Source organism: Sorghum bicolor, chromosome 5 (assembly GCF_000003195.3).
Source record: "Sorghum bicolor cultivar BTx623 chromosome 5, Sorghum_bicolor_NCBIv3, whole genome shotgun sequence".
In the NCBI taxonomy this organism is placed as follows: domain Eukaryota; kingdom Viridiplantae; phylum Streptophyta; class Magnoliopsida; order Poales; family Poaceae; genus Sorghum; species Sorghum bicolor.
The window spans coordinates 70,925,456-70,997,351 of record NC_012874.2 but is presented as its reverse complement, the minus strand read 5'-3'; the positions used below and the strand labels follow the sequence as shown (position 1 = coordinate 70,997,351).

At 42.6% G+C, this 71,896-nt stretch overlaps 4 protein-coding genes, 1 long non-coding RNA gene and 1 pseudogene across 12 annotated transcripts in view; all 6 read right to left on the bottom strand.

The window, feature by feature from the left end:
- Window positions 1-483, bottom strand: part of LOC110435781 (disease resistance RPP13-like protein 4) — a 2,221-nt gene extending 1,738 nt beyond the window's left edge. Inside the window, exon 1 of the mRNA XM_021461824.1 lies at window positions 1-483. This exon is cut by the window's left edge and continues 1,268 nt beyond it. Within this exon, the coding sequence (XP_021317499.1) occupies window positions 1-291 (291 nt within the window). The 5' untranslated portion in view covers window positions 292-483.
- LOC8086013 lies at window positions 347-8,517 on the bottom strand (annotated as a pseudogene).
- LOC110435387 lies at window positions 30,385-30,925 on the bottom strand. The gene is made up of 2 exons (XR_002453050.1): window positions 30,785-30,925; window positions 30,385-30,645 (listed from the first exon to the last, which is right to left on the bottom strand). It is a non-coding gene; the product is annotated as an uncharacterized LOC110435387 (long non-coding RNA).
- On the bottom strand, window positions 41,609-46,752 carry LOC8076338 (putative disease resistance RPP13-like protein 3). 5 transcript variants are annotated; one of them, XM_021461493.1, is made up of 8 exons: window positions 46,606-46,751; window positions 46,388-46,515; window positions 46,140-46,215; window positions 45,901-46,038; window positions 44,531-45,483; window positions 43,386-44,020; window positions 42,042-43,301; window positions 41,609-41,952 (listed from the first exon to the last, which is right to left on the bottom strand). In XM_021461493.1, the coding sequence occupies exons 5-7, from the start codon at window positions 45,352-45,354 to the stop codon at window positions 42,094-42,096; spliced, it is 2,667 nt and encodes an 888-aa protein (XP_021317168.1). In that variant the 5' UTR covers window positions 45,355-45,483; window positions 45,901-46,038; window positions 46,140-46,215; window positions 46,388-46,515; window positions 46,606-46,751; the 3' UTR covers window positions 41,609-41,952; window positions 42,042-42,093. The 5 variants fall into 5 exon arrangements, with proteins under 5 accessions (XP_021317168.1, XP_021317166.1, XP_021317167.1 ...); XM_021461491.1 differs by having other exon boundaries at window positions 41,609-41,955; window positions 42,042-44,020; window positions 46,606-46,752; XM_021461492.1 differs by having other exon boundaries at window positions 41,609-41,955; window positions 42,046-44,020; window positions 46,606-46,752.
- On the bottom strand, window positions 54,777-58,392 carry LOC8076337 (wall-associated receptor kinase 2). The gene is made up of 3 exons (XM_021462202.1): window positions 57,137-58,392; window positions 56,687-56,839; window positions 54,777-56,095 (listed from the first exon to the last, which is right to left on the bottom strand). The coding sequence occupies exons 1-3, from the start codon at window positions 58,143-58,145 to the stop codon at window positions 55,044-55,046; spliced, it is 2,214 nt and encodes a 737-aa protein (XP_021317877.1). The 5' UTR covers window positions 58,146-58,392; the 3' UTR covers window positions 54,777-55,043.
- Window positions 65,955-70,454, bottom strand: LOC8086012 (disease resistance protein RPP13). 4 transcript variants are annotated; one of them, XM_021460948.1, is made up of 5 exons: window positions 70,226-70,454; window positions 69,833-70,038; window positions 68,704-69,639; window positions 66,446-68,445; window positions 65,955-66,339 (listed from the first exon to the last, which is right to left on the bottom strand). In XM_021460948.1, exons 3-4 carry the CDS (start codon window positions 69,525-69,527, stop codon window positions 66,507-66,509), a joined length of 2,763 nt encoding a protein of 920 aa, XP_021316623.1. In that variant the 5' UTR covers window positions 69,528-69,639; window positions 69,833-70,038; window positions 70,226-70,454; the 3' UTR covers window positions 65,955-66,339; window positions 66,446-66,506. The 4 variants fall into 4 exon arrangements, with proteins under 4 accessions (XP_021316623.1, XP_021316622.1, XP_021316621.1 ...); XM_021460947.1 differs by having other exon boundaries at window positions 66,442-68,445; window positions 68,704-69,544; XM_021460946.1 differs by having other exon boundaries at window positions 68,704-69,544; window positions 70,226-70,453.

Below are 71,896 nucleotides of genomic sequence, written 5' to 3'. Positions count from 1 at the left end.
CACCATATCATGCACCCGGCATCTAAGAGGAGACAAGTCATCCCCCTCACTGTCTCCTGGCTGGATGAGGCATCTGTTTAGAAGCTCATGGTAGTAACTCTGTCCAACCTCAAATAAGCTTTGCCTCCCATCTTCTAGTTGGACAAATCCTTCAGCTATCCACCTCAAAATCAATGTAGTTTTTCGAAACTCATAATCTTCAGGAAATATACTTAGATACAGTAAGCATGTCTTCAGTTGAGGAGTTAGATCATAATAGCTAAGCAGCAATATCTTCCTCATGTTGTCCATACCGGGATTGTTTCCTACTCCGGCACCAATTGCATCACACACATTGGACCACTCATTAATACTTCTTGTCTTATTAGCCAGCAAGCTTGATATGGTAACAATAGCTAATGGAACACCTCCACATTTCTTCAAAACTTTTTCAGATATATCAGAAAATTGTTGAGGACAATTGCCTATAGAGCCAAATATTCGACCATAGAATATGATTTTAGAGCTCTTGTCAGTAAGATGTTTCATCCTATAGCAACCACCAACATGCTCAGCAACATCAATTATGCGGGTAGTTGTGAGTACTCTACTTTTCTGGCCGTTCTCTGGTAGAGCACATCGTATCATCTCCCATGGTTTTGTATCCCATATATCATCGATAACAATGAGGTACCTATATGTTTGCGGCAATAGAGTCATGATAAGCATATATAGAGATGATATGCAGTATATATAAGCATATGATGGTAATACTGCAAGGTAAGTAAGAACATGCTTGGCGTAAAGTTGAAACAATTTCATTCTTACTGCTTTCTAATTTCTACTCTAAACAATAAAAGTTATCCTGTTTGGACTCAGATTAGGTATATGTACTCGGAGTGTGGGAATATAACTACAATTGTGTAATCATTCGGAATAAAAATTGTAATAGCAAAATACAAAAAGAGATTGGTTGTTTCTTCAATGGAACAACATGATATATGCACACTTTCTTAATTACTCACCAACTAGTATATCCCTATGTCACAAATCTAATATTTTTGTACTGACAAACACCACACATGTGTGCAGTAATATTGAGAGATTGTTTCCTGGCAATGAAAACCAAAAGTACATGTAAACATAGCGACCAATACTGGTCAGACACTTTGGTTAAACGGGATATTGGGACATGCCATATTCATATGGGCCAAGTGCCCTAGAAGAGGCCTAACTAGTGCCATTCACTACTACAGAATTCTTTTTCTAAGGTGGGCAAAAAGGATTTTCCGAGGCAGGCAAGATAAACGCCTCCAATAGAAAGTCACCGTTAATCAAGCATTAACGGAGGCACTTGCTTGCCCCCCTCGGTAAATAAATTAGAAAAAATAAGAAGCCCATCGATGTGCCCGCCAAGCCCATCGATGTGCCCGCCAAGCCCAATCCACCATTGTCCCCGCCCTACTCCAGACACACAGCCCTCGATGCCGCTGTCCTCATAGCCTCACATTGGTTCCCGTGCGACACCGCTGCTAGAGAGGGTCAGGCACCGCGCCACCGGGAGAGGGTCGGGCGGCTGGGGCTGTGGGGTTGGTGAGGAGCAAAAGGAGGGCCTCAGGATGACGCCAGAGGAGAGGCCGCACCACCTGCTCCACGCCGCCGCTGGAGGAGGGGTCCGTGCCCCCGCGCGTCACCGCCAGAGTGGGGAGGGCAATAGAGTCATAATAAGCATATATAGAGATGATATGCAGTATATATAAGCATATGATGGTAATACTGCAAGGTAAGTAAGAACATGCTTGGCGTAAAGTTGAAACAATTTCATTCTTACTGCTTTCTAATTTCTACCCTAAACACTAAAAGTTATCCTGTTTGGACTCAGAACAGGCCTTTGGTCACTTGCCCAAAATGAACAATAATCTCGGCCAAAACAGAGTGCGGGACAAAAACATATTTTAGTCCCGGTTGGTGAGACCAACTGCCCAACGGCTATTATGTCAGACATCGGCAGAGGGGACTTTTAGTCCCGGTTGGTCTCACCAACCGGGACCAAAGCCTAGCCTTTAGTCCCGGTTGGTACCACCAACCGGGAGTAAAAGCTTTTGTCCCGGTCCGTCCCACCGGCCGGGACTAGTGTTGGAATTTAGACCCTGTTTTTAAAAGGAACCGGGACTCAATGTCCCTCCCCATATTTGAACTCTTCTTCCCGTGGCCGAGCCCATCGATCTTCACTCTTTTGCTGTGTTCTTCATTTGGAGTTGCTTGTTCTTGCTCTCATCTCCGGCTATTGATTCATTTCATCGTTTCTACACCGTCATCGACTTGTTAAGAGGTCACTAGCTTCATTTTCTCAACATTTAGAAGCGGCGTATGTCATTTCCTAGTGTTATGTATATTGTTTTTTATTTTATGGTTTTTAAAGAGGTTATTAGCTTCATCGTCATTTCAAAAGCGACGCGTTTTTTTAGAGAAATAGTGGTAATATGTTTTTTTATTTTAATTAGTTTAAAAAAAATAAAAACATATAATACTTTAATTTGTAATTTTTGACCGATTTAGTTAGTTAATTATAACTAGTATACATACCACATTTCATGATTATTTAGAAAAATAGAGAATTTTTGTGCTTTTTTAATTTAGCTTGTTTAGAAAAATTAGAAATAGAGAATTTACCAGAGTTGAATGCAGCACTTTCAAAGCCCATCTTACTTCAGTGGGTTCTACGGCAGACACCGGACAACAATTTGTGTGGCTACTATGTGTGCGAGTTTACGACGGTGTATGCCAAAAGAACTAATCTTGAGCACCTAAAAGTATGTAACATGTATATATAATAAGAATATTTCATTTATTTGTTGCTATTTAATAAATCCTATTCATACCTCTAACTTTTTTCTTTAATGTCTATTAAAGGAGATGTGGCTGAAGGAGCAGGTGTTGGATGCGGTGCGCCTAAAAGGAATTCAGGAGACAATCGTAGGATTTCTTAACGACCAAGTCCTGGATTCCGACGGCGAGTGCTACTTCAACCCTCAGGAGCAGATGAAACCAAATAACGATGATCATTTGTACGATGCTTGAGTGGTGGAGATAAATTGTGTTATAAATACTTTGTCCGTGAAGCATATGTGTAAATATTTTATTATGTACCTATAGATACATATTATTTATATATATAGTGTTTTATAGTATATTTATATGTAATCCTTTAAATTATATAAATTATAGGTGCGCATTCCATAAACTACCAGCAAACAATACGCATTCGAAAATAACAATAACATAATTGTAAACCCTAAATGGAAAACTAAATGAAAAGAAAAAGAAAAAAGAAAAAAGAAAAAAGTCTTTAGTCCCGGTTGGTAGCAACAACCGGGACTAAAAGTGGAGGCCAGGTGGCACACCCTGGCGCACCTTTTAGTCCTGTTTGCTGTTACCAACCGGGACTAAAGGTGGACTTTAGTCCCGGTCCACGGAACCGGGACTAAAGGTGGGACATTTAGTCCCGAAACCTTAGCCCCGGTTCCGTAGCTGGGACTAAAGGTGCTTACGGCCCGGGGCTAAAGCCCTTCCCTGTACTAGTGAGATTAGGTCTATGTACTCGGAGTGCGGGAATATAACTACAATTGTGTAATCATTTGGAATAAAAATTGTAATAGCAAAATACAAAAAGAGATTGGTTGTTTCTTCAATGGAACAACATGATATATGCACACTTTCTTAATTACTCACCGACTAGTATATCCCTATGTCACAAATCTAATATTTTTGTACTGACAAACACCACACATGTGTGCAGTAATATTGAGAGATTGTTTCCTGGCAATGAAAACCAAAAGTACATGTAAACATAGCGACCAATACTGGTCAGACACTTTGGTTAAACGGGATATTGGGACATGCCATATTCATATGGGCCAAGTGCCCTAGAAGAGGCCTAGCTAGTGCCATTCACTACTAGAGAATTCTTTTTCTAAGGTGGGCAAAAAGGATTTTCCGAGGCGGGCAAGATAAACGCCTCCAATAGAAAGTCACCGTTAATCAATCATTAACAGAGGCGCTTGCTCGCCCCCCTCGATAAATAAATTAGAAAAAATAAAAAGCCCATCGATGTGCCCGCCAAGCCCAATCCACCATTGTCCCCGCCCTACTCCAGACACACAGCCCTCGATGCCGCCGTCCTCATAGCCTCACGTTGGTTCCCGTGCGACACCGCTGCTAGAGAGGGTCAGGCACCGCGCCACCGGGAGAGGGTCGGGCGGCTGGGGCTGTGGGGCTGGTGAGGAGCCAAAGGAGGGCCTCGGGATGACGGCAGAGGAGAGGCCGCACCACCTGCTCCACGCCGCCGCCAGAGTGGGGAGGGCCACGCCCCCCGCAATGCCACCAAAGGAGGGGGCGCGCCCCCATGAGCTACTGCCGGAGTGGGGAGGGTCGTACCCCCCGTGACGGCTGCCGCTGGAGTGGGGAGGGCCACGCCCCGCATGATGCCACTGAAAGCGGGGGCCGTGCCCTCGTGTGCCGCGGCCAGAGTGGGAACAGGCGCGTGCCCCTATGATGTTGTCCTGCCGATCGACTACTTGTTGTTGCTGCTCCGTACTCCCAGGATGGGCAGCCACCTTCCGCCGCTAGGAGAGGCTGGGGTGACCTGCGTGCGGCCAGGAGAGCAACCGCTCTCGGTTGGGAGTGAGGCGTCTGGGGAGGGTGGGAGTGAGGGGATTAGTTAGCTAGAAACCATAACTTTTGTTTATATACTGCTCGCTCATATCGGGTCTCGTCTCTGGTATGTGGCTGAGAAATTGTAGTTCGCTGGGCTAGATTTTAGGAGGCGGGCAATGTAATATAACTGCCTCGATTAATGATTTACCGAGGAGGTTGCGCTATAATGCCCGCCTTGATTAATAGGCATTAACCGAGACAGTTATATTATATTGCCTGCCTCAGTTAATGGATTTTAGGATTAACTGCCTCAGTTAATAAAAAATGACCGTCTTGGTTAATCCGAGGCATTAATTAAGGCGGTTGCAAATTGTGCTCGCCTCCGAGTGGGTTTCAAAAAGGTCGCGGTTAAGTTATTCTGTAGTAGTGATTGAAGTGGCATGTAAAACCAAGCCCCATCAAGGGGTCGCTTGTAAATTAAAGCTTACCTATACATAGTGCCTAGAGCAAGAGGGCAAGGGGGCTCTCCCTTCTGACTCTGGTTGAAAACCCTAGCAACCTCTTTCTAGTCTTCTAAACATGTTCGGGAACTGCTTTCCCAATATTGGTGCCCACCATGCTCGGCACCAAATTTTTCAGAACAGCCAGAAGTTGGAGCATCATTAAAGACCTCTCTAGCCATGTCTTCGTTGACAGACCTTCTTCGGCTAGGTCTTCATCAGTATACGTTCTCTAGCCGAGTGTCGGTGGACATTCAGAGTTGTCGCTCCTACGTTACAACTTGGAGCCTTCGGGAGTTGTCGAATCCTTTTCACCACTATCTCAATAACTAAGTTCAATACGAAAAAACTAACGTGCATTCATTAGTGTCATCCTCTGCTCACATACATGTCAAACATGCACGCTCTTGCTATTTGTGTGTAACATACCGAAGGTGAACCAAGCCTTCGGCCGTATCAACTTTTTTTCAAAAAAATATATAACTTTCCCATAGCCAAAGCATTCGGCTGTATCAATTTGTTATCTAAAAAAGAAAAAGAAAAACCAACCATTTTTTAGCGGTCAATGCCTTCGATTGTGTAAAACTAATGTGCTCCAGCCTCCAGCTCATTGACTCAGAGCTCAAGGTTGGAACTAAAGACCTCCAAATGCTAACCACAAGACCTTACAAAAGCTTTAAAGTAATAATTTTCTTAACAGAAAAAACAGTTGTGTAATAATTTTCTTCAAAGTAAAAAATGGATTGGTCAATTTTACAATGGAAAGAAGATACACAACGAATGATAAACCTATAATTTTACTGTTTACAGTACTATGCATATGCGTAATGATTTTCAGAGGACTTCATCCAATGGACTCATGCCGTGATTATTTGGGACTACAAGACAAGACACTACGTACCTCTTATTTTTGAGAAATTCATGGACAAGGTCAGTAAGATAATGTTGACCCAATGCAATGTTGTGAATGTCCCAATACTCTTTGTTATCAAGCTCATAAAGCATGTCCTTGAAAATTTTTATAATATCAGGATCACGAGACACCGATATAAAAGCCGTGCAATCGAATTGTGGTTTAATCTTATCATAAACTGCTTTAGCAAGCGTTGTCTTGCCTAGTCCTCCAAAGCCAACGATAGAGACTATCCATTGTTCAGCCGATGACCTGCCACCATCTTCCTTTGTCAACATTGAGATCAGCTCTTCCTTTGGCTCATCAATGCCCACAAGGCTAGACGCTTTAGTGTACAGAGCTGCTATGCGAGGGTCAACTGAGGTTTTGGTAGGAGTAATTGCATGAACCTTGTACCTGTGTAGAGATGAAAAAAAGCAGAACAATGTGGTAAATCAGAGAAAATTTTATTGAAATTCAAACGCAAGTCAGTAACACCTCGGCACTGACCTAGTTATCACTAGGTTTCTAACTAACTTCCGTGACAACATGCACGAAACTTTACCAAATTTTTACCATAGCATCCACATGTGTTCCAAAGACGTGTCGCTAAGTTATGTAATTTTTCGACTTCATTTGCATTTTATATAATTTAATAGCACTTCACGCGCAACTTGGTCGCCGTGTTCCGTGCGCGAGATGTTCGATATTTCATGCGTGCTCCTGGATATGGCCTTAACATACGCTATGTAAAGCGAATATCAATTTTTGAACCGTCGAATTCGGAGATTCGATACACCTGCAGTTCAAACCCGCGTTTATCGTAGAAATTCAATTAAACCAAATTAACTAAAGATATATAATAAAAAGATTTTAAAAACTACCAAAACCTTAACATATACTATTAAATAATGTGTAATGCAAAACAAAAAAGTTTGGAAGCAAAAAGTAAATAAAAAAAAAATTCTTTGCCGAGCGCCAAAAGTCAGCGCTAGGCAAAGAGAGCCTTTGCCGAGCGCAAAAATTCAGCGCTAGGCAAAGAGATGCCTTTGCCGAGCGCCAAACGTCAGCGCTAGGCAAAGAGATGTCTTTGCCAAGCGCCTAACGGAGGGCGCTCGGCAAAGGGTGACGGCAGGTACCCCATGTTACATGTGTTATCTCTTTGCCGAGTGCAAGCCGTTGCCGAGCGCTTGGCGCTTGGGAAAGATGTCCTTTGCCAAGAGCGGGCCTTTGCCGAGCGTCTGGTGCTTGGCAAAGACGTTCTTTGCCGAGCGTCTCCGTTTGCCGAGGGCACTACCCTCGGCAAAGAAATCTTTGCCGAGCGCTGTCTTTGCCGAGGGTCCTGCGCTAGGCAAAGGTGGCCTTTGCCGAGCGCCCGATTTATAGCGCTCGGCAAATAACCATACGCTAGGCAAAGGCGCTGTCTGCCGTAGTGCACCATCTTCCTTTGTCAACATTGAGATCAGCTCTTCCTTTGGCTCATCAATGCCCACAAGGCTAGACGCTTTAGTGTACAGAGCTGCTATGCGAGGGTCAACTGAGGTTTTGGTAGGAGTAATTGCATGAACCTTGTACCTGTGTAGAGATGAAAAAAAACAGAACAATGTGGTAAATCAGAGAAAATTTTATTGAAATTCAAACGCAAGTCAGTAACACCTCGGCACTGACCTGTCCCGTCGCTCGGCCACGTCCTTGACACGATCCTTGATGTCCTTGACCTCTTGGCCAATCTCATGGCGACTCTTGACGTTGCTCACAATACTTGTCATCTTCTTGATAACCTTTTCACACTCCTTTTGCTGGGAGGCTCGGAGCCCTGGACACGCACCAGGAAGGTGTCAACTATGTCCTCCATGTCGTAGGAGAGCTCCCGAACATCCCGAGCCCAGATCTTGATTACTTCTTTAAGTTGCTCCTGTGGCACCTCTCCAACATCACGGAGGGCGGCATGCATACTCTCCAGCTCTTTCGTGACGAACTGGATGTCTTTCTTCACTCCCTTCTGAAGGTTGTACTCATCTTGGAGCAGCTGTCCCAGCTTTGGAAGCAGGGTGCCCAGCGCCCCTGTTGCAAACTCCATGGCTCGCAAGGTCACAACTGATATTCCCGAAGCGCATGTGAATGAGGATCTAGAGATCAGAAAAGAGACGCGCAGATTAGATTGCAGAAACAGCTTTTATCCACTGATTGAAGAAGAAAAAGAGAAGCTGCAGCAGAAGAAAATGCAACGAATTGAAATGGAAAAGGCAAGAAAGAAACAAATCCGGTCGAACTGAAAAGTAAACATCGGTCGTTCTATGCATACCCAACAAGCACGAAAGAAGTTAAGCCAATTAAAAGATCTCCAACTCACAAGGTTTCCTGGAGATTATTCAAAAAAACAAGGTTTCCTGGAGGAGCCTGTAGGCTAGAGGGGGGCAATAGTGAGCAGTTGGGAGTATGGGTTGAGCCGAGAGCCTGCTGCAGCAAATGGAGACCCGCATAAACAAATGACTGCTGCAGCAAGTCTCAAGTCTCAAGTCTCCATTATTTAAACTTACTCACCTAACATCTCCTCGTCAGATTCATATCTGCTGGTACTCAATAATCATCCATCGCATGGAATATTATCTTTTATCTGCCGATCTCTGACAATATTTCAGATATATATATCCTGTTTATCCATACATGCTTATAAAAAAATCAATCCTTTTCTCAATCATTTTGTTTAAACTTTTTTGAATATATTTCAATTCAATATAAATTTTATTTGATTTTTTCCAATATTTTCGATATAACCTATTTATTCATGTTCTCTGTAATTCTCGATTAATTGCCGACCTAGGGTCCGCATTGATGATGGAATAATTAGTTATACTAATAAAGAACTGAAAGCACAAAGAACTTTCTACAGTATTCTATCATCCAAGATAACTAGAGAGTGGTTCATCACCTAACCTGGCACTAACTCTGTCCCTATTAATTTATTGAGCAATAAGGCATTATAAAAATATTTTGCCAGCTCATCAGCTAGCCTCCGTCACATCACAACAGTGCAACGAAACTTCCCCGTCATCGCTGATGGCATAAAGGCAAAAGAATATGTTGTCTCCAATAAACCACTACCATAGATCACTATAATACTGCTGGTTCAAAATCAGCTTTCATTGTGGGATTTTGAACCAGCAGATCCATACTGGCAGTGTTATAGAGTTGACATCACTACCGGTTTTGATGAACTGGTACTAATGTTGAACTAGCAGTGATGTGGTTTCTAAAAATAAAGCTCAAAAAATGCAACAAAAAATCGAATATTTTTTAGTATCAAGAAAGGGCCCCCTGGACAAGCACACGGTTCCCTCACCACTCCACCTACACACCAGTTTGTGACTAGGTAGGATAGTCGTGCTAGCCATTTTATATTCATCTAATTTTTAAATAAGTATTTAGGACCCTAAACGAATTTAAATAAAAAAGTTGTCAACTACAAAGTTTTATAATATTTCGAGATCTACAACTTTTATTTTAGAAATCAGATGAACATAACTTTTATTTCAAATTAAAAATGTTGTCAAATTTCAAATTTTTAGAAATTGAAACGTAGTTTTCCTTGCTTGACAAGATGATTTCAAATCGAAACGTTATCAACTAAAAAGTTTTATAAAGACCTATAACTTTCATTATGATCAATTTAACTTTTATATCTTGTTGTATTTGATTAAATACCCACTTATGCAATATTACTCTCTGGACATGACTGATGCTTCCTTCATCGGGAGATATTAAAAGTCACTCCAGATTGGAGGCACCACAGCGTTTGAAGCCTCGGTGGCCTCTCCTGCGCTCGACGTACACATGTCTTCGTTGGCCACTCGTTTGGAAACTGCCCGCAAGCACACACGCCCGTCCGGTCCGTCCTCGCACCTTTGTTTTATTTTTGCAGACAGCCCTCTCCACATGGGCCTGAAGCCCCTAATCCTAGCCCCCTTCTCATTCTCCTCTCCTCTTTCTCTCTCTTCTCCCTGCTTGCCACCATCGCTGGATTCGGGAAGCCGCAGAGCTCCATAGCATTGAAGGATACGGCAGCCAAGCAGGATCAAGGGAAGCTGCGCGATATTAGTTGTTGGAGCCGACGGACATCCTACGTCGGCATGTGCGCGTAATCCAACAAGGTGTGTTCCTCTGCCTCTGAATCTGGTGTAGTGGCCCCGATTCATCCCCGATCTATGAAGGGAGGAATGTGGTGCGACCTCAGCAACCGCCGATCGGGCCGATCTCTAGAAGCCTATGGTATGCGTGCGGCGAGCTTTGACAAGCAGGTGAGTGGGGGACTAAGCTCAAGCTCCTAGATTTAGCTTGCTTCTATCTCACGTTCTTTTTTCCCCTTCTCTGTTTCCACCTATGCATCTACCGCAGGCCACAGGCATCAGGTGAAGTTTGTCCGCCGTGTTCGTCGTCATCGGCGGTGACGGCATGCCTGCCCATCGCTGGCTGGTGCCCGACCATCCCTTCGCAGGCGGCCGACCACGCATGCCGGCTCAATCGCGATCTACGCAACGCCACCTGTAATACCCGATTTTAAGGATAAAACCAGATATACACCATATGTGAGTCTTAGAAGTCAAATCTCACATATAGCTACAAATAAGGGGTAATATCAAAAGACAATGCATAAATATATAACGTACTTAGTATAAAAGATATAACCTTTGATATCAAACAGCGGACAGACAACTCCAAACTTCGGGTATTAACTTCACTCCACAGGATCCAACTGACTGGTTGAACACAAACCTAAACTCCTCCTGAAGTTTGGGGGAAATAGCAAGAGTGAGTCCATGTCGAACTCCACAAGTATAGCAACTAGATTGTATAGCTCCCACAACCTCATGATCAATGTGACATAAGTAATGTAAAGCATTAAACAATAAACAATGAGTATATTTAACACACAAGAATCATCACCCTTAATGTAGATGTCCCCAAGGCCGCTCCTGACCGTGAGCTCGGCTAGTATACTAGTTTTTAACCCTCTGCAGAGGTTGCACATCTTTACCCATGAGTCATGATTTACCCTTTCGCCCGAGGTGATCAGCCTCTTAACCCACTTCCAAGGAAGGTCGGCAGGGATCACTATGAAGCCTTTCAAAAGTTCGTCAAACATGTTAGGGCCGCAAGGTTTCCTTTGCGCGCAGATATAGAGCCCCCCTTCCGATGGCACAATGACGCGCAGCCTATACACATACAGACAGAGGCCACACTATACCCAAAACGGTTCAGCCCCTCCGCCCTTTCGGGTAACCTCTAACAAGCTAGAAAAAGGTCTTCATACTGAGCTAAAGCCAGAGCCATTATAGCCCTCATGGTTGCACTGTTGTCCCGGGTGATCACGTACAGATAAATCATCAAGTGGCTAAAAAGTCATTTTTATCATTTATTACTTAACATTAATCCAGTCACAGGATCACGGTCACATAAATAAAATCCAAATGCTATACTTGCCTTAATCCAAATGCTCTTGCTTATCTTTTGGTCCTGCTGGTCTCACTTGTTGCCCAAAGCTTTGATCTTGATCACCGAAACTGCTCTCCGTCTAAACTCGATCATCGATCACACAAACAATCGGAGAAAGCATACATGAAACAAACAAGGCTACAATTAAAACAGTACACCAATCATATGAAAACAGTATGAAAAGTTTGTAAAATAATTCTACGCATCGCTACGATTTTACAGACGTAAAGATCACGAAAATCGGAATTAAAACGGAGGAGATATGAATTTTCTAAGATTTCCTATAGATAAATAATTAATTAAATAGGATCATGAAATTAGAAAGTTTTAAACTGAGTAAATAATTTTACTAACATGTAGAGATCATGATTATGAACCTAACGCAATTTGAATGGGTCAAATCGGAGTTAAAATGAGCATGTTATAAGCAATTGAAATCTGGTGGCAAAACTGTAAATAGTGAAAGCGTATTTTGGACCTATTTTGGACCTAAGCCGATCGGTTTACGCTTTAGAAATTGAAAAGCGTATTCCTGGAAGACGTTTTCGGACTGCGGGTTCTATATTGAAAAAGGCCAGGGGTTCTTTAACAAAACCTACCCCGAAGGGGTATCTTCTAACTGCAGCCGTTGGATCTTCTCTGGATGGACCAGATTAGAGCTGGGAGAGAGGAGAGGCAGCTGCCGGCCGGAACAGTGGCAGCCGCGGTGGTGCCATGGCCGGAGTTGGGCACACCTCGCCGGAGTTCGTGGTTAAAGCGATTCTGGGCACGATTTGAAAAACCGATTGCACGGGAAGCAAGAGGAGAGTACCGCGAACTCACCCGGAGCACCAATCGAAGACGGGAAGGGCTAGGAGATGGTCGGCCACGTGCAACTGCGGGCGGCGGACTTCCTGCAACATCGGCGAGGCGGTGTGAGTCACAGAGACCGAGAGAAAGGATAGAGAGGGGCTCGGTAGCGTCTTCATCTCGATGCAGTACTCGGCAAGGGCTCGAATTTCGACGGCACGACGCGGTTAGGGCGCTCCACGGCGGCGGCTTGCTCCTGTGCTTTTCGGCGAGATCCAAAATCGGCTCCAGAGGCGGCTTTCGGTGATGGATAGATGAGAAAAGGACGCTGGGTGGTTAAAAGCTTCTATATGATTCGGTAGAGCGCGTTAGGCAGGAAAAATCCCAGAGAAAACGGGATTGGGGCGCTGATTTGGCCTGGACAGGAGTCCGGCTCGCTCACGCCCAAGGAAGAAGAAGAGGGAGGTGACTGACGGGTGGGGCCCAGCTGGCAGTGGAAAGAAGGGAAGGGGGAGGCGCGGCTTGGGCTGGCCTGCTGCGTATCGGGCCGAGGGTGGAAGGTGGAGTGGGCCTTTGGGCCAGACTAGAGGGTGAAGGGGTTTTGTCTTTGTTTTTCTATTTTCTTTTCTTTCATTCCAAAGTCATTTTCAAATCCATTTTAAAATCACTTTGAAATACTTTTGAACTTTAGTAAAACCACTCAGCACATAAATGAAATGCAGGAGCATGAGTGCACAAAAGTGTTGCTATATCCTATGTTAAATTTTAATTAAATGAAAAATATTATTTTTCCTATGTTCCATGAGCACAACCATACAAAAATTGAATTAATTTAGCTTTATTTCGAAAAGACAAATTTTAGGGTGTTACAAATCTACCCCCCTTAAAATGAATCTCGTCCTTGAGATTCGAGAGTGACACAGATCCGCTTAGAGAAGACATAATAAAGATCTTGATAACTCTTTCGACTTTTACAACTTGCATACCAAAGATAAACTCAAATTTTCCAGAGAGTGTCTATTATTCGTAATTGCTCACTGTCCATCTTGACTACCAACTTTTCAGCTTATGCAACTCAAAGACGTGATACCTTGACATGGATATGCCTCCTCAGGTAGGAGTGGACCACCTTGATACTCAATTCTTTTCCCTGATGGTGCAGTTAAGAAAATTTTCCACTGGGTAGCATAGATCACTGCCTTGTGTGCACATAGCCATCCATTGCCAAGAACCAAAGGAATATTGAGTGACTCTAGCACAATGAGGTTTACAGCGAAGTTTTCCTTCTTTATGACAAGATTGATATTTGAGCAAACCTGGTCTGCCTGTATTTCTCCCGTTGGGGTTTGAACTAACAAAGGCTTTCTCGTCAGACACTTCACCCGTTCGATTGTCTTTACCAAGTCAGCGGAAATAAAAGAATGTGAAGCACTTCGGTCAAACAGAGCAAAAACTAGCACTGAGTCCACTTGAATGTAGCCTCCCACCACTTTGGTGGCTCCTTGAATGTTATGCATATCCACATTGTTCAGTCTTCCATTGATATAATTTCGCTGTACTTTATTTCCGAGAGCAGGCTTCTTACGAGCTTTCCTTTTACGCTTCCGTCGTTGTGGATTTTGATTTGATTCATTGTCAACTTGCTCCTCAATATTATTTTGATAACACTCAGCTTTGTCATACTCATAGCATCTTTCTTCAAAGGCAAGATGATCATAATCTTCCCACCTATCCATGAGAGGTGTCATATTGTGCTCCGAATCCATGGGACACTACACTCCCTGTCATCAAGTGACCAACGTCAGTAACACGGCAAGGATAGATGATCATAACCATAGAATATCTTAGAAGACAATTATTACTTCAAGCTAGTCTTAAAATGCATCACCCGTGATATCAAGGTACTACCCCCCTTAAAATTAGATTGATTGGGGAGACATTAGGGACTAGTCCTCATAACCTTTTTAAATGCTACACATCATATAGTCTTTTAAATTTGCCGTACTGAGTCTCTTGATCCAACATTATCCAATTCTTCTCCATGTAACCCCTTTATAAAAGTCACCTAGGGGGCACAGGAAAGATAGCTTGCATGTTTTCCAGGCAGGTTAACTAACATTGAGAACCTCTAACGTCCCAAAGAACTTAGGTGTAAGGGGAGAACAAACAAGTATCCTGAATTTTTCCCATGATATGAAAACTCCCACATAGTAAAACACATATAACTCTTATTCTGTTAATCCAACAGAGTTATAGCTTATACCGTTAGAAAACTTGTGAAATTCTCTACCACTTTCATGTAGAAGACCTCCTTAGATTCTGTATTTAAGCTTAGGTAAAACAACCAAACATAATATCCTTCCTGGTAATGTCTCAGCAAAGGTGCAGTAACTTCCAGAAATTATATCTCCAGCTACTTAACTCATCCGGAGACGATCCTTATATTGTTGGAAAGCTTATGAAATCCTCTACATCTTTCGTATACAACACTTTCCCAGATTCTGTCTTTAACTTGGCTGAAAATAGTAAATGCCAGATCTGTCCAGACCTTGAAACAGAACAGAAACATCCGAGTATAAATATCATAATCTCAAGTTCTACTTATCCAAATAAGTTCCAGCTTATACCGTTGGAAAGAGTAGAAAATTGTCTACAAATTTTCTATAGAATACTTTTCCAAATTCTATAGTTATATATGTCTAAAACAGTAAGCAACCGAAACTGGTACAGATTCTTGACAGCGCAGCTGCATCAACTTGTGATTTTCATAACTCCAATTCCAAAATAGATATGGGGGTGATTCTTACGGTCAGAGAAAGATCTTGAAGTCTAGTTATTCCCAGAAAAAGTTGATATACTTTGCACGATCAAAACTTGAGGTACACCAGAATCATCGCAGACTGCTCCAGAAATCAGCAAGGGATAGGAACAAAAGATAGCCAAACCCAACTACTTATTTCATTAATCCTTATGCCTTAGGTCTATAAACTAATGAAATTGTGGAGAAATCCCACAAGATCATTGCAATCATTACAAAGATCCAAATCAAGCATAAGCATAATAACAAACCAACTAAGCACACTTCACTCAATTTGCGATACTATCGTTCTCTTCATAGTAAGGGTAGATATCTTAAAACACCTATTCCAACGATGCCAGAAGGTGGTAAGAAAAAGTTCTAAAAGCATATCAAGCAAGGAGTGGGGATGAGAACAAGTCTTTAAAATAAGCAACAAGGTGGAGACAAATAGCAAGGATAGAGATATAATATGGATGAAAATACCAAGGTTTATAGAGCAAGGATTTTATGACAATTCCAAAACCTTAAGACGACAAATTTCTAACTAGGCTTGCGTCCTACAGTCAGCATTGCTTTGATACCACTTTGTAATACCCGATTTTAAGGATAAAACCAGATATACACCATATGTGAGTCTTAGAAGTCAAATCTCACATATAGCTACAAATAAGGGGTAATATCAAAAGACAATGCATAAATATATAACGTACTTAGTATAAAAGATATAACCTTTGATATCAAACAGCGGACAGACAACTCCAAACTTCGGGTATTAACTTCACTCCACAGGATCCAACTGACTGGTTGATCACAAACCTAAACTCCTCCTGAAGTTTGGGGGAAATAGCAAGAGTGAGTCCATGTCGAACTCCACAAGTATAGCAACTAGATTGTATAGCTCCCACAACCTCATGATCAATGTGACATAAGTAATGTAAAGCATTAAACAATAAACAATGAGTATATTTAACACACAAGAATCATCACCCTTAATGTAGATGTCCCCAAGGCCGCTCCTGACCGTGAGCTCGGCTAGTATACTAGTTTTTAACCCTCTGCAGAGGTTGCACATCTTTACCCATGAGTCATGATTTACCCTTTCGCCCGAGGTGATCAGCCTCTTAACCCACTTCCAAGGAAGGTCGGCAGGGATCACTATGAAGCCTTTCAAAAGTTCGTCTAACATGTTAGGGCCGCAAGGTTTCCTTTGCGCGCAGATATAGAGCCCCCCTTCCGATGGCACAATGACGCGCAGCCTATACACATACAGATAGAGGCCACACTATACCCAAAACGGTTCAGCCCCTCCGCCCTTTCGGGTAACCTCTAATAAGCTAGAAAAGGTCTTCATACTGAGCTAAAGCCAGAGCCATTATAGCCCTCATGGTTGCATTGTTGTCCCGGGTGATCACGTACAGATAAATCATCAAGTGGCTAAAAAGTCATTTTTATCATTTATTACTTAACATTAATCCAGTCACAGGATCACGGTCACAGAAATAAAATCCAAATGCTATACTTGCCTTAATCCAAATGCTCTTGCTTATCCTTTTGGTCCTGCTGGTCTCACTTGTTGCCCAAAGCTTTGATCTTGATCACCGAAACTGCTCTCCGTCTAAACTCGATCATCGATCACACAAACAATCGAAGAAAGCATACATGAAACAAACAAGGCTACAATTAAAACAGTACACCAATCATATGAAAACAGTATGAAAAGTTTGTAAAACAATTCTACGCATCGCTACGATTTTACAGACGTAAAGATCACGAAAATCGGAATTAAAACGGAGGAGATATGAATTTTCTAAGATTTCCTATAGATAAATAATTAATTAAATAGGATCATGAAATTAGAAAGTTTCAAACTGAGTAAATAATTTTACTAACATGTAGAGATCATGATTATGAACCTAACGCAATTTGAATGGGTCAAATCGGAGTTAAAATGAGCATGTTATAAGCAATTGAAATCTGGTGGCAAAACTGTAAATAGTGAAAGCGTATTTTGGACCTATTTTGGACCTAAGCCGATCGGTTTACGCTTTAGAAATTGAAAAGCGTATTCCTGGAAGACGTTTTCGGACTGCGGGTTCTATATTAAAAAGGCCAGGGGTTCTTTAACAAAACCTACCCCGAAGGGGTATCTTCTAACTGCAGCCATTGGATCTTCTCTGGATGGACCAGATTAGAGCTGGGAGAGAGGAGAGGCAGCTGCCGGCCGGAACAGTGGCAGCCGCGGTGGTGCCATGGCCGGAGTTGGGCACACCTCGCCGGAGTTCGTGGTTAAAGCGATTCTGGGCACGATTTGAAAAAACCGATTGCACGGGAAGCAAGAGGAGAGTACCGCGAACTCACCCGGAGCACCAATCGAAGACGGGAAGGGCTAGGAGATGGTCGGCCACGTGCAACTGCGGGCGGCGGACTTCCTGCAACATCGGCGAGGCGGTGTGAGTCACAGAGACCGAGAGAAAGGATAGAGAGGGGCTCGGTAGCGTCTTCATCTCGATGCAGTACTCGGCAAGGGCTCGAATTTCGACGGCACGACGCGGTTAGGGCGCTCCACGGCGGCGGCTTGCTCCTGTGCTTTTCGGCGAGATCCAAAATCGGCTCCAGAGGCGGCTTTCGGTGATGGATAGATGAGAAAAGGACGCTGGGTGGTTAAAAGCTTCTATATGATTCGGTAGAGCACGTTAGGCAGGAAAAATCCCAGAGAAAACGGGATTGGGGCGCTGATTTGGCCTGGACAGGAGTCCGGCTCGCTCACGCCCAAGGAAGAAGAAGAGGGAGGTGACTGACGGGTGGGGCCCAGCTGGCAGTGGAAAGAAGGGAAGGGGGAGGCGCGGCTTGGGCTGGCCTGCTGCGTATCGGGCCGAGGGTGGAAGGTGGAGTGGGCCTTCGGGCCAGACTAGAGGGTGAAGGGGTTTTGTCTTTTTTTTTCTATTTTCTTTTCTTTCATTCCAAAGTCATTTTCAAATCCATTTTAAAATCACTTTAAAATACTTTTGAACTTTAGTAAAACCACTCAGCACATAAATGAAATGCAGGAGCATGAGTGCACAAAAGTGTTGCTATATCCTATGTTAAATTTTAATTAAATGAAAAATATTATTTTTTCTATGTTTCATGAGCACAACCATACAAAAAATTGAATTAATTTAGCTTTATTTCAAAAAGACAAATTTTAGGGTGTTACACCACCCTCCCCAATCCTCATGAACCAAGATCCCAAATCAAAACCCACGAGGTTGCAGTGTGCCACAGCCACTCTAGCTTCCAAGATCTGTAAGCTTCATGTCTATCTTAGGCATTTTCTTCCCCCCTAATCTGAGAATGGATATTCTTATTTCGATTTGGGAAGATTTGTGTTGACCTATGAATGAGACTATGATGGGAGGTGCACTTCGTCTATACACACTACTGACATGCCCCTGCTATCAGCAGCTCTGTTTTCTGTTAAGTTCTTTTTTTTCTGCTACATTGTTCATCAGATTGGATGCATATACAGATATATGTTGTTGTATGCCATTTGTGACTGAGCAAATTTGGAGATATGCTATCTATGTGCCTTTTCGAAATGCAACTGCTAGCTATTCAAATTCCAACTGGTGTGTAAAATTCGTTTGCTTTTCCTGTGGTGCTACCAAAGAGCTTCCTATCTATTTTCCAGTACTATTGAATCCAACAGGATTAGGAGAACATATCCCTATACTTTTCCTATCCTGTGTTCCAAAGGGGGCCTAAATATTTATTCCTTCAGGCACAATGTATATGCAGTAACACAGTTAGACTATGCTAGACGGAATGTGTTTAAATGGTGTATTGATGTTTTTTATGATAGGGGGTCCCGTGATAAGGTGAAATCACTTGGGTAATTTTCTGTTTTTTTTTCAGCATTTGCTAGACACATGGGTTATCCTTGAGAAGAAGAATGTGTGGAAGATGTTTCAGGTAAACAAAAGTAAATGATTTATTAATTAGAGAATGCATTCACATAGCGATATTATTCTGAACCACTTTTGCATTGCCAACAAAGAAAAAGTCGGATTTTGAGTTCCTTTTTCTGCAGGGGTACTATTTTTTGCCTGGCAGTTTCCTACTACCACCTAGAATACAAAGTTGTTTTCCTTTACATGGACATATTTGTGGACTGTGATAACAAGTGAGAAAATGGAAGGTGTATGTTTTTATCTTTGTGGTGTTTCTGTTAAATAATATTAGCACAAAAAGGATATGTAGATAGATATAGATGTCTACTCTTCAAATAAACTCACTTGAAATTTTATTTCCAGGATGCATAGGCAACCTGAGCATTCTCTCCACTTGAAGAGCAAATGTTGGCAACATTCTTCGAAGCTTATATTCTGGTGTATGACGTTCCTGGTTTCTCAAAGACATTACTTCTAGCATGTCGAAATAACATTCATGGACACTCGGAAGAATATTTTTCCTACTGTGTATTGCATTTTCGAAGATGTGGCTGCGAGCTGGTTAATGTGACTGACCTATAGGGGTATGAATTGGTCTACAGAAGTTGTTTATGCATTTCTTAGACGGTGGTGGTGGCTGTTATTATCAGATTAGTAACTCACTGACTTGATGAGGATTCAAGCACAAAGTTATTTTAGGAATATGATATTATTCTTATAATAGTCTGATATGTGATCCCTAATGCATGATTTTGGTGTTAATATTAGAAACAATTATACCCAATGTTTATGCTGTGTTTCTCTTTGCAACCAAACTAAGCAGCTGTCAAAATATGAAGAGTACTATACAAAGTAGCTTCCTTTACAAATTTTTTAGTACAAACACAAGGTGATTATTTAATTAGCCATTAGTTTATTAACATGGCTAAGTTGGTGTAAGATGTACTTGATCTTAATATGTAACTTGGAGTATTTGGGTTTGCAAAGTATTGATTCTAGGAAAGAATTTTTTTTTCCTATGCTTTTAGACTGGATACAACAGAGCTTATATATCTATGTTTTGCTTAGATGTAAAGCCATATGTTTATCGAATGTGGACATTTGTTTTAAAGTCATAATAGGGCGCCCGAAGGGCGCATGATGTTCTAGTAATATTGTAAGCTTCAACTGCTATCTTTGCATGCATGCTGGAATCGACTCTTTAGTCGAACTCCATCCTTATCGGCTCTCAGAGAGCTATATATTTAGAACTGTTATTGATTAACTCTCTCTTACTTATCTATTACAGGTGTAATTGATTGCCACGCTTCGGTTCACGGATCAGGCCATCGACGTTTTGAGGCTAGGCGGGTTCCAACTCTGATCCTTCCCGACCAACGTGTGTCCAGGGCGGCAGGAGACACGTTTTCACAGCGACACAGTACTGAGCACTTGTTTTATATTACGGCCCCTAGTAGAACGAGGGCAATGGATCCTGCGTTGTTTTTTGTATGGCCCACTAGAATAACGAGACCAACGCCGGGTCCTGTGTGGGCTGAAAATACATTCATCACAGTAATCAAATCCTCACTTTTTATTTTGTTTGTAGCCAAAATTGACCCAAAAAAAGTATCTTCCGCTGCTTGTAAATGACATTCCAACCAAAAGAGGTTAAGGTATCGTTTAGTTGCGATAGAAGGTTATGACGGTATCCATGTAAAGGTGAGATCCAGTTCCACTGTTTTACTTTTTGTGTGTTCCTATAATTAGGTCTTGTTTAGTTGCAGAAATTTTTTGGTATTGGGTACTGTAGTACTTTTGTTTATATTCGACAATTATTGTCTAATTATGGACTAACTAGGTTCAAAAGATTCATCTCGCAAATTACAGGTAACTGTACAATTAGTTATTTCTTTTATCTATATTTAATGCTCCATACTCCCTCCATACTAGAAATACATAAAGTTTAGAACATAATTGTGCTTACTAAGGAGTCATTAATTAGGGGGTAATCTTTCGGTTTTGCCCTTATTAAAAAGAAGCACGTGTGTATTCTAGACATGAAACGTTCTCTGCTCTATTGGTTATCGGGGCTAATTTCGAGGCAAGGGGTTCAATTCCATGGCCTGCGCCTTTTTTTTTACTTGGCCTGCATGTTCCGTTGATCGATGGAGATGCCCGTTAGCTTATGCCCGTCTGTTAGCGTGGACGAGAGGACGAGAGGCCGTTAGCTTATGCCTGTCCGTTAGCGTGGACGAGAGGCTGTTAGCTTGATTCTTGCGGGCGGAAGACTGGGACGCCCGGCCGCGATCGAAAGGCAAGGCCAGTGCAGTCCATTGGACCCCTTCGGAAGCTACGGCGTCAATCTTTCCGAAAGTACGGAGGAAGCTCACAACGTCATCTAATCTAAGTACGGAGGAAGTATATGTGCCGCAATATTCGATATGGTAGGGAACCTTAATTTTTTTTTTTGAATTTTGGGTGGAACTAAACAAGGCCTTATGTTGGGCCACTACAAGGTGTAATGCACAAGGCATGCAAATCGAAGCAGAAGAATAGAAGAACTTCTTGGTTTGGTCACTAATACCATGGCACATCATGTGAAGAAGGGCCCTGGACTCCTGCCAATAGCAGCTCTGTGACGCAGCAGGTAATTATCATCCTGTGACGCAGGAGGTAATTATATATTTTTAATTCATACAGCATGCATGTAAGTACTTCATTTTCTCTCCTAGTTCTGGCTATATGTATATGTATATGTAGCATGTTTATCATTTTATACCAACAATATCAAGGTAGCATATAATCCTATAACCATATGCATGATCGATGTATACAAGAATAAAGAATGATCATAAACAACATAATTATCCATCATTTATTATCATTATCATCATTAATTAGTGACCATCTATTTCATCAATTTTCCGGGTTGCTCATACCCGTGGGCACGGCTAGTATATCAGATTATTAAACTCTACATAGAGGTGTACACCTCCACTGTGAGTCATGATTTACCATTTCGTCCGAGGTGATCAGCCTCTTAACCCAGTAGCAAGGAAGGTCGGCAGGGTTCACTATGAAGCCTAAAGTTCGTCTAACAAGTTTGGGCCGCACGATTTCCAGTCGGCGAGCAAATATAGAGCCCCTTTCCGAATGGCACAATGAGGCGTAGCCTATACACATAAGGACAGAGGCCGCACTATACCCAAATCGGCAAATCCCTTTAGCACCGTTACGGGTAACCTCTAATAAGCTAGAAAAGTTCTTCATACTGAGCTAAAGTCAGAGCCATATAGCCCTCACAGTTGTACAAAAAATCCCAGATTTTGCCAAGGGATAAGTCCTTATGGAGGGTCAAGATGAACTAGCAAAAGCCAGAGCTCTTTTCACCCTTCTTGTTCATGTTGTTAAAGGCATCTTTTAGTGTTTATTGCATATTCCATTATTCATGTTACAAGATCATGATTATAAGTTCAGCGCTAGTAAATACTACCCCAATGCATATCCAAAAAGGTATCAAGGTATTTAGGATATCAAACATATGTGATTTCACTAAGGTCATCAAGGTGGACATATGTATATGATATATGTATAATTACGAGTGTGTTGGTAACAAGAATAGTCCGAAGCTATACTTGCCTTAAGCACTTGCTCAATACTCACACCATCAGCTTTCGGTTATCATCTTCTGATCTTTAACGCCCACAAACAGTTCTCGTCTACTCGCATCAAGCACCACACAGAGGCAAACATAAGAGCAACAAATAGAAACAACTAAGAACAATACACACCATACAAGATAAAAGAGCATATTAATAGATAGCTAATGCTACAAGGTCACAAGAAACGCTCATAACTATCGTTAAAAAGGATGCAACTATCGTGGCTGGCTATAAAAAGACACTACTACTAAAATCTTTTCCGAGGCAGGCAAATTAGATTAACCGAGGCAGACAATGCAATCGCCTCGGACTAAAGGTCACAGTAAATCAAACCTGTACCGAGGCAGTTCAAATGCCCACCTCGGTTAATCAAATAAAAAAAATAAAAAAACATGGACAGGCCCACCGCGCCCATCCATGGGCCTGCCAAGCCCATCCACGGGCAGCCGTTGTTGTTGGTCGCTCAAGCCAGAGCCAGCCTCCCTGTTGGCGGATCTGGACCCACTGTGGCTAGATCTAGACGCACCGTGTCCATATCTGGACTCGTCGTCGTAGGACCTTGCTCGCGCACCGTCGTTGGGTGCCTCTTCCGCTAGACACCATCGCCGGGGAGGGCGCTTTCTCATGCTGGAAGTCACCGGCCAGCCACCTCCTTCGGCTGTACTGCCGGCCACCACGCCCTCTCCCGCACAGGAGCTGAGTCCTCATGCCTGCGCCCATGCTGGAGGAGCACCACCGCCTCTTTTGCTTGAGAGAGGGAGGAAGGGGACGGCCAGGGCGGCGTACTTGGAGGGGGAGAGGGGGGAGGAGAGGGTGGCGCACTCGCTGCTTCAAGAAGGAAGGGAGGAGTCGCGACCATGACAGATAGGGGCATGAGCTCCTGGTGCGGCGCTCGGGTTGGGAGAGAGTGAGAGAGAGGGTGAGAGCGAAAACCCTAATTGTGCTATTTTATATAAGCCCACGATGTGTTGGGATTTTGGGCTTTTGTTGGGACGGATACAGTAGCAGGCTGGGCAAAAATTTAGGTGGCAGGCCTTATAGAATAACCGTCTCAGTTAATTATTTACCATAGCGTTTGTATTATAATGCCCGCCCAAGGCGGTTATGTTACATTCCCCGCCTTGGTTAATGAATTTTAGGAGGCGATTATCTGTAACCGCCTCGGTTAATAAAAAATGACCGCCTCGGTTAATCCAGGTTATTAACTGAGGCGGTTCAAAATGTTGCCCGCCTTTGTGCGTGTTTTTAAAAGGCCGCGGTTAATGTTTTGTGTAGTAGTGAGAGACAAAAGACCACGACGTGTACTTATTTTATTTTAGTACAACAAGGTGATGAATATTTTAGTGGGTGAGAGTAAAAACCCTAACTGTGCTATCTTATATAAGCCCACAATGTGTTGGGATTTTGGGCTTTTGCTGGGACGGATACAGTAGCAGGCTGGGCCAAATTTTAGGTGGCAGGCCTTGTAAAATAACCACCTTGGTTAATGATTTACCGTGGCGTTTGTATTATAATGCCCGCCCGAGGCGGTTATGTTACATTCCCCGCCTTGGTTAATGAACTTTAGGAAACCGCCTCGGTTAATCCGGGCTATTAACCAAGGCGGTTTAAAATGTTGCCCGCATTTGTGCGTGTTTTTAATAGGCCGCGGTTAGTATTTGTGTAGTAGTGACAGGCAAAAGATTATAGGGTGTATTTATTTTATTTTAGTGAAACAAGGTGATGAATATTTTAGAGAAACATCCTAAAGTAGAATTATTAAATTAGATTAATTACAAAGCCAAAGTTAAAACTTAGTTATATTTTAATCATAAATAATTATATATCATTTAAGCCATATTTATAGTTTGGAAAACCTAGAATATATGATAAAAGCTAAACAAGAACATTTATGGTTCAAAATTGAATTTAGTAGGTCATAATGAAAAGGCCTTTCTCATGGTACTAACCATATTAACATTTATTTATGAAATATAGACTTACGTTGCTTTTAATAAACTAAAAGACAGTAATCATTAATCATATTAGTTACACATTTCATATTTAACCAAACAACTATAATTAAGAAACATTTAAGTAATTATTAATTATATTAACACTTATTTATTTATAAAGATTGAAATTATAAACCTATGTCACTTTTAATTCAATAAGACATTATATAAGCATGAATCAAAATTAATATGATTAATTAAATTTACAAACTCATAGCATGACAAACATTGTTGCTAACACGTATCTTAAAGTCGGTATGGTCGCAACGTAACAAAATCGGAATTATAACCCTAGGTTGATTTTAATTATAATGCTATTAAATAAATTAAATTTAAATCAATAAATTCAGAATTGAGCTACATAATAAATATTTGTACTACTACATCGAGCACGTCAACATAAGTTTAATGTAACTTGAATCACTTGAATTGAAGTTAAAACGATTAATCGATGAGGATTTGGATGGACAGCAAAACTGTGAATACCTTCGTCTTCGACCTTGGAACACCTGTACGTGGTCATGATTCAGAGCTAGGAGCTACTCCGTGCAAGTAAACGAGGGGGCCTCGGCTAGGGCCAAGAGCGGCCGGCTGGCTGGCCAAGGGCGGCGCTAGAACATGATCGGAAAACCTCGCCGAAGGTTCGCCGGAGCTTTAGGTTTCGAAACTTTGGCTTTAAATCTAGGACGATAGGAGTGGTGGCTGAGAAAAGCGGTCGTACTTTCGAAATCAGCGTGTCAAGGGCTACACTAGCATATACATAGTATTAGGGTTCGAGGTCGGTAGAAAAACAAGATATTTTAGTATTTTTGGAATTAATTAATTTTAAGATTAAAATAATTCCAGAAAAGTCTATAATTTATTTTTAGGCCTCGAAAAATACTTCGAAGGCTCCAAAACTTTGGGGAAAATCCTAGAGACACTTTAGAACATGAGGAACCTAAATAATGTATTTAGAGCTCATGGAAAGATATCTAGGAGCATCTAAAAATTAAATTATGCTTTTAGAAAGGCTAGAAAGAATTCAAAAAATGGTGAAAAATTCATGAGAAGTTTTAATAGGTCGGTTGATGGAAGATAAACTCAAAGGAATGATTTAGAGTAGAAGAATAAGATCTGGGGCAACTCCATATGAAAAAGATTAAGATTGAGAATGAAGAGATTTGATTAATGACAGACATGCCACATAAAGATAAACGGCTTACTAAATGTGCCCTAAAACTTTACCCACTCATAACACAAAGTCAAGCAATGAGCAAGCATCATACCACATCAACAAAAAAACCATCAAATTAATTTGGAACAATTTGGAAATCCACATTTTCCTATAACTAAATTTGCACTAACTCAACTAAACTTGGCAAATCTTGTACAAATATTAAATTCATTTGATATTTATTTAGTGTTTTCTATGCACAACCCAAAATAAAAAATTTTGGGGTGTGACACCATGAAGTCTAAGTGAAACCATCTAGAGTATTATGTCCATGATCAATTAATACTAGTAATATAAATGGTGGATTAAAATACTTAGAACTCTATAGTTGAAACTTTTTTATTTAATTTTATTTTGTAGGAAAATTATTGAATACAATATTAAGAAATATTGACAAAAAGATAACATCGTATATTACTCACCATTTAGTATGTGTAGGGCAGTAGTAGTCAGGCGTTATTGCTGAGTAGTAGGTCGTGGGTTCAGTGAAAATCAATTAGCAGTAGCAGCCTTCTAACACACCTAACACTTTAAATGGCTAATCTATTTAAGGGGTGGACGTGCCAATCGCCTCTATAGATAGTAAGCAATGGTTAGGGCCAAATATGCCCATATCTAATTAAAAATCCTCTCTTGAGTTGTGAGTGATAGATAGATAGATAGATAGGTAGGTAGGTAGGTAGGTAGGTATAGATAGATAGATAGATAGATAGATAGATAGATAGATAGATAGATAGATAGATAGATAGATAGATAGATAGATAGATAGATAGATAGATAGAAAGAAAGAAAGAAAGAAAGAAAGATAGATAGATAGATGATAGATAGATAGATAGAAACAAAGAAAGAAAGATAGATAGATAGATAAATATATAGATAAATTGATAGATAGATACACTAATATAGAACAGGCCTTTAGTCACTTTCCCAAAGCGAACAATAGTCTCGGCTCAATCAGCGTCCAGGACAAAAACGTCTCCTGGTTGGTGAGACCAACCGGGACTAAAAGTCTCCTGCCCAACGGCTATGGTGTCAGAGTTCGGCAGAAGGGACCTTTAGTCCTGGTTGGTCTCCCTAACCGGGACTAAAGCCCACCCTTTAGTCCCGGTTGGAAACACTAACCGGGATTAAAAGGTGTTGTCCCGGTAACACCAATAGATAGATAGATAGATAGATAGATAGATAGATAGATAGATAGATAGATAGATAGATAGATAGATAGATAGATAGATAGATAGAAAAAAGAATGAAAGAATGAAAGAAAGATAGACAGAGAGGTTGATAGATAGATAGATAGATAGATAGATAGATAGATAGATAGATAGATAGATAGATAGATAGATAGATAGATAGATAGATAGTGTCACATTAACTTAGCATAGAGATATCTGTCTACACTGTAATATAATGCTAATGCATTAACAGCCTGCTTCTATATAAGCACCGTATTACCATCGGCATAGCTAGCTTGTGCATCGGGCAGCACTCTCAGATCGAGTCATCCTAGCTACTAGCAATGGCACTCATCATCAACACAAGAAGCAGCAGCAGCAGCAGCGTGCACTCCATGGGTGCTGCTGTGTTTGTTGGTCTGCTGCTCGTGTCCTCTCTTTTCGTGTCTACCTTTGCTGCTGGTACACGAAAAATTAGCATGCATGCATGCCTAGCGTGTTCGTACTAATTATTAAAAATCTCGGATGTGCATATGTGATGGCTGATTGCATTCTGCATGTGTGTACGTGCAGAGTACAGGACGGAGTGCAACGACGTAGCATATGACTGCCACGACAAAACAAAACCACCATTGTGCGATGCTTCATGCCGTGCCAAGTCCAAATCCCACGGCTATCGGTACTATAAACCAGTTTGTGATGGTAACGTCAAGCCGTCCAGGTGCTGCTGTACGTTTGAAATAAGAACGTAAATGTAACAAGGTGTATACAGCAGCCTGCATAATGTGTGTATTGGATCAGCTTATGCCTATCCATTAATGCATCCAATGATATAATAATAATATAATATACATAAACGTGCATGCATGTCTTTCTTACATACACTTATAAGCCATATTTTTTCTATCAGCCAACAATATTTTTCTCATAATAAATCAGCGAACAGTATTTTCAGCCATAACTTTTTAGACCAGCGAACATATTTTCAGCCATAACTTTTTAGACCAGCTAACAAACTCGGTAAATCGACGTGCTCACCGCCGCCTGCCGCAAACAAGGCCGAGGCCATGGCAGTGGTAGACCGGATGCTGCTCATCCCACGGCGTCGTGACATGGTCCAGGCGATGTCCCAGCTTTCGTTGCTCGATCGCGTGCATTATCGTCTTCCAAACTACATTGCAACCATTTCTCAAAATTGTTGCATGCAACAGCACCTAAATATTGCAACAAAATTAAGGATTATCGCTGTACAAGATTTTCATGGTAATAGTATTGTGTAATTGCAACCATTTCCCAATATGGCGGCGGCAACAATAACTTAACACCTACATCTCGCAACTAAATTGAGAATGATTGGAACACAAGGTTTTCGTGGGAATAGTCTAAACTTATTGCTACTATCTCTCAATATGGCGGCAATACCACCTACCCCTATTCCAACCGAATTTATGTTGTTGCCAAGATTTTAGTGGCAAAAGCCAGAAAATCTAGTAGTGATGTGGGCACCCCTACTTTTAGCTACACTGCATTATTTTCGGGCTTTCAGGTGAATAATTGTTGACTAATATTACGCTGCATTGGATGTGTAGGCTTCAACCCATAGTGTCAGCCGCTGCCACCTTGCTTGAGACTTACTCTATCCATCCAGTAATATAATGCATTCTAGCATTAAAATTTGTTCTCAAATATACTCTCTTTGTACCTGTTTTAGTTGACGTTCTAAGCAACTCAAGCTTTTTCACAAAGCTTGACGTTCTGGCCACGCGGGTTCCTGTTGGACCTGTTTGCAACCTCAAACCCAATACTCTAGCCTCTGAGTACTAGCCAGCTGAGCTGAATTATTTTCTTGTACAGAGAGTACTCGTAACCATATTTAATTTATTAGGGGCAGACATGAAAAATGAACACTTAATTAATCACTTCTTGGTTAACACAATCACGTCCTAAGTCAAGAATTATGGGTATGGATGGAGTAATTCTTTCTAGAGGATAAAATCAATTTTGCATTAAATACTCTCCATTTATCAATCACTCACCATTAATCAAGTTTATGATATAGTGTCTAATTAGAAAACAAAATGAGGTTGCATGCGTCTTTTATGTTTTCTTTTATTTTGTCTTAGAAGTTTCTAGAATACACTATACTATAGAATAGAGGGACTACAAATGATAACTACTATACGAATATCATCTGCGAATATTTATGTGCTTTGCATGATAAGGCCAGTCTCAATGGATAGTGTCACTGCACGGTTTCACATACCAACACGTCATCAAGATTGAAATAAAACCATCTATGAAATAACCCCAGTAATGAAACATTTCACTTGGTTGTTTCCAAAGCGAAGCAAAGCATTTCATTGCTGCAAAATGATTAGATCACATACAAGATGGTGATCTGGCCCTCAGTGGGGATTTCATCCCGTTTCACCGCGTGGGAAACAACGTCCGCGGAGTTTCACCATGTTGAAACTACATCGTTCTCTCACCTATTCGTTTCATGCAAAAAGTATAGTTTTGTTTACATGACGCTCTAATAAATGTGCATGACATTCTGGTGAAAGCTCTAGTGAAACGATTCCTACCGCAAAAAAGGTCACCATTTATGGATGTGCTGCTTCCCACCGCGGCGTTGACTGGGCAGGTGTAATAATGATGCATCCATCATGTCTAATGGAAATTGAACAAAAACTTCTCATGGATATATTAGCAAGTTATATCTGTCTGTCTGTCCGTTCAGTGTGTAGGGGTGAGGATATATCTTGTCCTAAATTGTCGCAAATTTCATTCAACATTTGCAGGTGGTTTTAGAGAGTAACAACTTCTTAGGAATGTGTTTCTATGTCTTCAATGTCCTGTTTTTCTATGTTTTAATATCTCAAGTCGAGATCAATTTCGATCTTTCAGACCCAAATAATAAATATTAGAATCTAGTTCACATGGTTATCTATACTATCTATGTCCTTATATCTCTCTCTCTCTCTCTCTCTCTCTATATATATATATATATATATATATATATATATATATATATATATATATATATCCCTCCGTCATGCACACATGCACCTCCTGCCTATCCCACATCCATGCGCCTGGAAAAGAATAAATCACTAATGTCATCAATATGCACGCAGCCGCATTTTAGAACTTTATATTTTCTAAATTAAGTAATGAGCAAAGAACAGTTAAAAATATAAGCAGCTATGGGCAACCAGGGGGACTCGGGTGCTGTATCTGCTTGAATTTCTGCATATGGAATCAACTTTTTTGTGCTGTAGGAAACAAAACAGCATATAGATAGAAGATTGCTAACAACAGATGGAATGATGGATGAGCAGATTTTATTTAATTTGCAGCAGACATGCTTGATGCATTAATTGTTAATTACACCATTCAATTCTATAGTGGGCAGCAGCACAAATAGGGCTCCTGAGCATGTGTAGGATGTTTGCAAAATGCCCTATAGGTCCTGATTCCGTTATACTGGCAAACAAATACGCAGCTGCGGCCATCCACACAGCGGTGAGTCGGAGGCTCAAAGCAAGGTGGCTGCAGCTTCACACTCGAAGGGAACAAGCCTGCATATGCAGTAATACAACCCAATGCAATGTTAGCAGTAAAACAAGACTGGTCGTTAAAATAATAAATGATGATATGAAAATGCCTAAAAATATGACAGTGGACAGCAGATCAAAGTATGAAGGTATGAGTGCCTACTGGCTTGGCAGGATGTAGAGTTGGAATAAATCATCACAAGAACCACGAACATAGTAGCCATCAAGTAGTGCACCATCCTTGTCATGCTGCTGTCGTTTTCCTTCAGTTTTTGCGAGGGAGAAGAGGTGAGGATCGATATATATATAGCTTGTTGTGTCTAATCTATTTCAGCCTTTGCAGGTGCTTTTATAGAGGAACACCTTGTTAATTTGGAATTAATGTATTGATATCTTGAGTCACAGATACCTCTTAGTTAGCTTAGACCCAAATAATAAATATTTCTAGCAGTCTTTATTTTCTTAATACCTACCTAACTATATCTCTATATCTATATTGGAGCTCTTCAATGTGTGTTATACTCTACTAGAGTTTTGATATCAAAATTAAGTCTAGGATATCTCTTGGACCCAAATAATAAATATGTCATAATCTAGTTGACATGGTCATCTATCCATACTATATTTCTATAACTACTTCTGCTAGGACCGGCAGCAACATGTGTTGGTCTTTGTGGCTATGTCGAAATTATATGGTTTTTGACAGAAAAAAATATGAACTCTCCTTTAATTTGCAGGTTATCTACTTTATTATCCACTGGCTTTGTATATGGATTATTCTCCAGCAGGTGCATATATACACAGGATTTCGTCATAGCTAGCGTTATGGCAACATTGGAGCGTGTGGTCAATTTAATTTTTATCCAGGCACATGGATGGCGGTCTAGTCTACGGATTGATAGTCACCAGGGTGACTGTTTTTATTGAAAAAATTACTTTTTATTGGTCGTGTGCTTTAATGCTGAGGTCAGGAATGATCTTTAGATGGTTGTATCAACTTGATGTATTTATCTTGAGTTATTAAAGTACTTCATTTTAAAAAAAAATATTGACGCAAAAAATTGGTCACCATGCAAGACACACGACAAGCCTTGCTTATCTTTAGTGCAGGTCCTGTCAGTTTTGGATTTGTAGGCGTGCCAATCAAGACTTGTAATTGATAAGGAAAAAATGATTAGTAATTTAAGGTGGATCCCTGCCGTCTTTTATCTGTTAGGGGTAGTATAGTAGTCTCACATAATGGCCTTCAGACTTGTGATGTTGAACTGTCCAATAACTAAAGTAATATTTTCCAGCACTCAGCAGGTGACAAGGAAACACAGACAAGAAAAAGGATGAAACAAGAGAGTGACAACAACAATTAGCCAGCGTTACTCGGGTCCAGATCTGTTTTATGTAGTCTGCTTAGTCAAAGAAATTGTACTAGTATATAGACACAACATATGGCCACTAATTGCTTGTCTGAACTATGCAGAAAATTTGGATATGTTAACTTCCCAAACATGTTTGGCATCAACAACAGCGGCATCATACTTCTCGACACGAATGGAGCTTGCATGTTTATGTTCCAAACACTTCAAATGCAAGGAGACCAAGCACCATCACCGTTCCATCTTGTCATGCCATACTTGGTCCACAATATACGGCTTACTCAAACAATTGGCCAAATATTGATTCAATCCAATGAACAAAGGACTAAATTGATACCACTGTAAAATATGGCCATCTTTTTAAAATTAGAAATTTTATTACGGTGTCTCACATACAAAGCCAGGATTTGTTGAGACGGCTGATATGCCTCCTCTACCTGGTTGTTCCTACAAGTAAAGGTTTTCTAGGAGTGGCTAGAAATCCGAGCCAATTTGAATCCATGATATCAAGCCTCGCGGGTACCTTTCCCTAGCCACTCCACCGAAATTCATTTGTGTTTAAGGGGTAGATACATTCATTTTGGATTCACTATTGGATTTAGAAATGAATATTTGGAATCCTAAACGAATTCAAATGAAAAATATTTCAACTACAAAGATGTTGATATCGTTGAGTTCTACATATTTATTTTTCAGCATTTTTCCATTTGATGTTGTCTTTTGAAAAAATTGAATTTTGAAATATCAAAAATTCAAATAGAGAAGTTGTATATTGCTATCAGATCTACATCAGTTTGATTTGTCATTTCTCCATCTGAGGTCATTTAAAAGTTTTTAATTTCAAAATACTGGGACTTCAAACTAAATATTTGGATCATAGATTATTCCAAATAAAAAAATTATTAGCTGCAATGTTTTAGACGACTGCTCTATCACAACCAACAATGGTCATATATATATATATATATATATAACTAACTCCAGAGAAATGACCAAAAACCAAAGCTTTAGTCCCATATATTAGCTGCAGTTGTTGGTTGTGAAAGAGCAGTCGTCGGGCCGGTTTGTCATCTGCACCTTTGGCCGAGCTGCGGTACGCCATGGTCTGCTGGAACCCTCCTTGGTCGGCTGCTATGAAGACCCTGCGGGCCCCTTTTCGAGATCCATTTTACAAAATTTTTTGGAGATGTTCTTACAGAGAGAAGTTTTTTTGCCTTTAGAAAATGATTTAGCTAATCTCTTGAACATCTAATGGTCATATATATAACTGCCAAATCATGGAACAATCAAGGCACAGATAACTGCATGTATGGCACTTTTTTTTTTTGACAGAACTGGAGGGGCCGCAGATGTATGGGACTATTGGCATGGGCATGGGCTCGATCGCTCAATGGACCTCACTGGGCAACCTGCCGCAGCTGGACGGTGGCAACAAGCAGCCAAGCACCACCAGACGTTGCACGAGATGTCGAAGGTTGGTGTACAGCCCGCTGCTGTGCCTGCGCTTCGGCTGCTTCAACGTCGTGGTGGCCGGGTCGGCGGCCGTGGCGGAGCAATTCCGCCGCGCCCACGTCGCTAACTTCAGCTCCCGCCAACCCAAATCCAGCGGAGATGACATGCATGGTGTTCGCCGCCACTGGCGACGACGACGGCGCGAGGGAGTTCGATCGAGGAGGTTGTGCTGGAGGTGATGCAGGTGGGCAGAATCTCAACGTTGGGGACATCGTGCCGGCACTCCGGTGGCTGGATCTGCAGGGCGTGGTGGCCAAGATGAAGAAGCTGCATTGCCGGCCGGTTCGACGACATGATGCACAGGATCATTGCTGACAAGAAGGCTGCTGGTGTTAGGACGGCCAGTGAGGAAAGAAATTTAAGGACAAGGGACCTGCTGAGCGTCCTGCTCGCGATGGTGCTGGACGACGCCCGGCACTTCACCGGTGGCGAGGAGGATATGATCACTGAAAACTGTCGCCAAGGCACTTATATCTTGACTAGGTAGTGTGCCCATACGTTGCTACGGGATAGCTAACATTTTATATTTAAAACACTTGGTTCGCACAATAAGACAATAATACGATAAAAACTAAATACCAATATTAAACTGACATTATCTCATAAAAGCTAAGCTTTTAAAATCAAACATAATCATGATAAACGCGGCGTCACAGGCTCACACACTCTATTTTATAGACCTTTCTATGATAACAAATAGGATTTCGTGTAGAGTCTGATAAACATTTAAAAATATCAAGGAACAACAACATATATCACGATAGTGAGATGTTATTTGTCCAATATAAATTGAATAAAGAATATATTGTATGTGTTAGTAATGTTCTGTTACCTCGCCTATGACATTAGTAACTCCTTAATGTGGGGGTATAAACCCCTATACTCTTACGGCTAGACTTCGGCCAGGAGGCTTGGCCCACTACGAGACGAGTTCAAGGCTTGATCCGACAACCTGGAGTTTCGCGCAAGGAAACAAGATGTGGAGATCAAGCAGGATTCTAGTCGGTTAGAATAGGAATTGATATCGAATTATCCATGGCAATTGTAACCGACTAGGATTAGTTTCCAGATCTGTAACCCTGCCCTCCAGACTATATAAGGAGAGGCAAGGGACCCCCTAGGACATCATATTCTCTGAACACAAATCAATACAACCAGACGCAGGACGTAGGTATTACGCCAACTCGGCGGCCGAACCTGGATAAAAAGCTTGTCCGTGTCTTGCGTCACCATCGAGTTCGTAGTTTGCACACCGTCTACCGATAAACTACTACCGTGGGTATACCCCAAGGTAGACTGCCGACCAGCTTTCGTCGACAGTGGCGCGCCAGGTAGGGGGTGTGCGTGCAACTTTTCCGGCGAACAAGATGGTCACGATCCCAGCTTCCGCGACCGTGCCTGAAGGCCTCACGTTCACCGTCGGCCAGATCACGTGGACGACGTGCAGCGGCGGCCTCACGACCACGGTTTCGAAAGAGATCCAGATCCAATCTGAGATCACGCCGTCTCCGACCACACGCGTGACGGCACCAAGCGCCCGACCACCGTTCCCGCTCTACAAGGGAAAGAAGATCGACTGCTCGGACCTTCTCCAAGCGCTTGATCGCGCTGACTCCAAGCTACTCGAAGTTTCCCAACTAGTAGACGGAGTTCTGCGTCGGCCCGACCAAGCTGCTCCAGCGGATTTTTTCAAATCCCGCCGGCCAACTCGTGTCGCCACACACGAACGGCTGGGAACGTCTCTGACGATAACCTCAACACCCTCAGGACGATCCGTCAAGCTCAAGAAGGAAGATTATCCTTGCGGCCTGAACAACTCGGCCTCTGTTTACTCACAGCACACCCAATCCGTTTTCAGCAAGGCGTGTTGGTCGCCGAAAAGGAACGATCGTCACTACGTCAACATGGTGACGATCCGAGAACTACGAGACGGCCAGGTTTCCAGCACCAATTCAAGTACCGGTTCCGTCCCCACCGAGGTTATAAACACCGAAGACGAGGACTACGACCTGGATTTTCCTTCACACCCTCCGGGTTTCCCCCGTTTCCCGATATTTCTCCCCCCGACGAGGAGATATTGTGTTTAATGTCAGCGCCGACGAACCGGTCGTTGATGGAGAAACAGATGAGCAGAGGCAACTCCGCGAACAACGCAACGCCGATCGCGCCCGACGACGCGCAGACGAGCAACAACAAATGCCACCAAATAATCTCAACGATGCCTTTGACATGGTCGGGGACCAGCCAGTCTACAAAACGCCAAGCGCCAACGTGGCCGTCGCCATGGCTAACCTAGATCGGCTTCCTGATACCCCCGAGTGCCAGGGAGTCCGGACCAGCATCCGAGCACACCTGATCGCTGCAATGGGACAGACAACCACTCTGCTCAAGAGAGTCCAGGACGTCTTTTATACGGAAGCCGCCTCCGACCAGACTAATCGTAGCCGGGCCTCACCGTCTCCCAGCAGGCGTCACCGCAGCCGCTCTCCCGACAACCGTCGAAAGGACTCACGGCGTGACGATGGTGGTCGGGACGCCGACGGTCGCCGCGAGCAGAACCGCGTACGCGGTCAAGAAGTAAACCAACACAGGGATCTCCGCCACAACATCCCTCCCAAAGATGCCCGGGACCGCATCAACAGGCGCGCCACAGAGAGAGCAGTCCACGAAAACCTGCGCCGCATCGAGTACGATGCAACGCACGGTCCCCCGGGTCTAAGACAGTTCTCCTCACACCTCCGCCAGGTCGTGTGGCCCCGCAATTTCAAGCTCGAAAAACTTAAAAAATACGACGGCAAGGAAAATCCAGAGAACTGGATCACCCTCTACGAAATCGCCGTCCGATCAGCCGCAGGAGATGAGCACGTCATGGCTAACTACTTCCCCGTAGTCCTCGACCAGGCTGGTCATCAGTGGCTTCTTGGCTTGCCCGAGGACTCCTTCGACTCTTGGGAAGAGCTGCGCCAGGCTTTCATCGACAACTTCATCGCCACATGCGAGCAGCCTGAAAACAAATATGACCTTGAAAGGATAAGGGACAGGAAGAACGAACCTCTACGCGATTACATCCGACGATTCTCGGATATGCGCCTCAAAATCCCGAAGATTTCCCACGACGAGGCCATCTCTGCCTTCATCAAGGGCTTGCGCTTCCACGAAGCGCTGAGGAACAAGCTGTTACGTAATTGTGGGTGCAGCAGCAAAGCTCGACGTTCCCACGAATCCTGCACCTGGAATCGGTGACCCTGAAGTGGAATTCGTCTTCGCATTTTTGCTCGCACGGGAATTCCATGCATCCTGGCATCCGAAAGCAATCCTCTGTACAACCAAAATAAAACTCAATGGATCAGCAGACGTACATGCATGTTAATTAACCTCAACTGAACAGCGGAAGAATTTACTCTCATTATTATATATGATAAAGTAAATAATTAGAGTACCTTCATTCGTGTTTATGTGTGTATATATATACCTTTTGCCCAGGTGGGTGTCGTCAGGGTGCAAGACGTGACCATCAGAAGGACGCAAAGGGCAGCAGCTACGGAGGGCTCCGCCCTCATCGTATTAGCACTCGCAAGTACAACTATTCTTGTGTGTTCCAGGGATGCAAATGGCCTGATGCTTGTGCCCGTTTATATACACTGAAATTTTCAGTGTAAACAATGCCACATTAATTAATGCAGGCATATATCTCACAGATATCTAACTCAGCCAGGGAGATATATAAATTAGGAATATATATAATGTTATATTAAAATACATGGAAAAAATATTAGGCCAGTCTTAGTGGATAGTTTCGTAGCGTTGTTTCTAAGGTTGCCATATCATGTGAAATGAAATGAAACTTGGATGAAACACTCACTCTCTATGGAGAGTTTCATTCCATGGTTTCATAAACATTTAATTTCATGACTCATAGAGAGTTGGTAATCGTGCCAAGAGAGTTTCATCTAGATGAAATCTATTTCTTCTCTCTATTCTTAAAATACACTATCATGCCATGCAAAATACATATGTGGCAGCCTATTTAATGTGAATGAAATTAAGATGAAACTCTCACTAAGACTGGTCTGAGCAAACTGGAGGGGGGGGGGGTTTCAACACAGCAAAAAAACCACCCCCTAGGCCTGTTTGGCAAAACCGGCAATGGCTGTTTTTTTAGATTTTACACACACTATAGGATTCTGGTACTTTGCCGAGAGCCCGAGCGCTTGGCAAAGGGCCACTACGCTCTCGGCAAAGCGCCAGCTCCTGCCGATGGGCCTCGTTCTAGCGCGCTATCTCCTGCCGATGGGCCTCCTCCGCGGACTCTTGCCTGGCCCGTAACTCGGCCAACTGGGACTGCAATAACACACCCGTGATGTTTGAACAATGCACTAGGTATATATGTAAAGTATATGAACGACGCATAAAACTATAGTTACCTGGAAAGACGGTTGCCGAGCTCGTATGGGGACGTCGGAGGAGGTCGTGATGCTCAAAATTCAGCAAAATTTTATTCTTTGTGCATGTATTTGATCCTGTAACTCGAATGTAATCTCCTCTAACCATCTTTTGCCGTTAACAACTAGCAAGGAATATATAACCTCATCCCTTTGCTCATGTGTTGAAGGAAATCACCAGAAACTCGGTTTCAAGTTTAATATGATCATCGGTAATACCGATCATGGTTCAGAAAAAAATATTATTTCTTAAGTTTAAATGCTCACAAAGATGTATAAATAAATCAATTTCACCTATTTATAAAATGATGCAAATTTTAGGATGTTACAGTAGCCCAATCAAATTATATTAACTCATCTAACAACGAGTAGGGTAAGGGATGGCCATGCAAAGCAAGGTGGCTTGCGAGTGGCCTTGTTTAGTTTGATTTTTTTTTGATTTTGGGTATGGAAGCATTTTCATTTCTATTTGTCAATTATTGTTCAATCATGAACTAACTAGACTCAAAAAATTCATCTCGCGGTTTACAGGTAAACTATGCAATTAGTTTTTGTTTTCGTCTATATTTAATGCTCTGTGCATGTGCCGCAATATTCGATGTGACTGAAAATCTCGAAATTTTTTTGGTTTTTGTTTTGAACTAAACAAGGCTTGAGGTAGAGTGGAGTTATTTAAACTCGACTATAGCAATAATCGTTCATTTTTAGGTCAGTCTCAATGGTGTTTCGTCATAGTTTCATAGATATTAAATATGCTGAGGTACTGTATTAATAAAGAGAGAGATGATAATAGTTTTATGGGAGTAGAGAGAGTTTTATGGGGACAAAACTCTTCGACACTATTTCTAAAATATAGATATGTTGAAAACTATGTCATAAAACCACCACTGAGGATGGCCTTATATGAATGCATTTATAGTAAAAACTCCTTTTTGATGCAATTATTGTGGCAGAGAAATTGATGTGTGTTGTGGTAGAGGAACCCATGGTGCAGTAACTTTTGTGCCCCTTTGGTTGGTGCGCAAGAAGGTATTGTGGGTCCAATAGAAAAAGATGGCATGGCTTAATAAAATATAGATATAGATATAGATATAGATATAGATAATAGCAACTATGTGTATTTTTAAGATAATTTAAGTAGTTAATTCGAAGTATTTTCCATTGTAGCATATGTGGGTAGTTTGTGTACATATTTAGGTGGTTATTTTAAATTATTCTGATAGTGGTAGGTGAGTAATTTAGATGCGCTATTAGGTTTACTTTATGTACTTTTCATAATGATGGAGGTGCCAACTCTTTTTTCGTTTTTTTTGTCTAATAAAATTTCAGCAAATCTCTTGCCGCCTTTCTAAAAGAATAATGATGGAGGTGTGTACTTTTAACTGTTATCAGGGATGATTATTAGAATATATCAAATTAATGGCAGGATGTTTCTAATTATTGGAAAAATTTATAAGAATTAACATGGTGTCTCAGTCAGAGCATCTATATAGTTTCTGGATGCAAGATTAGTAGGTTACTTTACTTCTTACACTTTTCATAATGAAAGTTGTGTAATTTTTTTTTGTAACTTATAATAAAGCTAATGGCTATATTGTCATCGATGATGATTGGAATAAATGATATTAAAGGACATATATTTATATTTTTGTAAGAAATGTTAAACTTATCCTTTTTTTCAGTGCATCTAGTGAGAATTAACACAGTGGCTATGGCTCCATTGGAGCATCTAACTAGCAATAGTGAGATTCGGACTTTAACTCTGGTTCTGGCTGGTTGTCAATCTTTTCTTACATGCATGAGCAAGTCGATTCATTACATATCCTTGTAGAATTATTATTGCTACACACACTATTTTCTAACAATCGTCATCCCCGCGTCAAGTGTGGGTGCAGCAGCAAACAATGTACAAGTTGGGTCCTGGCACGTTTGTGCACCTGAAACTGGTAAGCTTGGAACGGAATTCGTCTCTGCATTTTTTCTCGCACGCGGCCTGTGTGCATGTCGGGTGCTGATCAAAGCATTTCTCTGTATCACCAAAACAAAACTCAATGGATCAGCAGACGTATTTACAATGCATTCGTGTTAACGAATTCAATTCAACAACTGAAGATTTTACCTGCTGCCCAGGTGGGTGTCATGAGGGTGCAAGACATGACCATGAGAAGGATGCAAATTGCTGCAGCGATGGAGTGCACCACCCTCATCGTATCAATAACACTCGCAAGTACTGTACTATTCTTGTGTTTTGGGATGCAAATCGCCTGATGCTTGTGCTCGATTATATAGAGGGAATTGGTTAGTGTAAATAAATTAATGCGATCGACATTAATCAATCCTGGCAGATCTCACAACCCGGATATGATATCGTTGCTCCTTCTACTCAGAATAGTAAATGATATTAGCAAACTGGGGGCGTAAATCGGTGTGGGGTCATTTTCTGCGGGCGGTGCCGGAACACAGCAAAAACCGGCCGCCTGTTTGGCAAAACTGCCCGGCCTGCGCCGTTTTTTTTGTTTTTTTTTTATTTTGCAGATATGCTCCACATTTGGCTAGATTTGATTCTTTTTGCATGTCAATAACTAGCAAGGAGAATATAATATAACCTCACCATCATCTCATCATTCGGTTTCAAGCTTCATAACATTCTTCTGCACTACTAAAAAAAAAGACACCCTGTAGAAGTAGAATAATTTCCACCAATGAGACATGGCATCATTGGACAAATAACGAACCAAGTTGCTTTTAGTAGATGACTAGCAAACATGCCCGTGCGTTGCTATGGGCGAATGTCAGATTATTCTATTCAATAATATGCATATTTTGTGCAATCTTTTTATATAATGATTTTTATAAAGCACAGATATTCTCACTTCATCCATGAAAAACACACACACACAAATGAACAAACTCATCATTCACTTTATGTATGCATAGTCAAAGACATCCACATCAAAAGGGTCCTCTTAAGCTAGTGAGACCGAGAACAAAAATATATCAACCTGCAGTAGTAAATTAGGAGAAAATAAATAGATATTCGACTAACCTGTGAAAAAGAAATTTTGAGAAGCATTGTGCACAGCCACGCAGGCAGCCGATGCGCTGCATGTCACGTGATGGTCTTCGATCTGGATGGGAATTGTGACATGGTATGGGTCATACTATATTGGTCATCTTGTCAGGCTGTAGCCGTTTTTTGCAAATTGCAAGCACCAAGAATAGCAGAGAGCAGAGCAGGCAGCACCCCACACTCAGGCGCTCGGTGGCCGCACCGCAACTTGCTCTCGTCGCATCGGCAACCGATCGACCAGCCGTGGATCACGCACGACCGGCGGCGTCCTGCGCCAAGCGCGAGCAGAGGCGAGACGACAGTTCGTTAAGGCAGAAAAAGAGGCAGGCGGTAGTTTGCGCCTCAGGGTTCGTGGCGTCGAGCACGCGGGGTCGAGGATGGGGCTAGGGCGCGTTGTCTCCCCTGCCATCTTCAATTCTGCCTCTTCGCCGCCGCTCGGGTAGTCGACACCTCGCCGATCGATTAGGATTCAAAGGCCGGTAACGGGGCCAGAGGATTTTGTTTTAATTCATTTGGATTGGATGCACAGATCTTGATTCCCTGACTGAAAAATAATATGGAAGATCAGACTAAAAAATATTTAGACAAAAAAAGGAGATTGAAATTTTGCCTCTTTATTATAAGGTATAGAAGAAAGGTGGCGAGAAGTATAAATAAGAGACATGACACAGAGACCAGAGGACGAGAGAAACAAAAAGAAAAAAAGAAGAAGAATTACATAATTCGAACGATAATGGAAGCATATTTTGAAAGGATTAAAAAGAAAACACGATTGACAATAATAAGTGGTAAAGAATACGGCTAATGTTTTACACAGCTAGCTTGCCCTGCTCCTCCGTGTGTACACCAACAAACTAAAGCGTGTGGCTGCTTGTTTAAGACCGTTGTAGCATATATATTTTGCACCAATTGGAGACAACACTCTCAGACCCGGGAGCTGCTACGATACGAAAAACAAGTCATGAGTGGACTAATTAACTGCAGTAGAAAATATGCATGCATGCATTCATTAGAAAATATACGTACCTACATGCATTTAGGTAGGCACACGTTGAATCCAGGATCTTTTTTTTTTTTTCTAGTAGAGGGCTAAGGAAGGGTGGTTGGGGTGGGCATCCGCCTCTTGCCTCAGCTTCTCTTTCACTTTCTCTTTCATTTCCAACTCCTGCTCCATCTTTTCGTGTCCACCACCGAAAAGACGAACATCCACACTCCGAAGGGACGAGAGGTGGTCCAAGGCCAGGTCATCGGTACTGAATTCACCTTTCAAGAAATCCTGCAGGCTCATACGGAAATGGAATTCTTCAAGCCTGGGCATAGCTCCTCGTGGGAACATAGAGGGTACTGTTTGGAAACCATAGAATTTGCACTCCATTACGCATGGGAAGGCATCAGGGCCAACCGTGAACCTTCCCAGCACTTGTAAGTTGTCACCAGCCACATCCACTCGTAGAACACGAAGAGCCTGTAGCATCCCGAGGACTTGGATGTCCTCCGTTCGCACCTGAGACACCGTTATGTCCAGGGAGGATAGGAGGAGAAGCGATCCAGGATTGATCCATGTTTTCCGAATACGAAGATAGGACAGCTGGTTGCCTAGGGACTCCAGCGAGCCTTCAAGATTCATCACCACGTCACTTGGGCTTAGTACTACTAGCTGTTGGATTTTTTGCAGTTTGCCTAGGGACTCCACTAAAGCTTTGCAAATGCCCTCATAATATCCTGCTTCCGTGTCCTTTTTACACAGCCCGACTCTGAGGATCCTCAGTTGCATCAAATGGCCTAGCTCTTCTGCAATCTGCGCAGAATCAACAATTGCATACTGTAGCACTTCTAAGGATGTTAGATTCTTCAATCCATTTGGCAGACAGATACGCCAATTAAGAGCCAGAAACATCAGTCTTCTTAGCCCAATAATACTTGATGGCAATTCTTCTATATCAGTTCCCCATAGGTCTAATGTCTGCAAAAGTTTTAGCTTCCCTATCTCCGATGGGGGCTCACCAGCATAGCTAGTATTTCTTAGACTTAGATACCTCAGGTGAAATAAGCGTGCAACGAAACTCAAGTTTGTAAGTTCCTTAAGACTGCAACCTTCTAGATCCAATACACGGAGAAGATGAAGATATGAAAGGGACGGCATCAATTTAATTTTGGCAGCACTAAAAACAGTAAGTGACCTTAGTTTTGACAAGTCCATTACTGTAGGCCAAGTAGTATTGTGCAGGGACATCCTGTGAACCTTGCTTCCCCAAGAAGGTGTGTTCTGCCTGGCATCATCTAGTACTGTTGCAACAAAACTTTCTTCTCTTGATATGTTACAAATGAGATCAAGCACCATGTCATGCACACGGCAAGAAATAGGCGTACCTTCGTCATCCATATCTGCTGGTTGGATCAGGCTTCTATTTACAAGATCATTGAAGTAACTCAACCCAAGCTCAAATGAACTTTGCCCCCCTTCTCCAGGTGGGACAAAGTCTTCCGCTATCCACCTCCAAATCAATCGATCCTTAACAATCTCATAGTCTTCTGGAAATACACTTAGATATAATAAGCATGTCTTCAAGTGAGCTGGTAGATCATAATAGCTAAGAGATAATATCTTCCTCATATTTTCCATATCAGGATTGCTTCCAAGCCCCGAACCAATAGACTCACAATACTCTTTCCACTGTTTTACATTTCCCATCTTATTCGCTAGCAAACCTGATGTGGTAATGATAGCTAATGGCACACCTCCACATTTCTTAATTATTTTTTCAGAAACATCTACAAATTGTTTGGGACACTCGTCTTCAGAGCCAAATAATCTTCCATAGAATAAATCTTTGGAACTCTCATGCCCAAGGGGTTCCATGTTATAAGAACAACCAACTTTCTCAGCAACATCATGCTTCCTTGTAGTTATGACTATTTTGCTTCCCAAGCTGTTGCTGTCTAGAGCACATCTTATAATGTTCCATGAAGGTACATCCCATATGTCATCAATAACAATGAAATACCTATACGCACAGAAACAAAGGTGTCATGTAGTTGCATGAAAATGGACAAGAGCTCATTCAAGTCTTCAAGCTGACACAAACAGTAATACATTGAGTTGAAGAGGAATATCGTTGGAAAACACTTTACTAGCGACTAGATAACAACACTAAATGAACACTGAAACATTAGATTTCGTAATAGACTATTAATATAAATATTGTAGATTTCTCAACTGATTGTACCAGTTTGGTAACTTAATTAAAAGGCTGAATAGTACTCTCTTCATCTCAAAAAGACCGATGTTTTTTACTTTGACCAATCATATTTGACCGCTCGTCTTATTCAAAATTTTTGTGCAAATTCTAAAATAGATAAATCATTATTAAAGTATCTCTAATGATCAAATAAGTCATATCAAAACAGACGATATTTATAAAAAAGATGTAATAACATGGATGGTTAAACAAGATGTATAAAAGTCAACAACAATGGTCTTTTTGAGACGGAGGGAATATGATAATAATGAGTACCTCTTGTCCTTTAGGAATTCCTGAAGTTCATCGATTAGTTGCTTTTCTTTCAATATTGTCAAATTGAATTCGGTGGTGTAACGTTGCTTGTCCAAATCAATGAGAATGTCTTTTAAGACTGTTTTTAAGTCTGGATTCCGACCAACTGGAACAAAAGCTTTGAAACAGACATCCTGACTAAGATTCTGATACACAGCTCTAGCAAGAGTAGTCTTGCCTAACCCTCCAAACCCAACAATAGATACTATCTTCGTCTCCATGTCTTCTGCTACTGATGTCAGCATTTTTATGACCTTATCCATTGGCCCTTCAATCCCAACAAGCTGTGACACTTTTGTGTACAGAGCCGAAAGCCGTGGATCAATACTTGTTGTGGCAGCATGCTTGGCAACAAGATCATCGACCCTGTACCTGGCATGCCGCTCTGTCATCTCCTGAAGTTGCTTGGTGATGTCTTCGATGGCACACGAAATTTCACGACGAGCCTTGCCCTTGCTGAACAAGTCTCCCATCTTCTTCATGGCTCGTTTGAGTCTGCTCAGATCAGCCTGCTCATGGCCATCGACACGCACAAGGAAGGTGTCAAGTATATCTTCAATATCATAGGAAGCCTCCCTAACCTCGCGTGCCCAGATCTTGACCTGCTCGTCGAGCTGGTCCCATGGCACTGCCGCCACCTTGCGGAGGGCGGCGTGCATGCACTCGAGCTCCCGGGAGAGGGACTGGACTTTCACCTTGACGCCCTTCTGCAGCTTGTACTCATCCTTGAGAAGCTCCAGCAGCTTGGAGGGGAGCATGCCCAAAGCACCGGTGACAAGGTCCATGCTCACGGGCTGACAAGATGATTAACCAATCACTGTGCTGGTAATCTGATAGCCTGCAAAGTTGTAGTGTGTTCCAGTTGGTATGTCCTCACTTGTTTTGCTTTTTCTTCAGTGTAAGAACAGATCAAACTGAAACAATTAAAAGAACTGTCAAGTTGGACTGAAAAAAAAAAGACAGGCTTTGTTTAGTTCCGAAAATTTGTTGGTTTTGGGTACTGTAACACTTTCGTTTTTATTTGGTAATTATTGTTCAATCATGAACTAACTAGGCTTAAAAGATTCATCTCACAATTTTACAGGCAAACTATGTAATTAGTTTTTGTTTTCGTCTATATTTAATGCTTCATGCATGTGCCACAAGATTCGATATGATGGGAAATCTTGAAAACTTTTTGGTTTTTGAGTTAAACTAAACAAGACCTAAGGATTAGTTCGACGATCAAGACTTGAACCTTATTATAAATTATTTGTCCAAAGCTAAGTAAGATGTCCCTGTTCCTGCTCAACATACGTAGGAGTGTTTAAAAGAATATGATTCAAACTCACCAAGGTGGCCGTGGGAGGAGCTGCAGACGAGTTGCATCGATGGTCAGCTAAGAAACAGAGCACGACCAGCGTGTTTTGCAGTACAGATGGTCGGCTAAGATAATCGCGGCCCGGATAATGAAGACTTGAACTTAAAATCTGGTCAAAGCTTATTAGTAAGATGTTTGTGTTTCAACTCAAATTAAACATATACAGAGGAAAGAATTTTTTTCAAAATGATGAAAAATGCTTCAACTCACCAAGCAGGCCGTGTCTATCTCTTCAGTGGAATTACAGACCAATCTGAAACAGATCGAGCTTTTGAGTTGGACCGATCTGAAAAGAAAGAACAGGGCCAAATGTTTATAGTGCAACAACAAAGTTTTGAACATAATTAATAAAACTTGATCAAAGCCATGTGTATGGTGTTCCTGTTTCAGGCCCATGTAGAAACATACGCGGTAGGACTGGTAGGAATGTTTTCCAAATGAAAAATGTTTCAACTCACCATGGTGGCCGTACGTCGGAGGAGCTGCAGAGGAGTTGCATCGACGGCCGGCTAAAAATACAGAGCACGACGAGCGTGTTTTGCAGTATGGCCAGGATAAGAGCGACCCAGATAAAAAAGACTTGAACCTGAGATGTGTTCCAAGCTAAGTAAGATGTTTCTGTTTCAACTCAAAACGGTAAGTATTCTTCCAAACGATGAAAAATGCTTCAACTCACCACAGTTGAGACCAAGAGCGATCCAGAGGAATTGCGTTGATGTGTGGCTGAGACCAAGAGCATACAGTCTCTTATTATCCTATCAGCATGCTCTCTTATTGGCATCCATTAATTGAAGCTTCCCGTAATTGATGCAGAGGCCTGCGGCGTCGTCTCGCCATGTCACTGCCATGATAGTGACTGCATATCTACCAGTGCCGACGACTTGACTCAGCTGCCCCAAGGGTCAAGGTCTAGTGGGACCACGGCGCCATCACCACTGATGCCTCTGTGCCTCCATTATATTGTCCTCCGCAGATGGAGTGCCTTTATCTCGTAAATTACAGATAAACTGTGCAATTAGTTTTTGTTTTGTTTTATATTTAATGCTTCATACATATGCCACAAGATGTGTGACAGAGAATCTTGAAAAGTTTTTCAATTTCGGGGTGAACTAAACAAGGCCGGTTTGGTTAGCCTTTTTTTTTGCTGGACCCAATTATATATAGACATAAATGCTCACATATATGAACATACATTTACTTCTAAAAACACATATGTATACTCTACCTCTATGAGTACCTCGGGAGAACCGAGTTGGACCAGCAAATCTCCAGATTGATAAAGTCACCCGTTTTGCTCCTGAATATTTGGACACATGCATGGAGTACTAAATATAGACAATTTATGAAACTAAAAATACAGCTAGAGATTATTTTGCTAGACGAATCTTTTAAGCCTAATTAGTCCATGATTGGACACTAAGAGCATCTCCAACGGAGTTGGTAAAAATAGATGGCTAAACTCATGATTTAGCTCATCTTTAAAGTAGAAACTCGAGAAAAAAAAATACAAAACTCTAACAGTCTTTCTAATAGGATGAAGTGAATGGCTAGCGGCACATGCAAGTTATATCTAGTATGCGAAAATTTCCAGGATACATGACTTGCTATTTTAGAAAACCAATTATAATAGTTGTTGGACTCTCTTTTTTTCCAAATTAGTCAAATATAGATTACACAACATGGATAACTTTTCTCTTGGAGTTACTCTAATTGCCAAATAAAATATAAATATTACAGTATCTATAGCAGCTCGGAGGGGAGCATGCCCAAAGCACCGGTGACCATGTCCATGCTCACGAGCTTTATTGGTCAATCAATCATTCTCCGTGTCACTTTTTATTTTGTTCAATGCAACAACGTATCAAACTGAAACAAGGAACAGAAGAAATTTCAAGTAAAAGAAAGATTAAGTTTTATGAGTCTGTTCCAGCTGCTCCCCTCAAAGCTGTTGCAGCTGCTCCCGCTAGCATGTCGTTTTTTTTCCTTCAGCGCAACATCAACAACAAACCAAACTGAAACAAGGAAAAAAAAAGCCAAGCTGAACAGATCAGAAAACAAGTCCAGTTGTTTATAGTTCGACCCAAAAAAAAACCTGTAATTCATATTAGTCTATTTAATTAAACTATCCAACTGAACACGCTTCAGTGGCTTCACTCACCGAGGTTTAGAGCCCGTCGAGGAGACCATGGGCGACAGTGGGGATGCCCCCGGAATGGCCAGCGTGAGCCAAACAATGGGAAGCTGAGCGAGCAGGAAGTCTGACGACTCACACTTCTTTTTAGGTAAACTGGAGGGGTTTGCATCCTCCGATGTGCCTTCGTCCATCCTTCATCGTGGGGAGATCTGAAGGTCCTCTCCCACGTTCCTTGTGACCTCTGCCTCTGGCTTAGCTCCTGCACTCACCCAACACCATACAAGACGCGTTACTGTTAGGCCTTGTTCAGTTTGCAAAAAATTTTGGCTTCGGGTACTGTAGCATTTTCGTTTGTTTGTGGCAAATATTGTCTAATCATAGACTAACTAGGGTCAAAAGATTCTTCTCGCGATTTACAGGTAAACTGTGTAATTAGTTTTTATTTTTATCCATATTTAATGCTTCATGCATTTGTCGTAAGATTCGATGTGACGAAGAATCTTGAAAATTTTTTGTAGTTTTTGGGAACTAAACAAGGCCAGTTTCTCCAGAACCTCCGCACCATAATGCTCGAAGGATCTCGGGCCAGAGGTTCAAGTCAGGGTGGATCCTCCGAAGCGACCAGGCAGGGGAAGGCGGTACTGAGTTCCCAACAGTCTCAGCAGCTAATTATCTATCTGGCGGGGAAGAGGAGAATGAGATAACCGACGAGGAGATCTCGGCGGCAGCCTCCCTATATATGCGACAAACAAGAGGCCGATGAGGCCAACGAGGAGGTGGTCTCTGCACTACGCAGCCTCGGTGTCTGAAACACAAGTGGAGGAGCCGATACACTCTAGTTTTATTTATTAGTAATCCATCAGTGAAGTGACCATCCAGAGCATCCTGGAGAAATTCGCATCGGCTTGTGAGTTCAGTGTTTCATTTTACTTATTAACTCAGGTGTGTTAAGTCCTGGTGTGGGGCTACAACATATACAGAGTTCGTAACAACTCTATTTCGAGTCGAGTAATAAAGTACGTAGACATATGCATCTGCGTGCCTTACTGCCTTTCAAAACCCCTGTATTAACGGGAAGATTTGCATTCAAGTGGTTTCTGTCTGTGTTCACTATCAAAATCTTAAGATGCAGAACTTCGAATTAATAATTATCCATTTTCGACACCTGTGAGATATTTGCTGCCATGGGATCGTGTTTCTTCTTTTTTCTGGTTTCCAGGATGGGCACAGTTTTGCTACTGGAGTTCTCTCCTTAGGGAGGCTAGCTAGCCTGATTTCCTGAAAGAGTGAAAGAAGCGAGCTTTACAATCCTCAATGCCAATTTTAACATTATTAAATATGAGTTCATTCCTTGCCTTCCAGATAGTCTACAACATTAAGATGATTGAACCAGTTCGAGCCCATCCTCTGCGTCCTGCGCGAGGCGCTGCCGAACAAGTCCGCATGTTCGATATGCACGGGTACAGGAACACTAAGGGCCGAGGCTACTTCATCTTGAAATTCACAGTGGTGGGAATGAAGCAAGGGGGAGGAGTGCTGTTTTGGTTCTCCTCACATTTTTTTTTTTTTTGATAATGGATATAAAATCCGGCTTCTACATCCGGGATGTACACAGCCCAACATTACAGAGTTTAAAAGGAGATAAACAAGGAGAGCCAAAGCTCTAAACAAGGACCGGGGTGCTAGTTTAAACAATATAAATGTTTCCATCCTTTATTGGATATCTCTAAAGCAATTACTTCTAATTTCTTGCTTATCTTCGAGAGCACGTCCTTGGCTGTCTCATCATGCTGCAGCTGAGCCCAAAAGCGTAACCAGTACGCTCCCCTGAAAATTACCTGCATAATAGAGTTAGTTTTCATTTTATTAAAAACATAATCATTGCGGTATCTCCAGATAGCCCAAAGCAAAGCAGCCACCCCCACCCAAATTAGATCTCTAATCTCTTTATTTTGATTATGATTAGATAGCCAAGTACCAAACATGTGGCTGATAGATCTAGGTTGGGACAAACTAGTAGCAAAGAAGATAAGCCTCCAGATCATTTTGGTAAAGGGGCAGTCAAGGAATAAATGTTGAATAGTTTCATTCCCGTTACAGCAAATGCACTTCTGACACCCTTTCCAATTTTTCCTAGCAAGGTTGTCTTTGGTTAGGACGACACCCCTTTGCAGGAACCAGAGAAAAATTTTAATTTCTAGAGGTACCTTTATCTTCCAGATATTCCTATGCCGAAAGGGTGTATGTGTATCTATAATATTTAGATATAAGGAACGGACAGAGAATAACCCTGATCTGGTTAAACTCCATCTGAAATGATCTGGACCATCGACCAATTCGATATGGGAAATCTTTGCCACTAGACTTAGCCATTCTGTAAGTTTATTATCCACCAGGGCCCTTCAGGGTGTCAACACCACCACATATTCAGCGCACTGCTGGCACCACCGCCTGTGTTCAACGGCCTCTAGGGCGCTGCTGGCATGTTCACGCGCGCCGTGGAGACTATCCAGTGGGAGATTGTCGAGGAGAAGACCACAGTCGGGTGCATTGGCGGGGGTATCGCGAGGGCAAGAGGCGAGCTTCTTCGCACCGGACGCCAAGCAGCCGTCTTGCTAGTACCTCGGCATCTCCCCACTGACCATCGTCTGGATCACCAACCGTGTCGCACTGGCCAACAACACTACCGCGTCACTGCTACCGGCCAACGGCATAGCTTCTAGCACCCGATGGATTATGTGCGAAAAAGAGGCCTGTCTCCAAAAGTGCCAAAATTTTCACAGGTAGACTTCCAAAAATAGCTCGCCTCACGAAGAAAAGGCTGCGCCCTAGAGGCCTAGACAAGGCCCGTTAAGTGCGACCTAGTATAAAGACATAAACTAGGGTTTCCCATTCCAGCTGTTGAGCCACCTCGCTCCCTCCGTCTCTCTTGCCACCGAGCGAGCAGAGCGGGCAATGGGGAGCTGCGCCTCCCTCCAGACTAACTGTTGACGGTCCTTAAGTATCAAATTTAATTATCAAATAAACAAAGAAAAGGATCCAAATAAAATCAACATCTAGACTTAGGGTTTTATCTGACAGAATTCCACGAGTTTTGGTATTTGTCTATTTCTGCAGGGGGTTATCAGGAAATACGGAAGAAATGCCCACATATCGGGATTACATAGAGATATTAACGTGCCGCGCAATTATCTTACATCTAGAAGACTCCAGAAGCCACGGGAAGCACGCGGAGACCAAACAGGGCCAGAGGCAGGGCGCCCGCCCTCCTGCCCTGGGCGCCCGCCCTGACTTGGAGCCCAATCAGGACTCTTTCTCTCGGGAGATCTCCACCGACCTAAAGGATCAAGAATAACCGTTCAATCAATGTCGGTTTGATCCGACGGCCCAGGTTCACTTGAGGGGACTATATAACCAGACCCCCTGGCCCCTGGAGGAGGCAGCCCTTGATCATTATTCATTATTCATATACAGAGCAAAAGCTAGGGTTTAGAGATAAGAGCTCTCCTCTCTTCTCTAAACTAGAGTAGATCTAGATAGTAGCGAGATGGAGAGCGAAGGAGGATTAGAGGAGAGGCCAGCCTGTCGGTTCTTCCTCCGGTTGTACTTCGTCATGATCAAGCTCTAATCAAGCTTGCTCATGGGATGACTCTGGTAATCTACTTCTAATTCATTATGCACTTACTAATTATGTACGTTCTGGTTCACAACTCTTTTGAGTACTTTAATCTATAGGACGCTATAGGTTAGAGTTGTAGTATAGGTGTAAGCGAGGTGCTTAGATCTAGATTACTTGTGGATATCCCCTGTTTAGCTAGATCGTGTGGTAGGCCGCGTAGGTGACAGTTACGTTGGTCCTCTGTTGTCCACCTCTCGTTAGCAGGATGGGTAGGGTTTATCGGCCTAAGGATAAGCATCCTTTGTGGTGTACTCTTATCACGTGGTTCGTCCCAGACATAGACATACCCCTTTGAAGTAGAGAAACCATAGTTATCCTCTCTATTCTGCTACCATCGCCCATATACTAGAATTGCTCTACTCTCTATAACCATATTATCACTCATTATTATCTTACCTTTAATATTGTTCTTATTCAATTCTACCATATTTCCTATTCACACCTATCTATCTATCTTGGTTAAGTTAGAGCGTAGTTGGTTCTCCCGTTTCCCTGTGGATACGATAAAACCTTTAACCGGGTAAAAGCTTCAACCGTATCCGTGCGCTTGCGGATTATCTGTGTGCGTATAAATACCATAGTACACTCTAGTGCCATGCTTGGGATGACAACCTAGTATTCAAGTGGCGTTAGCAAGTGTCAACACTAACCAAGCGAGCGGCACGGGACATGCTTCCCTCTCTATCGAACAGTGTGGCAGCCTCATTCTCCTCTGGCGTGGCCGCGCGGTCACATCCTCCTCCTCTGACGCTCCGGTGTGGCGTGTGTGGCCCTCCTCCTCCGATACGGCTGCATGGCCCCCTTCCCCTCCTCCGACGAGGCCATGCGCCCCCTCCTCTAGCAGTGGTACCCCTCCCCCCCTCTCACCCTCAATGGCCTTAGATCCAACGACGCAGTTACCGGCACCGACGGCGTGTGGAGCTCGATCCCCACCTTCAACGTGGCGGTAGATCTAGCTCCGGCACGGCAGATCCCGTGGTGATCCGACAGCGAATCCTGGTTCTGCTTGCACTAAAATAAGTCTGTAGAGGTTAGGGATTCAGTGGCAAAACCCTTGAAGTTTGCTAAGATATTATCACGGAAGTTTTCCCAAGAGTACACGATGCTTGGCTTGAGCATTGAATACCAAGCCAATGCATCTCCTTCGGCAGCGATAATGAAGGATTTGGCCAAAGCTGAGTCATTTCCGCCTGCTGAGGCTACTGCTGCTTCAAAACTCATTAGAAATTGATGCAGGTCTATCTTGCCATTGAACTTGGGAAGTGTAATTGGCTTATAGGAAGCTGGCTAAGGCGACGCTTGTATGCCTTCTGCCAACGGGGACTTGAGGTCTATGATTCTTGGATTGGTGTTGTTTAAATCTGCTGGATGTCCACTGCTGAGGGTAGCAGAAGGTTGTAGCGAGGGCTGCATGCTCTGTATTTCCGCCTGTAAGACTGCAAGTTGTTGCCTGATCTCTGCTGCTTGAGTTGAGGCTTGAGCTGCTCGACGGTGGGCCACGAAAGCTACTACAACTCTATCTCTTTCCTGCTGCATGCTTTGAAGCTGGGCCTAAAGTTGCTAAAGCTCTTGAGCTGCCACAGATTGTGGCTGTGGTTGTTCTTCTACTGGCGGAGGTTGGTCTTGTAATGTTTGATCATCCTTCGCTTCATCATTTGGTGTTGAAGCATACGTGCTACGAGTGTTACGCCTTGGTCTTCCCCTTGGTGCGGAGCCTGCTAATGCTCTTGCGGAGGCACTTCTCTTTCCTGCCATCGTGGGTTTTTGCTGGCCATCACACGGTGGGCGCTAATGTTGGGTCACCAGGTTCCCGATAGAGAGTGGAGACGAAGGGCAAGCTTGTTGTGGCATAGCCCCTAAGGTTCAGAGGCTTCGCTCGAGGGCGAGGGCTTTCAACTCGCAAAGATTCGGGTATCGAGATATGTTTCGCACGTTTGTTGAAAACAACAGTTAGGGTTTCAGGTCACCCAAAAATCCTCTCTCCCTCCTCGGAGCTGAGCTCTCCTTTTATAGCGTACGGTTACAGTATGTTTACAGTACATAAATGCCCCTGCGACAGCCATGGCATAAGCAGGAATATTCTACTCCCCTACATATACTCTCGGGAGCACTTAGGTCTTTTACTTCTACAGCCTCTTTGGCTAATGGGTCCCTGCCAATTCTAACATCTCGGCCTATTAAGAGGTCTGACTTACAATCCAAGTGTAGTCTTCGTAGGGCGTCGGTCTTCGTAGAGGCTTTTCTCATGCCGTCCATGGAGCGAAGGTCTACATCAGCTGTCTCACTGGTGTCGACATCACTCCTCCCGCAAAGGCTCCTTTGCCTTGGTGTGAAGGCCGCTGTCGGCTGTTTCGCCGCCATCCATGACGCAGAGGCTTCTTTGCGAAGACTCTATCGGTTGTTTCTCCGATGTTGCCGTCATCCTCGATGTGAAGGCTTCTTCACGGCCATCCTTGGCGCGAAGACTCCTGTCGGTTGTTTCGCCACCTTCGATGTCGTCGTTATCCTCGACCCGAAGGCTTCTTCGTGGCCATCCTTGGCGCGAAGACTCCTATCGGCTGTTTCGCCACCTCCTCTTCGTGCTTCGTGGTGCAAAGGCTCCTTCGCCGCCATCCTTGACGCGAAGACTCCCTCAGTGCGAAGACTTCGCCTGCACTTAACACAAGAGAAGTGCTCTAAGGGTTAATCTTGCCGATAGGTCCTTCGATTGCAGGGTAGTTTTTCCAACAGAGCACACCTTATATTATGTGACATAAACAAAAAATGGTTACACCTTATATATTGAGACCGAGGGAATATTTGTTAAAGTAAACAACGAGCATTACTATAAGCAATTGAGCAATAGGAACAAAACTAATAAGTTCCAAATAACTGTAAATATATCACAAATAGAGATAAAACATTTTGTATAAAAAATGTAGTAGGTTCATATTTTTTTTGTAAAACAAATTAGGTTTGAACCTTCAGATATTAAACTAGAACTTTACTGACAGTAGGAAGTAGACAACTTAGAAACATGTGAGAGGACCAAATCTATCTTGTTTCAACAGCCAGATGGCGTCTGGTACCCAGTTTAGTAGTTCATATATATATAGAATTGTATAGTTCACATATCAAACTTACAATGTCTTTCTAAATATGCAGAATTGTACAATACAACAAAGTATAACAGACACATTATCGCACCCATCTCTACAGAAAATAAAAATATACAGTACAACTCCTTGAAAAGCCATATAGCTAGCCCTATAAATTAGCGAATATGATCTGACCAAGCATGCTTGCAGGATGGCTTTCTTCGTCATGGTATCTGCTTGCATTTATCCAGTAGTTTGGCTGCTTTGGTTAATTCATTCACGACCTCTTTCATTGTCGGTCTCTCGTCGACATCATACTTAAGACATTGGATTGCCAGAGCACCAATCTTGTCAAGGCACTCTATGCAATATTGACATTGAACACCATCATGAGATAAAATGTTTCTGTCATACATCTCCCTTCCGTTACCCTTCTGCTTAAAAAACTTGTCAAAAACAATGGGGAGGCTATTGATTTTATCTTGCCCGTAGTCGACGGTCTTCCGGGTGATCAACTCAAGAAGAACAATTGAAAAGCTATAGACATCACTCTTGGCCACAAAACGATTTGTCTTCATATACACTGGGTCCATATATCTTGTATCAGCGGGTACGGCCCTGGCATACTTACCGACTGACAAAAGCTTGGACGATCCAAAGTCGGAGACTTTGGGCATGAGATTGTCATCCAGAAGGATGTTGGCAGATTTGACATCACCGTGGATGCGGTCCTGGTCACCGTGTGAGTGCATATGATCAAGAGCTTCTGCAGAGCCAATGGCAATGTTGAGTCGAGTCCACAGTGGGAGCACCTTATCTGTGCCGACATGAAGCAGGTTGAAGAGGCTCCCATTACCAATATACTCGTAGACCAGGACAGGAATGTTTGTCTCTAAGCAGCACCCAACCAGGCGAACCAAATTTCGGTGTCTGATTTGGAACTGGAAGGTGATCTCACGCACAAAATCGTCACCTTGCTGAACGGGACCTACTAGACCTCCTTTGTTGTGGTCGACATGAGAGCGTTTAACTGCAACTCGCTGCTTGTCGTGGGTTGTTCCCAAGAAGACGGTGCCGAAAGCACCTTTTCCGATGGGGGTACTGTAGTTGTTAGTTATTTTCTTCAGCTGGGCTTCTTCGAATATGACAATGCCAGCTGCTTCCTTCAGTATTTTACCCCCGTTGTTGTCGAAGCATGCTTTCTTCATTCGCCGCTTCCTATCCTTGTATATGGACCACAGCAGGAGTGCCAGAAAAGAGCTTGCGACAAGTGTTGCTGCAACCACAGCGTGCATCCACACATTCAATGGCCATATATAGTTCTATGCGACGTTATAGGTTCCTACTGCCATATATTAATTACAGTTTGCATGCTAATGCATGCCATGCATCTATGATTTTCGTGTGTAAATTGCACAATAAGGCAACACCCTTTTACAATTTTGTTAGTATATATACAAAACTTTTCATGCCTGTTTCGCAAACAAGAAAAATCTACTACAGTTTCCGACTGTGAACCTTACAGTATTTTTAGAAGGAATTTGTTAGATTACAGACAGTTTTTACACCTTGTGGAAAAGAATATGTATGATATACCACTCTCCCTCCGTCCCAAAACAAATGAATTATTTCTATGATTGACTATATCACAGAATCGAAAAGTAAGACCAAATTTGATATGGACATATATATTTATGGCATAAAATTTAGATACATGCTGGAATATAAATTCATCATAGTTTCTATAAAATTGGTCAAACATAAGATATAGTACGACTTCGGATGACCTCTAGAAGTTAATTTATTGTGGGATGGAGGTGTACTTAGAAAATTCAATCATGGTAGTATGAGCGATTTGTCTGCTCACCTAATATTGCAGCAGCAGGGGCCGGAAATATGGGATGACAATCCTTTCCTGTCCGACCAAATTTGCATGGACAGTTGTAGCTACCATCTGTGTCAATGCATTTGCTTCCACTTGGACAAGAATTCAACTCTGGCTTTTGGCATTCATTGATATCTGCATATATATATAATCAGTGAATATGCATTATGCATGACTAGATTTGCATGTAGAATAGAAGTTTTTTGTAGTATTTGCTACAGAATTGTTCAAATAAGAACATTAAGTTTTCAAATAAGAACCTCTTGAGTAGCAGTTTGCTTTGGAATTGTAATAATGTACTCTCTCGGTTCGAGAATGATAAGTATACTTAGTATAGAGAAAAGTCAATTTTGGGGACCTTAATAAAAAAAATTAGTCAGACGATCATCATATGTAAAATTGTTACAAGCTAGCTAGGTCACTGCTACTTACTAGTGCATCCTCCACGAGCTTCACCGTCAACGTAGGGGTTACCCTCGTAGCCTTTGGTACAGTTGCAGAAGTAGCCAGGGCCGTTGGTTGAGTTGACGCACTCGCTGTGGTTGCTCACACAGGCGTACCCTGGCTTGCTTGCTGCCTGAGCGCAGGTGATGGAGCTGCCATTATTGTCGCGGACGCGGATGGCCCAGTCGAGGCGGAGCGGCATGCTCCAGTCCACCTGCAGCGGCGGCGCCGTGGTCTGGGTCGGGGTCTGGTTACTCGTCGCCGGCGCGTGTGCCGTCAGGTCGGATGCCTTGAAGCTGTAGTTGCCCTTCTCCACGACGAAGGCATAGTCGCAGGGGCAGAACTCCTGCTGGGCGTGCGACCAGTCGCCGGTGCCACCGTACATGGTCATGGAGGTGTCCGTGAGCCCCGGCGGGATGTCGACGCGGCAGCAGCCGAGGCCCGCGCAGGCACCGTCCTGCGGGTCGTCAGGGTCGTTGGTCACAGACACGCAGCCGGCGTAGAACTTGTAGTTGAATCGGCTAGCGCCGCGCAGGTTCTTGCCGCCCTTGACATAGATCAAGGTGTTGCAGCCGAGCACGTAGAGCTCGTTGGAGACGTTGGAGATGCGGTACACGCCGGCGTCGTTGAAGTTGACGTTGCCGGTGTAGAACCCTGTTCTATTGCCGGCGGAGTCGAAGCACTGCCATGCCACCGGCAGGAGCACGCGGACCTCAGGCGGCGCCACGGTCAGGTTCAGCACTGGGATCGTCTGGTTGGTCCCCGCTAGCACCGGAATTTCACCGCCGGTGGCGGCGCTGCCGTTGTTCATGCAGCGGATCTCGAAGCCTTGGCGGAAGCAGGCGTCGTCGCCCATGCCGAACGGGTAGGGTATGTCAACGCCTCCGCAGCTCCGCTGGCAGCCTGCCATCGCGGACACGCTACTGCTGTTATCCGCGGTGGCAGACGCCGCCGTCGCTGCAACGAGCAGCAGCAGCAGCAGCAGCGATGGCGACATATGTTATTACCGGAGGCGAGCCTGCGTCGCCAATGGCGAAGGTGTGACTGCTGGCTTTGCACTGCAAGGTACGTACTCAATTTGTTCTGTTCGTGTATCACCGGAGGCGATCGAGCCCCTGCTAGTGTTTATGTAGAAGAACCAGCAGGTGTGTGTGTCACAGGGATCGGAGCAAGAAGAAGCCCACTGGAATGTTCACCGCGCGCCATGCACACAGGACCTACTATACGCTGTGTGGCGTCCTTTTGTGACTGATTCAGTGCAAACGTTACGTAGTAGGTCCTGTTTGGTAAAACGCTTGCATGGTATGGATGATGTTGAGTAGTCCATGGACCGTTAAAGATCAATTATTCATCTGTCACTTTAATTCAAAAGGGTTAGGGCACGCAGTTAACCTTAGTTCTGAAAACATTTTTGTTTTCGGAACTATAGCATTTTCGTGTTTATTTGACAAACATTGTTCAATCATAGAGTAATTAGGCTTAAAAGATTCATCTTGCGATTTACAGGTATACTGTGCAATTAGTTTTTATTTTCGTCTCTATTTAGTGTCTCATACATGTACCGTAAAATTCGATGTGACGGAGAATCTTAAAAAGTTTTAAATTTTTGGAGTGACTCGCATGTCTTGTATCAGGAGCAACTTGGATGTGACACGTCTGAATCAGCTGGTAGCAGCCAATAACTCTGGGGTACTGGGCTTTTTATTCATAGACTGACCAAACCTATCAATTCTGCACCAGCACATGCGCACAGATAACAGGAGCGCGACGTATGTAGACGACCTGCGTTCTGCGTGGTCAGCCTGTTTGGCTTGCTTGGTGACCGCTTGCAATGGGCATCCTAGGCCTTGTTTAGTTCCGAAAACTGAAAAGTTTTCAGAACTGTAGCACTTTTGTTTGTTTGTGGTAAATATTGTCCAATAATAGACTAACTAGAGTCAAAAGATTCGTCTCGTGATTTACAGTCAAACTACGTGATTAGTTTTTGTTTTCGTCTATATTTAATGTTTCATACATGTGCCGCAAGATTCGATGTGACAGGAAATCTTGAAAACTTTTTGGATTTCGGGGTGAACTAAACAAGGCCCTATTATAAATGTTATCCATTCATTGATTGGCATACAGTCTATCCTATCATCATCCTCTCTTATTGGCATCCATTAATTGAAGCTTCCCGTAATTGATGCAGAGGCCTGCGGCGTCGTCTCGCCATGTCACTGCCATGATAGTGACTGCATATCTACCAGTGCCGACGACTTACTCAGCTGCCCCAAGGGTCAAGGTCTACTGGGACCACGGCGCCATCACCACTGATGCCTCCGTGCCTCCATTATTGTCCTCCGCAGCAGCAACAATGCTTCCCCTGAATATGATGGAGTGCCTCCGTTTGGTTAGCTTTTTTTTAAGGCTAGACCCAATTATAGACATAAATGCTCACATATAGCATGAACACACATTTACTCCTAAAAACACACATGTACACTCTATCTCTATGAGTACCTCCGGAGAACCGAGTTGGATCAGCAAATCTCCAGATTGTTAAAGTCACGTGTCTTGCTTCTGAATGTTTGGACACATGCATATAGAGTACTAAATATAGACAATTTATGAAACTAAAAACACAGCTAGAGATTATTTTGCTAGTCGAATCTTTTGAGCCTAATTAGTCCATGATTGGACACTAAAAGCAACTCCAACGGAGTTGGCAAAAATAGATGGCTAAACTCATGATTTAGCTCACCTTTAAAGTAGAAACTCGAGCAAAAAAACACAAAACTCCAACAGCCTTTCCAATAGGATGAAGTGAATGGCTAGAAACATAAACATGCCGAAACATAAAGATGGATAGAGACTGCTCAATCTGACGGAAAAAATTCAGACATAGACAAGATTGATTTTGAGAATCACTCCACTAAACTCCATCCAAACAAGCGCTTTAATCCACAAAACTTGATCAAAAGATGGGGATTAATATTTAGCTTCTCATCTAGGGGAGCCACAACGAGCACGACGCCCAAATCTCCTGGTGATTACTCCTTTCCCCCAATCTCTTCACCTTCCGATTCTCTCCAACTCGCCACGAAGGTCTTGCCGTTCCGATCTACGCCAAACATGGCTAAGCTCTCATGGACCGCAAGAGACATGGAGATTGATGGGCGGCCCAAGATAGGAGAGAGATCCTACCCGTTTTTTTGTGGGAGGAAGAATGGCCACCATAGATGGCACTAACGGTGGCGGCGAAACCCTAGGTCCCCTCCTTCTCTTTTCTTCCTTCGTCTGACCAAACAAAGGAGGGCGGCTGGTGGAGCAAAAAGGCCACAGGGTTGAGGGAATGAAAAAAATGGCAGCAGGGGAGTCCAATCTGAGACAAGGAAAAGGGGTGGGGGTCACGGTACAGTAGCTGCACTACAGTATTTTTTATTTTTTTAAAAAAATTGTTTTGTCTGGTGTTACAGTCTACGCCCCTAAAGAGAATTCATCCTCGAATTCCTTGTGTCTACGATAGAAAATAATGGGATGGTGTGGGATATAAACCCCTATACCCTTATGACTCAATATGAGCCGCACCATCGGAGGTGGCCCGGTCCATAATACGAAGACATGCGGCACACGACGTTGGTCGGTGTGCACTGTAAGACTACAAGAAGATATTGTACCAAATCTGATACTTTACTTGTAAATCTATCCTTTCACAATATATAAGGAGGGGCAGGGGTCCCCTAGAGGACAAGTCAGAGATCACATTATATCTCATATCAATACAATCAGACGCAGGACGTAGGTATTACGCCCTCACGACGGCCGAACCTAGATAAAATTATTGTCCGTGTCTTGCGTCACCATCTAGTTTGTAGCTTGCGCACCTGTCTGTTGATATTCTAGTACCTTGGGCATACCCCTAGGTAGACTGCCGACCATCTTTCGTCGACAGTGGCGCGCTAGGTAGGGGATGTGCGTACAGCTTCCCATGCGAGCCAGATGGTCATCATGTCCGACTCCGCGGTCATGGCAAGCGGTCTCACGTTCACCGTCGGCCAGATCACCTAGACCACCGGCTTCAACGGCTTCACCGCCACGACCCTCGAGGAGGTGCAGATCCAATCTGCGCCGATCACTTCTTCGCCGACGTCAGCTGCGGCTCCAACCATGCTGGCCACCGCTTCGACCACTCCAGCAACGTCTCCGAACGCACCGACAACACGTTGCCGCTTCCCTACTACAAAGGGAGACTGATCGGCGACACCGATCTACTTGGGCTATCGACCAAGTTGCTTGGCCTACTTGCTCTGACCACCTGTCATATCGCAATAATGATTGCTGCGAAGAACGGCGCTACGACAACCGCGACAACTATTATGACAACATGTCGGAAAGCTCGAGGGCCAAACAATTTTGTCGTCACCGAATAGACGTTCGTCCAAAGATAAGTGCACTTCAAATATTTTATTTATTTTTGGCATAATATTTTTTACATTATTATCCTTCAAAATAATTTTTTGGTTAGCCGACTAGTTTTTTTTCTCCTACACGTGTTTTCCAGAGCCGGCACTGTCTCCGACTCCTCCCTACACGTGCACGAGATCCGCTCTCTGCGGCTGGCAATCCTACGCGTGCCTAGGTTCCACACCTCATGCTCCAGATTGTTGGCCAAACCAGAGCAGCTCTGGGATGAATTAACTACTCGTGTTAACTTTAAATATAACATAAAACCTAAAATCTTACTCTAGTGCTGATTTTTTTTCTAGAGTTTATTTATACATCATATAGTATCTATTCTCTATATTTATTTTTCAGAACTTTGGCCCAGTCAACAATGTACGCTCGGGGACTCGTCGACCATTCCCTACGCCGTGCTCAAGGACTGCTCCGACCACCGAGCATGTTTACGTTCCCAACCACGCTCAGAGATTTGTCGACTAGTCTCTATGTTGTGCTCGAAGACTGTGCCGACCACCGAGCACGTTTTTGTTCCCAACCACACTCAAGGTCTTGTTGACCAGTCTCTACGCTGTGATCAGGGACTGTGCTGACCACCGAGCACGTTTACGTTTCCAACCACGCTCGAGGACTTGTCGACTAGTCACTACGCTGTACTCGGGGCTTGCTTCATCCACTCTCCGACCACAGCTTAGGGACTGCTCTTCTCAGTTACATATGAATTGCACTCATACAACTGAGGGGCGATTTTAATTTTTAAGACCTTGCTACAAGGCTAATACTTCGCCTTTCAGCAAGCTCGAGGACTACATCAGTACAATGCACCTAACGGTGCATCTCAGCATCAGAATTTCTACGTGGACTTTTCTTTTTAGACCCTGGTACCACGTGTCTACGTCACCTACTACTAGGATCGGGGACTAAGTAGGCATATTTCACCCTACGGTGAATATGCTTGCTTTCTCAACGTCTAAACTTAACATAAAAGTAAAGTGGGCATACTTCATCAGGAAAGAAATCTTTTTTCTCAAGAGCACCATGCATTATTCGGACAACCTGCTTCTGTGGTGTCAATGGTGGTCGACTGTCTTCCGAACTACTGTCGCATCTATTCGAGCGACTTTCCCTGCTGGTCGAGACCTCAAGCCTCACTGGTCGAAGAAGCTCAAGACTACGTGTCGCATCACAATACATGGAGCTCAGGGACTAGCTGTGGGGGTATAAACCCCTATACCCTCATGGCTCAATATGGGCCGCACCATTGGAGGTGGCCCAGCCCATAAAATGAAGACGTGCGGCACACGACGCTAGTCGGTGTGCACCGCAAGGCTACAAGAAGATATTGTACCAAATAGGATACTTTACTTGTAACTCTGTCCCTTCATGATATATAAGGAGGGGCAGGGGTCCTCTAGAGGACAAGTCAGAGATCACATTACATCTCATATCAATACAATCAGACACAGGACGTAGGTATTACGCCCTCACGGCGGCTGAACCTGGATAAAATTTTTGTCTGTGTCTTGCGTCACATCTAGTTCGTAGATTGCGCACCTATCTGCTGATAATCTACTACCATGGGTATACCCCTAGGTAAACTGCCGACCATCTTTCGTCGACAGATGGTAAACTACATATAACCACGTAATTCTCAACGTTATCGAAAAGTTCAGGATACTCTACATCTGCTCCTCAAGCTCCCAAGTCGCTTCATGCTCAGACTGATTCGTCTATAGAACTCTCAAATATTTGATAATTCTTCTTCTTAGAACATGCTCCGAAGATTCTAAGATACGCACTGGGTGACACTTCGTAGTCAAGTTCTGCTCCACATGAATCAGCTCTAAGTCGATCTTATGCTGGGGATCTCACAAATACTTTTTTAACATAGAAACATGGAAGACATTATGAACTCCCTTCATAGACTCTCGTAACTGTAAGCGGTAAGCCAAGCTACTGACCTGGGCTATAATATCAAAAGGCCCAATGTACCTTGGGCTAAGCTTCCCAGTAGTACCAAACTGCACAATGCCCTTTCCTTGTTTAGTTCCAAAAAATTTTGCAAAATCGACACTGTAGCACTTTCGTTTGTATTTGACAAATATTGTCCAATCATGGACTAACTAGGCTTAAAAGATTCGTCTCGTCAATTCCGACCAAACTGTGGAATTAGTTTTTATTTTCGTCTATATTTTATACTCCATGCATGTATCTAAAGATTCGATGTGATGGAGAATCTGAAAAATTTTATAAAATTTTTTGGGAACTAAACAAGGCCCAGGCGATACTCAGAGAAGAACCTGATCACCCACAATGTACAGTGTTTTTTATTTTATTTTTTAAAAAAATGGTTTTCTCTGGGTTTACATTTCCATAGCAACGAGTATACACACTAACAGAAGAGTATGTACATTACACATGAATTTTTGAACCAAAATCAACCAAACTCATTTATACTCAGTAGTTGTACAAACAAAATCGATCAGAAAAAACAAATCTAGCAGCTGCCATTCCTGGCATTTGTACGCACACATCCACATCTGTGCCACTCGTAAGCAACATCGCATTTGTTGGGAATGATTTTCACAACAAAATGCCATAAGAAATAGAGAGACGAAACATTGGAATTCATGAAGAAAATAGATTGGAGTCAAATCGTGTCACACTCATACTCATGAGAACTCACGAGCCTGTTGCCATGGCCATCGAGCGGTCACTGTGGGTGGAAGGGAGCAGCAACAGGTGCCCTCACTGAGACGATGTTGCCGTGTTGCACACCGTACGTGTGGAGTCGCAGCAAGGTACGGCACCATGGGGAGTCGCAGCCGTCGATCTGGATTTACAATCAGTGGCCTCGCTGCCGATGCAAACGGAGCCGTCGACGGGGTAGGAGACACCAGTGCTTCCGTCGCCGTGGAGGTGGATGGCGGAGCCATGACAAGTACTGTTCTGTCGCATGACAAGATAAAATCTTTAAAAAATCATAAGTCTTTGATACAATATCGGATGAATACAAAAATTATATGAAAATTGTAGCCCTCGATGAGATCTTTGTAGTTTTTAGTTTTTTCATTTGAGGATGTTAATATACTAAAAATAATAATATAAAATTTCAGGAGTATAATAACCGTGTACTAGTGCTTATCGTATTAGAACAATATTATTTTTTATGTATGTTATCAAATGAAGATACTTCTTGCATAAAAGTTATAGCTTTCAATAATATCTATAACTTTGTAGGTTTGAGCTTTTTCATTTAAGAAAACTAGATGAATTTCCCGCGCGTTGCTGCTGGATTTTCTTAAATATAAATCATTATATGCATAGCATTATATATGATATTTAGTCCATTATGTATGTATACATATGAATTTGACTTACATGTATTTTATTGTATTATATCTAGTAAAAATTGCTAAGCTAATAGAATAAAAACTAATATTTTTTGCATTATAGAAGAACTAATTGGTCTATTATGTATGTATATATATGAATTTGACTTGCATGTATTTTATTGTATTAGATCTAGTAAAAAATTTGCTAAGCTAATAGAAAAAAAAACTAATATTTGGTTACATTATAGAGGAATTAATTGGTGATGAAACAAATAGTGTATGTACATGACTTGTATGTTAATAGATTAAAGATTTAAAGTATTTCACATGATATAGATGACATGGTCATTTTTTGTAATTAATATGGGATGACATGGACTTAGTGGGGAATGATGTGGACACATTGCATGGAGAGACAGAATATTTAGTGGGTCACTTAGTGGAGAATGATATAGACACCTTGCATGAAGAGAGAATTCATCTAGTGGGGTTTAGCTTTATAAGAGTTATAGATTAAGATCTTCAGAAAATAATATAAAAATTAGAAGTTAAGATGCTCTGAAATTTTATATTATTGTTTTGTCTGTACCACTTGGCATTTCGCCAGCATGGTCCAGCAGAAGCAACCGTCGTCCCACGCGCTTGGCCTACTCCAACGTGGCAGTTCGCCTCCCTCGCAGCAGGGATCAGGATATACCTGCTGCTCCTTGCTGTTTTTTGTTCTACTTCCACAATTACTAGCTTGTCGATCTTATCTGATCTCTGATGTCATTGGTACTTCCACAATTATTTGTTCAGCTATCTCTTGTCTATTGCAAATAGCAGTATAAGTTTAGAATTTTAAAAACTCGCCAAAAGTCAAGTTTACAATATTGACCGAACTGAATTACTGTAGTAGCAATGTAGCAGCGATTGGATGCAGGGAGACGCCACAACTGTGCCGCAAGAGCCGCGAAGCTAATTAAACAGAGCATATGCAGCCAGGGGCATGCATCATCCACGCTACTCTTCCACCAATAAGAGACATAACATCATTGGACAAATAACGGACCAAGTTGCATTTAATAGATGAAGAAAGGTGGCGAGAAGTATAAACAAGAGACATGACACAGAGACAACAGGACGAGGGAAACAACAAGAAAAAAACAAGAATTACATAATTGGAAGGATAATGGATCGGAAGCAAATTTGAATGGAATAAAAATAAAACACCGATTAACATAAGTGGTAACGAATATGGCTCATGTTTCACAAAGCTTGCCCTGCTAGCTCCTCTGTGTGTACACCAACAAAGCGTGTGGCTGCTTCTTGTAGACGAGCGCAGGCAATGGATCTTTTCAACCATGTCCCAATACTATGTGTGTAGCCGTTTTTCTCATGCACAACAAAACAATTGGAGAATATACTCAGACCCAGGAGCTGCCACGATAAAAAAAACAAGTCATGAGTGGCCTAATTAACTGCAGTAGAAAATATGCATGCATGCATTATTCAGTAGAAGAAGAAAGGAGGAGTACGTACGTACATGCATTCTCAGGTAGTAGGCACACGTTGAATCCTTTTTTTTTCTATTGATGTCCGTTTCTCTAGTAGAAATATTGTAAGGTAGGGTGGTTGGGGTGGGCATCCGCTTCTTCGCTCAGCTTCTCTTTCACTTTCATTCCCAACTCCTGCTGGATCGTTACGTGTCTAGGATAAAGACGGACACCCACACTACGAAGGGACGGGAGGTGGTGCAAGGCCAGGCCATCGGTACTGATGAATTCACCTTCCAAGAAATCATACAGGGTGATCTCGAAATGAAATTCTTCAAGCCTGGGCATAGCTCCTGGTGGGAACATAGACGGCACTGTTTGAAAACCATAGAATCTGCACACTCTTGCACATGGGAAGGCATCAGGGCCAACCGCGAACCTTCCCAGCACTTGTAAGTTGTCACTAGCCAAACCCAAACGCATTTTTAGAACACGAAGAGCCTGCAACATCCCGAGGACTTGGATGTCCTCCCTTCGCATTTGAGCCACTGTTATGTACAGGGATGATAGGAGAGGAAGCGATCCCGGATTAATCCATGTGGGCAACCGACTAGTTATAATAATACGAAGAAAGGACAGGTTGCCTAGGGACTCCACCGAGCCTTCAAGATTCATCACCATGCTGCCTGAGAGTAGTTTTAGATGTCGGATTTTCTGCAGTTTGCCTAGGGACTCCACTAAAGCTTTGCAAATGCCCTCGTGACATCCTGCTTCCCTGTCCATTACAGGCGGCCCGATACTGAGGATCCTCAGTTGCGTCAAATGGCCTAGCTCTTCTGCAATCTGCGCAGAATCAACAATTGCATACCGTAGCACTTCTAAGGATGTTAGATTCCTCAATCCATTTGGCAGACAGATACTCCAATCAAGAGCGAGACACATCAGTCTTCTTAGCCCGACAATACTTGATGGCAATTCTTTATTTATAAAAGTTCCACATAGGTCCAATGTCTGCAAAAGTTGTAGCTTCCCAGTCTCTGATGGGAGCTCACCAGCATACTCAGTATTTCTTAGAACTAGATACCTTAGGTGAAATAAGTTCCCAACAAAACTCAAACTTGGAATGTCTTTAAGACTGCAATCTTCTAGGTCCAATACACGAAGGAGATGATAACATGGAAAGGATGGCATAGAATTGATTATATCACCACTGAAGATAGCAAGTGACCTTAGTTTTGGCAGCTCCATTGTAGGCCAAGTAGTATTTTGGAGAGATAGCCTGTGAACCTTGCTTCCCCCAGAATATGTTTCTTGCTTGGTGTCACCTAATATGGTGGTAACAAAACATTCTTCCCTTGACAAGGAACAAATGAGATCAAGCACCATGTCATGCACACGGCAAGCAGTAGGCATACCTTCATCATCTGTATCTACTGGTTGGATCAGGCTTGTATTTATAAGCTCATAGAAGTAACTCTCACTGAGCTCAAATAAACTTTTGCCCCCTTCTCCAGGTGGAACAAAATCTTCAGCTATCCACCTCCATATCAGCCGATCTCTCCCAATCTCATAGTCTTCAGGAAATATACTTAAGTATAATAAGCAGGTCTTCAGATGAGCTGGTAGATCATAATAGCTAAGAGATAATATCTTTCTCATAGTTTCCATATCAGCACTGCTTCCAAGTCCGGAACCAATAGAGTCACAAAACTCATACCACTCTTTCATATTTCCCAACTTATTTGCCAACAAACTTGATGTAGTAATGATAGCTAATGGCACACCTCCACATTTCTTAATTATTTCTTCAGATATTCCCACAAAATTTTTAGGACATTTTTGTTCAGAGCCAAATATTCTCCCATAGAATAATTCTTTAGAACTGTCAAAGGGAAGAGGTTCCATGCTATAAGAACAACCAGCTTCCATGGCAACATTATGCTTCCGGGTAGTTATGACTATTTTGCTTCCCAAGTTATTGTCATACAAAGCATATCTTATTATGTTCCATGATGATACATCCCATATGTCATCTATAACAATGAAGTACCTATATAGGCATGGAAACGATTCAGTCATGTACATATATGAAAAAAAAATACTAAGCCATTCAAGCTGACAAAAAACAGCTATATAGAGGAAAAACATTCGACAAATACAATCTGAGGACTAAACAATATGAACAGAAAGTATTGCAAACTATAGTATTTAGTTTTGTAGTAGATTCAGTCTGCAGATTACATATTTCTCAAATGACTGTTCAATTTGCAAATCTTAATTCAAAGGCTCTTAGTAAGAATATAACTACCTCTTATTAATGAGGAATTCCCGAAGTTCATCGATGAGCTGCCTTTCATCCAATATAGCCAAGTTGAACTCGGTCATATAACGCCACTTGTCAAGACCTATGAGAATGTCTTTCAAGACTTTGTTCAAGTCTGGATTTTGGCCAACAGGAACAAAAGCTTTGAAAGGCACATCGTCTGTAAGGTTCTCATAAACAGCTTTAGCAAGAGTAGTCTTGCCTAACCCTCCAAACCCAACAATAGAGACTATCTTCGTCTCCAAGTCTTCCCCTTCTGATATCAGCATTTTTGCAACCTTATCCCTCGGCTCTCCTATGCCAACCAACTGTGACACTTTTGTGTAGAGAGCCGAAAGCCGTGGATCAATACTTGTTGTGGCACCATGCTTGGCAACAAGGTCATCGACCTTGTACCTGTTATGCCGCTGTGTCATCTCCTGAAGTTGCTTCCTGATGTCTTCAATAGCGCATGAAATTTCACGGCGAGCCTTGCCCTTGCTGAACAGGTCTCCCATCTTTTTCATGGCTCGTTTCAGCCTGCTCAGATCAGCCTTCTCATGGCCGTCGACATGCACAAGAAAGGAGTCAAGTATATCTTCAATATCATAGGAAGCCTCCCTAACCTCGCGTGCCCAGATCTTGACCTGCTCGTCGAGCTGGTCCCATGGCACTGCTGCCACCTTGCGGAGGGCGGCGTGCATGCACTCGAGCTCTCGGGAGAGGGACTGCACTTTCATCTTGACGCCCTTCTGCAGCTTGTACTCCTCCTTGAGCAGCTCCAGCATCTTGGAGGGAAGCACACCCAACGCACCCATCACCAGGTCCATACTCACAGTCACAGCCTCTGAAAATGAGTCAATCAATCTGCTAGTAAATATTCTTGGTTGCAGGTGGTATATATGGTGGTGCTGCGGGAATGCAAGTGCAGCATAAATGAATCTGAAATAAGGAAAACAAATTTCAAGATGGAGAGAGAAAGATTTGAGGTCATCAAATGTTTACAGCTTGAAAACAAAGACTTATGAACCTCAAATTCTCTAAAAAGCTAGATATATAAATTGTTTCTGTTTTTGAGCTGAAAGGAAAATCGAAGCAAGTATATATTTTCCAAATAAAAAATGTTTCAACTCACCAAGGACACTGTAGAAGCAGCTGCAGGGGCCAAAGACGCAGAGGACACAATCAGCTAGCGTGTTAAGAAGTAAGGCAGGCGATTCACAAAGTGCCAGGGGATAAGTGGAGGTGTTGTGGGAATGCAATACAAGTGCTCGCTGTGTGTTCGGGTTGCCCCTCTAGACTTTGTTTTATGTTCCCTCCGTAAGTGCAGCACAAATCAAACTGAAACAAAGGAAAGAAATTTCAGGTTGGAGCGAGTCATTCTGAAAGATTTGAGGTCCTCAAATGTTTATAGCTCAACAATCAACCTCAATTTTTTTTCAGAAAGGTAGGTAAATTGTTTCAATTTGAGCTCAAAGAAAAATCTAGGCCAGTATATATTTTGGAAATGAAAAATTCTTCAACTCACCATCACCAAGGAGGGAGACCGTAGGAGCAGCTGCGGAGGAGGGGCGGCCAAAAACACAGAGGACGACCACCGTGTTAGGTAGTAATAAGGCAGACGATTCACATAGTGCCAGGATAAGAGCGACCTAGAGAGTAAATATCCAGCTAGACTACCATAAATTTCCATTTGTTTGTACATGAGAATAGGGACCTGTATAATAATGTGAAAGGTAGGAGAGTAGTCAGGCAAAGAAGAGAGACAATGCAGAACTCATATATTTTAAATCGGCAGCAACATTGATATACTATCCTGCCGGCCACTACCATCCCTCCGCCCCATGCAGTAAAAGCCTCCATAGAATAGTAAAATGCTCCGCTTCTCGGGAGCAATAGTCCAGCTGCGTCTTGCAACGCACATTTGGTATTTCAGTATTTCACACTCAATTTTATGTTAACATATTTTTTTTTGCAACCGAAATTTTCTGCCTAGTGTTACGTATAATTGACAAACTATCTTGTGTTCGCCATCACGACTGCGCAAGGGCAGGAAAGAAACAAAATCCACCATAACCGCGCTTCTGTTAAGAAATGCACATTACATGAAAGAATTAATAAAATGGGTAAAAGCTCATCAGCAGCACACAAACTACAGCAATCCGAATCACGAACCATGGCCTAGTTTAGTTTTAGAGTGTAAAGTTTTGGGGTATCATCATATCGGGTGACATAGGGGTATCGTATAGGATGTTTAGATACAAGTAAAAAAAATAAATTACAGAGCCCGTTAGTAAACCGTGAGGCGAATTTATTAAGCCTAATTAATCCGTTATTAGCATATATATCACTATAGCACTTTATTATCAAATCATGGAATAAGTTAAAGATTCGTCTCGCATAGTATAATCTGTGTAATTATTTTCTAATCTATATTTAGTACTCCATACATATGTCCAAATATTTGATGGGATAAAGTGTAAACTTTTTGAAAAAGAACTAAATAAAGCCAGAGCCTTATTTAGTTCCATGGTTTAAAGTTTTAGGGTGTTACATTGGATGTTACATAGGGTGTCCATGAGGTGTTTGGATACTAATAAAAAACAAATTATAAAATCCATCAGTAAACACGAGACGAATTTATAAAGCCTAATTAATCAGTCTTTAGCACTTATGCTACTGTGGTACTTTATTTCAAATATGGACTAATTAGGTTAAAAGATTCATCTCGCAAAGTAGTCACAATTTATGTAATTAGTTATTTTTTTAGTCTATAGTTAATATTATATGTATATGTCTAAATATTAGATGGAGTAGGGTGTAAATTTTTAGGGAGAAACTAAACAAGGCGAGTGAAACTTTGCAGGCCTTATGAACAACGCCCTTGTTCAGACCTCCTCGTGACTCCATTGCTGCAATGGTTCATCGATGAGATAATAATATACTGCTAGTGGGGGTTGGGGAATCAATGTCATGTGCACGCATGCTGCTCTACCGCTAATAACGGATCTCTGCTGGGTGGGATGTAATATTTTTTTTTTTTGAATCAAGGGTGGGATGTAATATTATTTCACACACGGAAGCCAATGTCATGTACACTCAGGCCACTTTAGCGCTAATATCGGATCTCTGTCTTCTGGGATGTAATTTAATCCCATTGTAGATATCACAGATTCCATCCAGACCAATGACCACACTG

Excerpts from the sequence above, each read along its gene's own strand:
- LOC8076338 (XM_021461491.1), bottom strand. The coding sequence starts at position 45,354 with ATGGACCTTGTCACCGGTGCTTTGGGCATGCTCCCCTCCAAGCTGCTG. Across the intron at positions 44,021-44,530 it reads GAATTCCTAAAGGACAAGAG|GTATTTCATTGTTATTGATG; the intron begins GTACTCATTATT and ends CTGTGCGTATAG.
- LOC8076337 (XM_021462202.1), bottom strand. The coding sequence starts at position 58,145 with ATGTCGCCATCGCTGCTGCTGCTGCTGCTGCTCGTTGCAGCGACGGCG. Across the intron at positions 56,840-57,136 it reads AGCTCGTGGAGGATGCACTA|ATATCAATGAATGCCAAAAG; the intron begins GTAAGTAGCAGT and ends ATATATATGCAG. Across the intron at positions 56,096-56,686 it reads CCCTGCTGCTGCAATATTAG|CAACACTTGTCGCAAGCTCT; the intron begins GTGAGCAGACAA and ends CTGTGGTTGCAG.
- LOC8086012 (XM_021460948.1), bottom strand. The coding sequence starts at position 69,527 with ATGGACCTGGTGATGGGTGCGTTGGGTGTGCTTCCCTCCAAGATGCTG. Across the intron at positions 68,446-68,703 it reads GAATTCCTCATTAATAAGAG|GTACTTCATTGTTATAGATG; the intron begins GTAGTTATATTC and ends ATGCCTATATAG.